The sequence below is a fragment of the Protopterus annectens genome, chromosome 16.part0 (assembly GCF_019279795.1).
Source record: "Protopterus annectens isolate FY-2018-M chromosome 16.part0, PAN1.0, whole genome shotgun sequence".
NCBI classification, from domain to species: Eukaryota; Metazoa; Chordata; order Ceratodontiformes; family Protopteridae; genus Protopterus; species Protopterus annectens.
Window position 1 is genome coordinate 783,604,763 of NC_056750.1, and position 72,089 is coordinate 783,676,851.

A 72,089-nucleotide genomic window follows, 5' to 3' on the forward strand; every position below is an offset into this window, starting at 1 on the left:
TTTTAATTTCCTCTCAACTATACAGATTTTGCAGAATGCCAGAGTTGGCCTGAGATTTTGTCCACTCCATGTTTTCTACTGGCTCAGTTGGACTAACCTGCTCACGAATGTGAAAAAAAAAAAGCACATAGACTGTATGCTAATGGTGGTACAGGTAGGGTGGCAGCAAATCCTGTTACTTTGGCAACGTTCTGGGTTTATGACAGCAATATTTAAAAGGAGTCCCTATTTGTTGCTTTGTCTAGTGATGGCTTGCATGGTTAACTCATCAAATGATGAATCTGCAGTCTTGGTGAGGGTCACTCGCTCTGCATAGCCTTATAGCTTCAGTTCCTGACAGGGAGTAAGGTGTCTGGCCGCAGGGCATGGATGAGTGGCATTCCTTATAATTTTGTGGGTTTCTGATGGCTTGAGTGATGGCGCGGAGGATTATCTTGCTGCCAATGCAGCCAAAATGTTGGGGAAGTATGATATTGAGCTACCCGAGAGTTTAAAGGAACAGTCGCCAAAATCAGGTGAAGTCTCCGTAATGACCTACACTGAGCAGCTTAGAATGTTGACTGAAGAGGAGAAACAGGGGGCACGGTCGATAAATAACACTACTTCCTTGCACTCTGTGGATATGTAAGAAGCAACTTGGAAGGCTGTGGTTAACTCCAATGCAAAGATTTCAGTTTCACATGAGGAGTAGGGAATGAGCTTGACAGACTTCTCTCCACATTCTTTATTATGCAAGTCATGGGCATTTAATTGGGGAGATGTGGAATGATTGTAGTTCATAAATGAGCTCAGTTGTAGTGTGTACATATTAAATAACAATGTGCAGAGTAAAAGTGCATTTGGAGTTTTATATGAATAACTTTTTTTTTTTTTGCTGTGGTGTATACTGCTTTTACCGGGCTCGACCAGTTACACTATAGCTGGGGTGACTAACAGTTCATGAAAGCTCACAGGCAAGTGTAAGTGCTTGATTGCGTGGGTTTTCTTGGTAAGGGCAGTCTATCATGCCCATTCTGTTAGGATTTTTCCTCAGCTGCAGTGGGCTTTCGCGGGCTTCGATTCAGGTTGTTGATGGGTATCTCTGGGCATGCTTGGTGTATTATGGTCAGAAGTGAGGCCATCATATCGCTCACGTATTATATTTCATGAGGGCAATAATAAATTCCCCGGTACAATAGTTATTTCGTGTAATTTTATGCTTGGTTACATGTATTGATGAGACATGAATGGCAGACTTTTAAGTTTATACTTCAACTAGTGCGGGGACACACATTGACCGGGTGCTTTCTTTGATCGAGGATTAAACATTATGTCAGGCAACTGAGCTGCAGACTAAGTGCCTTTCAAACAATTACTGGGAAAGCATAAGTGGGTATTCCAGCCGTGTTAAGGGCGTAAAGGTTTTAGTGTTTCTCTGGTGGGGGGTTTTGCTTTGCTTGTGTATTTTAGCATTTAATTGTATTCTCTGAGGTATGTTTCATTACGGATGGTGTAGCAGTTCATTGTTGTCTCATAGCAAAGATTTGTGGTTTCATTTCCCAAGACAGATTGGTTGATTTAATTTTCACACTCGACAAGGTAAATCTTCATATCTGCAATAGTATGCAAGTCATGTGGGTGTTGATGTGTCAGTTTATGTGAGAAGGGAGGAGAAAAAAAAAAAAAGTCGAAGCTGTGAGGGGGGAGTGTCAGGTAGGTGAGAAGACTGACCTGCTGGGGTACAGACATTTGGGTGTCTGCTTAGATGCCCTGATGCAGGTTGATGCATGTGCTCTAGTGATGACTTTTCCTGAGACACCCCAGCAGAGGCCAAGTGGCATGGAGATGCAGACTTCACACTATTCTGAATATCTATGCTAACACAAACCTGTTAAGCTTGTAAGAGGAATGTTTAAAATAATACTTAATTGTATTTTTTTTAAGCTGCTAGTAAGCTATCATTAGGTTTGCTGTGTTTTGTCCATTTGTTCTACATTATGTTGGTTAGTGTCCCTCATTTGGAGATGGAAGGTTAAGAGCTAGACAGATGGTTTTACAATGTAGGTTAGCTTGGCCTATGCAGTACGCTGCTTGATGGGATATGGAGTCGTTAGGTTACCCTGGTTGTGATATTGATAGGTCCCTTTGTGTGTGGGGTTTAGTGTAACATACTCTATTAGTAGTTAAATTATATTGGGTATTTGATAGGCTCATGGAAGCATGGGTTCAGTTATGGCTGTTTCTTCATAAAAAGGGGGTGGCGGTGGAAAATTCCTTCCCGGGTTGGCAGGATAGGTTGGCTTTGAAGTTGTCTTGGAATGTGCATTGTGTAGTAGTTGATTTACATGTCTTTTTCTTTCTTGCAGATGGGGGTTTTGGAACACTGCCACTATAATTTGGAATAGGTGGGTATAAGGTGAAGCTTTCTCTTTACATCTCAGAGGATTTACTTTTGTCCTTTTCTTTGTAGATGGTGGTGTGATGAGTACCAGTCTATGGCACCATACAGTGAGTTCACAGCTGATCGAAGCAATGGTGAGCAAGGAAGCAACACATGGGGAGCACAAGTGGGCAATGGTTACTGGTGGAAGTGGGGAACAGCAGTGTGGACATTAGTCTGTGACCTGCAGGAAGTGGGTCAGAGGTGGAAGTGCAGGTAACGGATGCTGTCTACATTGATAGAATGGTGCTTAAAGATGTTCAATTGGGGGAGTGCGAGGTAAGTAACAGTTCCTGGCCTGATGGACATTGTTAGATGTAACTAATAATTTTGTTTAGGGGTCTGAGGGTTCTTGCAGGTGGGGTGGATGAGCAGCTATCAGGAAGTTACTAGGTTAATGGTGTTAGGGCTTCTAAGTTGGTTATTTGGCAGTGTTTCAGTATGACTATTGAGTAATTTCTATTTGAAAGATACGGATCTTGCGGGGGGAGGCGGGGTTGAGGTGTGGTAACAGCAAGGTAACAAGTTTACATTATTCTTTACTTGGTTGTATTACAGGGGTTATATTGGAAAAGGTGTTCTGTCAAAGAGCAGACTAGAGTATAATGTTTCAGACCAAATATTAGCAGAAAAATGGAGGGATCACAATTATATGGGCTTGCCAGTAATTATCTCTGCCATATAGGGATTTTGGAACGCTGCGGCTATAATTTGGAATAGGTGGGTATAAGGTGGAGCCTTCTGTTTACATATTACAGGATTTACTTTGTCCTTTTCTTTGCAGATGGTGGTATGCTGAGTACCAGTGGTGGCGATAAGCAGTGACTTCGCAGATGATGGAATCAGTGGGAAGCGAGGAGGTTAAACATGGGGAGCACGAATGAGCAACAGTTACTGATGGAAATTGCGGAGGTGCAGAAGGCATCATGTGGTGGCTTGAAAAGGGGATTTGAAAGACGGAGAAGTGCAGAGTTGCAGCACCTGGCTACCAGAGGGATCTCAACTCGACAGGAGAGAGAGGAGGCTGCAGCAAACAGAGGTTAAGAATGGTTTGGTAATGAGTGAATTCAGGGTGTTTATGGCTGGGCAGGTAGAGTACTTTTTTGCTGAGCATAGGCGAGTTTTCAGGAACTAGGTCAATGGGTGCTAGTTTTCTGCCATCTAAGGTAGGACATTAAAGTTTTGGAGTTAGACTTTTCCCTATGGTAATGGAGTTGTTGCACATCCAGAACTGAGTAGTTGGTGGGCTAAGGTGATATGCTACAGTTGATAGGGTCGTAGATGTGAGACTTGCTACTAGCTGTTTGACTGGGTGCTGATTTGAGTTCAAAGGTTTATAGTTTGTGGCTTTGTTGTGGTTATAGGCTGTCAATCTGTTCAGGTTGAGCCATGATTTCAGATTTGAAGGCAGTGGGCTAAAAGGGTATGTGTTCTCTTAGTGTGGATGTTCCAGTGGTACAGCGGGGTTACAGTAATCCTACTTTATTTAGTTTCATTAGGGTGTGTTTCAGTGATAGTATGACAAGGTGGGTTAATGACGGGATTCTAAGGTGCTTTACAGATGATGGGTACACCGAATGATGTTTGGCTTGATCCTTCCCTTTATGGGAGGAAGTGGGTTGAAGAATTTGAGTAGAAGGGAGGGGGAACAGCCTGGTCAGGCTGGTTGGTGGAGAAGAGGGACAGGCTTGCCCTCTTCTGTTCCCCCTCTGGTGTTTGGAGGTTTATTTCAAGGATTTGTGGAAAGGAAATGAGCAGCTGAAGAAAGTTTCCTAATAGGTAAGCAACGGAGGTAAGGATGCTGCTTATTTGATTGGTAATTCGATGAATGGTTTATGAAGTGAGTCTTTTCATAAGTAAGGTATGGACGCTGCTTACTAGGCAGGATGAGCAGGTACGCTGTCCTGATTAACATTACAGGGAGGTTTATAAATAAGTGAGTGAGAAAAGGTATGGACACTGCTTACTGGGGCAGGATGAGCAGGTATGCTGTCCTAATTAACATTACAAGGATGTTTATGCTGTGTTTAGAAACAGCTATACTATGTCCAGTTGTAAATAAAATTTGGCAATAAAAATTATGTTATGGAAGTTTAATAAAAGTCGTCAAATGTCATTCAGTGTGATGTGTTTATTGAAGGTGACCGGGACAAATGAGGTTTGGTAACAAACCAAGTTATCCTGGAATATGTTCAAAGGGGTTAGGCTGATATATTAATGGGAGTTAGGTGGGTTGGGGAGGTGAAAGGGTTAAATGGAGGGAGGGATGATTGAGAGGAAATGAGATAAGGGTGGGGAGGGGCTTAAGGGGTTTAGACAAGTGTAGCTGGGTAAGTAATCACATTTTGGCATGAACTTGCTACCCTCCTTTCCTCCCCTTTTTGTTCGCGGTTTGGTGGGGATTTTGGTTAGGTTATTAGTTGGGGTAGGCAGAGAAGAGGGACAGGCTTGCCCTCTTCTGTTCCCCCTCCAGTGTTTGGAGGTTTATTTCAAGGATTTGTGGAAAGGAAATGAGCAGCTGGAGGAAGTTGCTGAATAGGTAAGCAATGGAGGTAAGGATGCTGGTTATTTGGTGGGTAATTCCATGAATGGTTTATGAAGTGAGTCTTGGACACTGCTTTATAAGTAAAGTAAGCGAGCAAAGGTATGGACGCTGCTTACTGTGCAGGATGAGCAGGTATGCAGTCCTGATTAACATTACAAGGAGGTTTATAAGTAAAGTAAGAGGGCAAAGGTATGGACACTGCAGGCAGGATGAGCAGGTACGCTGTCCTGATTAACTTTACAAGGAGGTTTATAAGTAAAGTAAGAGGGCAAAGGTATGGACACTGCAGGCAGGATGAGCAGGTACGCTGTCCTGATTAACTTTACAAGGAGGTTTATAAGTGAGTGAGTGAGAAAAGGTATGGACGCTGCTTACTGGGGCAGGATGAGCAGGTACACTGTCCTGATTAACTTTACAAGGAGGTTTATAAGTAAGTGAGTGAGAAAAGGTATGGACGCTGCTTACCGGGGCAGGATGAGCAGGTACACTGTCCTAGTTAACATTATGAGGATGTTTATGCTGTGTTTAGAATCAGCTATGCTATGTCCAGTTGTAAATAAAAGTTGGTAATCAAAGTTATGTTATGGAAGTTTAATAAAGGTCGTCAAATGTTATTCCGTGTGATGTGTTTATTGAAGGGGACCAGGAAAACTCTTCTTCACCACTATGCAGTTGAATTACTGCAGTGTCCATATACCACACAGGAACTAGGGTATTCTACTAAAATTTGTTAATCCCTCCTTCCTGTAGCCTTTAAGTTTGTGGCACACAGACCCAATGTGTTAATGGTATACACAAAAAACATGTATTCAGATTAAAGTATACGTCTCATTCAGAGTTACAAGGGGATAAAGTAAGTCACTAACTTAATTTGTAATATGAAATATTGCTATAGAATGGTTCTTAATGCAACTCCAAATGGCACTATATACAGCTAATATGTATGTTTTTATTAAAACAATAAATGGAGACTAAAAGCCCTTTTCCAGTTACTAAGTGCCCCCCTAGTCTTCTTTCCCCAGCCCTGCCTTCAGCATCTTCCAGCACCTCTGCAAGTCAGCCGAGAATGCAGGTTGCTACACATACACTGCCAGGTGTCCCTGCCGTGTTCTTTCTCATGGAGTTGAATAAGCAAGGCTAACGTGCCCTGCAATTGGGCTGTAATTACAAACACTCGTTTTTATTTTTCTGCTTCCCCCTCCCCCCTTTACCAAAAGGCTTGTGGTGAAAAATGGATTTCCTCTAGTCCTGACAAGGACTATAGTATGAACACAAAATATGAGAAAAAGTATTTCAAACAGCAGTGAGACAGCATTCATTCTCTTAACCTTTAATGTCAAAAATGTGGTATTGTATATATTTTATGTCAATGTTGTTAGAAAGTGTGTAGAAATTATTTTTATGTTATTTTTATTTCTCTAAGTGTGTATGAAGAAGTTAAAAATAAAGATTTATTATTGAAAAAAATGTGGAACATTTCACGAGGTGATGTTCCACATTTTTGACATTAAAAGTTAAGTGAATGCCAACAGCTTATGAACACTAACTAGGAAACTCCTAGGATTGTTAAAAAAACTGTTACTTTTGAAGAATTAATTATTCAGTATGCACAGTAGTGAAAAAATGTTCTTAGCAATGATTGTGCAAAAAATCCTTTCAATGTTGAACACTGAAGAACTTTTCATTTTTAAGACTCAGAATAATGAACAATCCTCGTAATTGGGTACACTTGAGAGATATGGCTACACTTGTCCTCTGTTGTTCCTTCTATATTCCTCTTAAGGAGGGGTTTAATAAGTAAGAAAGACAAACTTTCCCTGTAAGTGGGCTGTGACTACAAACATCCACCCCACTTACTGTTTTCACAGCAAGCCTGTTAGTAAGAGAAAAAAAAAACAAAAACAGTGGTTTCCTCTAGTCCTACACAGCATAGCTCTCTCAAATCTTCCACCTACAAAATGTGAAAAACTACTTATAATGTGGAACGAATGGGTTAAATGTGGAATGCTTACTAACATCTTCAACTTGGAAGCTCACAGGATGGTTAACATTTATGAAGTTATGTTTTTAAAATGTTCTTCTAATGGATTAATATGATTCAGAAGGATATCAGTTAAAACAAATTCTGACTGTGTTACAAACCTTTTCAATGTGGAATTGCAGGGAAATGGGCTTAAGACTCAGAATGAGGAAAGCTCCTCATAATGGGGTACAATGGAGAATTATAGAACACAAAACAATATGAGAAAGTATTTTATACAGCAACAAAGCAGCACATCTCCATAAAGGTCAGCTGAAAACACAGACTCCTAAACACTCCCTCTGTCATGTATCTGTTTATGGACAGACTCGATAAGCGAGGCCTACTTGCCCTGTATTTAAGCTATAACTACAAATACCTACCAAACTTCTTTATCTTAGTGAAAGTGAAAACAAAAACATAACAGTGAAAAAAAAAGCTACCAAAGTACTGAAAAGGGGTAGAAGTTGAACAAGTGAGACAGCTCTAATCTTATTCACATAGGTTTGCTAAACACCCTCTGTTTTCCATGTAGTGTTCCTGCTCAAAGAGGGGGTCAATAAGCAAGGCCAACTTGCCCTGTAATTTGGCTGCAATGAAACACCCACTCCACTTCCTGTTTCACAACAAGCATCTTAGTAAGAGGGAAACCAAAAATAAAACAGTGTTTCCCCTTAGTCCTTAAAAGGACTACAGTGAAAAAAAAATATGAAAAAATATTTCAGCAAACAGCAATGAGGTCAACTGAAACCTTAGGTTGCTACATACACCCCCTGTTGCCCTTGTAATGTTCTTGCTTAAGAAGTAGCCCAGCAAGTAAGACTGACTAGCCCTGCCACTGGGCTGCATCCATAAACACCCACCCCACTTCCTAAGTCACAGCAAGACTCTTAAGAAGAAAAACAAAACAGAAACACAGCAAACAGCCTAATATGAGAGGAAATAAAAACAGTGGTTTCCCCAGTCCTGAAAAGGACTAGAGAGTAAACACAAAATAATATCAGAAAAAGTATTTCAAACAGCATTGAGATGGTACTTTTCCACAGAGATCAGCTAAACACACATACACTGTTGCCCTTATAGTGCTTGTGCTCTAGGAAGTGCTCAATATGCAAGGCCAACGTGCCCTGTAATTGGTCTGTAACTGTTAACACCCACCCCACTTCCTGTTTCACAGCAAGCCTCTTTAGTAACAGGGAAAACAAAACAGAAAAATAAAGAGTTTCCTTCCTGAAAAAGGATTGAGGGTGAACACAAAATAATATGAGAATATCTATTCGAATAGCAATAAGGCAGCAGCAATTCTCCACAGAGATCAGCTGAAAACAGACTGCTATGTATGTTTTCTGTGGTCCCTGTGGTGCTCCTGGTTGGGGAGGAGTTCAGTATGTAAGGGAAATTTGAGCTGTACTTGGGCAAACACCCACACCTTTCCTATTTCACAGTAAACCTGTTAGGAGGGGAGAAACATAAATGAAATAGAAACACAGTACACATCTTGGTAAGAGGTAATACAAAAGCCAAACAGGGACATAAAAATAGCATTTTCCCAAGTCCTGAAAGAGACTGAACACAAAGTAATAAAGAGAAATACAGCAGTGAAGAAGCACCTTACTACACAGGTCAGCTGAAAACACAGGCTGCTGCACAAACCCTCCCTAGTGTCCCCTGCTTGTAGTGCGGCTCAGTAAATAAGGCTAACTTGCCCTTTAATTGTTCTGTAACTACAAACACCCACCCCATTTCCTGTTTTACAACAAGCCCATTACTAAGAATGGAAACAAAAATAAAACAGAAAAATTAAAACTGTAATAGGGAAAACAAAAACAAAACAGAAAAAATAGTCCTGAAAAGTAAACAGTGTATAATTTGAGGAAAAGTATTTCAAACAACAGTAAGACAGCACTTCTCATAGATCAGTTAAAAGTACTGGCTGCTAAACACACACACACACACACACACACACACACACACACACACACACACACACACACACTTTGTTCTCCCTGTAGCCAAAATGACCTTATTTCACTCTTCCGAAAGTTAGGAATTTTATTTTGTATGTTATTTGTAAGGATTTGCAGTGTTTTGCTCTGCTGTTGTTAACTATATCTCAATGTGTCATATGAACTGTCAAATGTATACTATATTGCTTAACTTTGTATCATGTGCCCTTGTGTGCCAAACATGGCTAAAATCATCCAGAGAGCATTTTGTTTACCCAGACCCAGTTAGAAAAGGAAGGAAGAAAGGAAATAACGATTCCTCACACCATTTCTAATCAATGTCCATTTACATGTCATTATGTACTGTGTGGTTTAAATCACCTGTCACATTTCACAAACCCCTTCTTTTCCAGTTCTCCAAAGTACCACCACGGCAAACTGATAGGACCTGCAGGGTTGTGCAACCACACTTTGCAGAATCATAATGGTTTCTTTATGTCTTTTGATTTATTGAGAATTTTTTTGATTATCAGACTGCATTATTTTAAATGGAGTTACCCAATAAATGAATGAATGAAAGTCCAGCCTGTCAGGGCTACATGGGCTAAAAGAAGAGCAGTGGAATGCTATGTGACATATATCTGGCTGGCTGCAAATATCTTATCAACACAACAGGTGACACGTTCATTCTGTTTGCTTCTTACTAATCAGACCATTGCTCTGCACACCCTGCAGTCTGATCTCTTTTTTCTCTATGTACCTTTCAAGAAAAATCTTGTCTTTGTCACCGTCTCTCCTTTTTATGCAGTTAATTCTATGCCCTCATCAAAAACGTAGCGTTTGCATCTTGCCATAGTCAAATGTTGTTAAAGTTTAGCACAGAATCTTGGCTGAGGAGGATTGGTTACCATGGATTCTTCACCCAAATCAATACATTGTGCATTTAAGATACACTGCTCATCTTCCTGGCACAGTTTACCAAATGGTGTTTATGTCTCTGTCAAGGACAAACAAGGAGCCTCTGTGTTTTCTTTCTTTTTTTTGAAAAGCATCCATACTTCCATGTGCCCTGTGCTTGACACAATGCTTTACTGCTCTTACTATCTCAGACCCCATAGTCTGTAGTTCTTAGAAATGTCAGGTTCATAATACTACTCATCTGTTTTGACACAAGGTATTTCCATAACATCTGAGTTTAAGCCTGATATAGCAGCTTGTATTACATTTCAGCATAAGATGAAATTGCTGTCTTGCCTGTCACATAGTCTAAGACCACAGCAGTGATCCTCTTATTTTCCTGTTTCCACATTCTTCACAATCTGAGGCTGCTGTGTCAGTATCATTCTTTATAAAAGGTTATCAGTGATACTGGAAGGTCACATTTACTGAGATGTGATGGACATCTGGCTACCATCCTGACAGCAAAGAGATGCACATCTAAGTGTCAGAGCTCAGCATATCTCTGAAACTCTTACTACAAGAATTCTGGACAAAGGCAAAAAATAATGGGGGGACAAAGACCCAAAATAGGGACAAATGTTAAATATTGCTCCTATACACTTAGAAAGTTCATGGAATCAAAGGTTTCGCATTAGGAAGCATTTTCTGAAGGATATGAAGTCTGAAACAACTCAAATGTCTGTCATTATTTAGTGACTTCCATCCTCAATGATTTGCCAGAAAACCACAAATTATGAGAGGAATAGAGAAAAAATATCAGGCAAAAATCTGAACATTCTGCAAAAATCTGGACAGTTGAGAGGTATGGAACTCAGACCTAAACAGGTTAAGGTGTAAATCTAATTTCTGAAATCATTAATCCAAGTTAATTGGCCCCAGGCATGAGTGTGTGCATGTGTGTGCCTTCAGTGGAAGGTTGGGCACCAGGCTGGCAACTCGACACCATAAAAAAACTCCACTGCCAATCATGAGCGGACAAGGTGATCTGCTGTGCCGATCCCTTACCGGGAAAAGTCAAAAGAAGAAGATTAATCCAAGTTAATGCACTGCTGTAGCATCACTGAGCCATCCAAGGTCTCATGGAGTAAAGAAATAGATATGTATATAATGTACAACAGGGCCCCATTACAAATGATGGAAAACAAACTATAAACCCCCCACACAAGAAAATAAGCAAGCAAGGTAGTATCCCTTATGTTGTGTCCTTCAAACCCAATCTGCAAAGATACTAATTTCAAGCCCGCTGTACCTTGTTGTAAATAAAGTGAATCTTCAGACATAGATTTGGGTTTACTCTGTAGGTACCCAACAGTTTTCTGGAAACACAAAGGTATCCAAACGATGGCAAAAAAGCAGCCATTCACTTTACTGACATTGCAGCAACTGCCTAAACTAGACAGCAGTGTGCGGCACCCCACATGCACTATGGCCTTACCTACAGACACGCTGTATCTTACATTACACTAGGGAGGAAGCAGACACTTACGCAATTGGCAAAACCATGTATACCCCTCTAACACTTCAAACTCCTTCCTTCTCAAATACAGTCCCCTATAAACCAAAAGACACTGTAACAAAAAGATGCAAAAGAGGGGACTGCTATCAACCATCAGTCATTTAACTCCGTACTTACTGAATCTTTTTCACTCATTTAACTCCGTACTTACTGAATCTTTTCACTGATTTAACTCCGTACTTACTGAATCTTTTCACTCATTCACTCATTTAACTCCGTACTTACTGAATCTTTTTCACTCATTTAACTCCATAATTGCTGAATCTTTTTCACTCATTTAACTCCATACTTACTGAATCTTTTCACTCATTTAACATCGCACTTACTGAATCTCTTCCACTCATTTAACTCCGTACTTACTGAATCTTTTCACTCATTTAACTCCATACTTACTGAATCATTTCACTCATCTAACTCCATAATTACTGAATCTTTTTCACTCATTTAACTCCGTACTTACTGAATCTTTTCACTCATTTAACTCCGTACTTACTGAATCTTTTTCACTCATTTAATTCCGAACTTACTGAATCTTTTCACTCATTTAACTCCGTACTTACTGAATCTTTTTCACTCATTTAACTCCGTACTTACTGAATCTTTTCACTCATTTAACTCCGTACTTACTGAATCTTTTTCACTCATTTAACTCCGTACTTACTGAATCTTTTCACTCATTTAACTCCATACTTACTGAATCTTTTTCACTCATTTAACTCCGTACTTACTGAATCTTTTCCCTCTAACTCCATACTTACTGAATCTTTTTCACTCATTTAACTCCGTACTTACTGAATCTTTTTCACTCATTTAACTCCGTACTTACTGAATTTTTTTCACTCATTTAACTTCATACTTACTGACTCTTTTCACTCATTTAACTCCGTACTTACTGAATCTTTTTCACTCATTTAGCTCCGTACTTACTGAATCCTTTCACTCATTTAACTCCGTACTTACTGAATCTTTTTCACTCATTTAACTCCGTACTTACTGAATCTTTTTCACTCTTTTAACGCTGAACCTACTGAATCTTTTCACTCATTTAACTCCGTACTTACTGAATCTTTTCACTCATTTAACTCCGTACTTACTGAATCTTTTTCACTCATTTAACTCTGTACTTACTGAATCTTTTTCACTCATTTAACTCCGTACTTACTGAATCTTTTTCACTCATTTAACTCCGAACTTACTGAATCTTTTCACTCATATAACTCCGAACTTACTGAATCTTTTTCACTCATTTAACTCCGAACTTACTGAATCTTTTCACTCATTTAACTCCGTACTTACTGAATCTTTTTCACTCATTTAACTCCATACTTACTGAATCTTTTTCACTCATTTAACGCCATACTTACTGAATCTTTTTCACTCATTTAACTCCGTACTTACTGAATCTTTTTCACTCATTTAACTCCGTACTTACTGAATCTTTTCACTCATTTAACTCCGTACTTACTGAATCTTTTTCACTCATTTAACTCCGAACTTACTGAATCTTTTCACTCATTTAACTCCGTACTTACTGAATCTTTTCACTCATTTAACTCCGTACTTACAGAATCTTTTTCACTCATTTAACTCCATACTTACTGAATCTTTTTCACTCATTTAACTCTGTACTTACTGAATCTTTTTCACTCATTTAACTCCGTACTTACTGAATCTTTTCACTCATTTAACTCCGTACTTACTGAATCTTTTTCACTCATTTAACTCCGTACTTACTGAATCTTTTTCACTCATTTAACTCTGTACTTACTGAATCTTTTTCACTCATTTAACTCCGTACTTACTGAATCTTTTTCACTCATTTAACTCCGAACTTACTGAATCTTTTCACTCATATAACTCCGAACTTACTGAATCTTTTTCACTCATTTAACTCCGAACTTACTGAATCTTTTCACTCATTTAACTCCGTACTTACTGAATCTTTTTCACTCATTTAACTCCATACTTACTGAATCTTTTTCACTCATTTAACGCCATACTTACTGAATCTTTTTCACTCATTTAACTCCGTACTTACTGAATCTTTTCACTCATTTAACTCCGTACTTACTGAATCTTTTCACTCATTTAACTCCGTACTTACTGAATCTTTTTCACTCATTTAACTCCGAACTTACTGAATCTTTTCACTCATTTAACTCCGTGACTTACTGAATCTTTTCACTCATTTACCTCCGTCCTTACAGAATCTTTTTCCCTCATTTAACTCCATACTTACTGCATCTTTTCCACCCATTTAACTCTGTACTTACTGAATCTTTTCACTCATTTAACTCCGTACTTACTTAATCTTTTTCACTCATTTAACTCCGTACTTACTGAATCTTTTCACTCATTTAACTCTGTACTTACTGAATCGGTTCACTCATTTAACTCCAGACGTACTGAATCTTTTTGACTCATTTAACTCCATTTACTGAATCTTTTCCTCTAACTCCATACTTACTGAATCTTTTTCACTCATTTAACCTCAGACTTACTGAATCTTTTTCACTCATTTAACTCCGTACTTACTGAATTTTTTTCACTCATTTAACTTCATACTTACTGAATCTTTTCACTCATTTAACTCCGTACTTACTGAATCTTTTTCACTCATTTAACTCCGTACTTACTGAATCTTTTTCACTCATTTAACTCCGTACTTACTGAATCTTTTTCACTCATTTAACTCCATTACTTACTGAATCTTTTTCACTCATTTAACGCTGAACCTACTGAATCTTTTCACTCATTTAACTCACTTACTGAATCTTTTCACTCATTTAACTCCACTTACTGAATCTTTTCACTCATTTAACTCTGTACTTACTGAATCTTTTTCACTCATTTAACTCCGTACTTACTGAATCTTTTTCACTCATTTAACTCCGAACTTACTGAATCTTTTCACTCATATAACTCCGAACTTACTGAATCTTTTCACTCATTTAACTCCGAACTTACTGAATCTTTTCACTCATTTAACTCCGTACTTACTGAATCTTTTTCACTCATTTAACTCCATACTTACTGAATCTTTTTCACTCATTTAACGCCATACTTACTGAATCTTTTCACTCATTTAACTCCGTACTTACTGAATCTTTTTCACTCATTTAACTCCGTACTTACTGAATCTTTTCACTCATTTAACTCCGTACTTACTGAATCTTTTTCACTCATTTAACTCCGAACTTACTGAATCTTTTCACTCATTTAACTCCGTACTTACTGAATCTTTTCACTCATTTAACTCCGTACTTACAGAATCTTTTTCACTCATTTAACTCCATACTTACTGAATCTTTTTCACTCATTTAACTCTGTACTTACTGAATCTTTTCACTCATTTAACTCCGTACTTACTGAATCTTTTCACTCATTTAACTCCGTACTTACTGAATCTTTTTCACTCATTTAACTCCACAATTACTGAATCTTTCTCACTCATTTAACTCCGAACTTACTGAATCTTTTTCACTCATTTAACTCCATACTTACTGAATCTTTTTCACTCATTTAACTCTGTACTTACTGAATTTTTTTCACTCATTTAACTCCATACTTACTGAATCTTTTTCACTCATTTAACTCCGTACTTACTGAAGCTTTTCTCTCATTTAACTCCGTACTTACTGAATCTTTTTCACTCATTTAACTCCGTTCTTACTGAATCTTTTCACTCATTTAACTCCGTACTTACTGAATCGTTTTCACTCATTTAACTCCGTAGTTACTGAATCTTTTCACTCATTTAACTCCGTAGTTACTGAATCTTTTTCACTCATTTAACTCCGAACTTACTGAAGCTTTTCACTCATTTAACTCCGTACTTACTGAATCTTTTTCTCTCATTTAACTCCGTACTTACTGAATCTTTTCACTCATTTAACTCCGTACTTACTGAATCTGTTTCACTCATTTAACTCCGTACTTACTGAATCTTTTCACTCATTTAACTCCGTTCTTACTGAATCTGTTTCACTCATTTAACTCTGTACTTACTGAATCTTTTTCACTCATTTAACTCCGTACTTACTGAATCTTTTCACTCATTTAACTCCGTAATTACTGAATCTGTTTCACTCATTTAACTCCGTACTTACTGAATCTTTTTCACTCATTTAACACCGTACTTACTGAATCTTTTCTTTCATTTAACTCCATACTTACTGAATCTTTTTCACTCATTTAACTCCGTACTTACTGAATCATTTTCACTCATTTAACTTCGTACGTACTGAATCTTTTTCACTCATTTAACTCCGTACTTACAATCTTTTCACTCATTTAACTCCGTACTTACTGAATCGTTTTCACTCATTTAACTCCATACTTACTGAATCTTTTTCACTCATTTAACTCCGTACTTAATGAATCTTTTCACTCATTTAACTCCGTACTTACTGAATCTTTTTTTCTCATTTAACTCCGAACTTACTGAATCTTTTCACTCATTTAACTCCGTACTTACTGAATCATTTCACTCATTTAACTCCGTACTTACTGAATCTTTTTCACTCATTTAACTCCGTACTTACTGAGTCTTTTTCACTCATTTAACTCCGTACTTACTGAATCTTTTTCACTCATTTAACTCCGAACTTACTGAATCTTTTCACTCATTTAACTCCGGACTTACTGAATCTTTTTCACTCATTTAACTCCGAACTTACTGAATCTTTTCACTCATTTAACTCCGTACTTACTGAATCTTTTTCACTCATTTAACTCCGTACTTACTGAATCTTTTTCACTCATTTAACTCCGAACTTACTGAATCTTTTCACTCATTTAACTCCGTACTTACTGAATCTTTTTTACTCATTTAACTCTGTACTTACTGAATCTTTTTCACTCATTTAACTCCGTACTTACTGAATCTTTTTCACTCATTTAACTCCGTACTTACTGAATCTTTTTCACTCATTTAACTCCGTACTTACTGAATCTTTTTCACTCATTTAACTCTGTACTTACTGAATCTTTTCACTCATTTATCTCCATACTTACTGAATCTTTTCACTCATTTAACTCCGTACTTACTGAATCTTTTCACTCATTTAACCTGCATCATTGAATCTTTTTCCACTATTTAACTCAGACTCGACTTACATTGAATCTTTTTTTTCACTATTTAACTCTGTACTTACTGAATCTTTTCACTCATTTACCTCCATACTTACTGAATCTTTTCACTCATTTAACTCCGTACTTACTGAATCTTTTTCACTCATTGCTCCTATACACTTAGAAAAGTTCATGGAATCAAAGGTTTCGCATTAGGAAGCATTTTCTGAAGGATATGAAGTCTGAAACAACTCAAATGTCTGTCATTATTTAGTGACTTCCATCCTCAATGATTTGCCAGAAAACCACAAATTATGAGAGGAATAGAGCAAAAATATCAGGCAAAAATCTGAACATTCTGCAAAAATCTGGACAGTTAAGAGGTATGGAACTCAGACCTAAACAGGTTAAGGTGTAAATCTAATTTCTGAAATCATTAATCCAAGTTAATTGGCCCTAGGCATGAGTGTGTGCATGTGTGTGCCTTCAGTGGAAGGTTGGGAGCCAGGCTGGCAACTCGACACCATAAAAAAACTCCACTGCCAATCATGAGCGGACAAGGTGATCTGCTGTGCCGACCCCTTACCGGGAAAAGTCAAAAGAAGAAGAAGATTAATCCAAGTTAATGCACTGCTGTAGCATCACTGAGCCATCCAAGGTCTCATGGAGTAAAGAAATAGATATGTATATAATGTACAACAGGGCCCCATTACAAATGATGGAAAACAAACTATAAACCCCCCACATAAGAAAATAAGCAAGCAAGGTAGTATCCCTTATGTTGTGTTCTTCGCCCTGCACACCCAATCTGCAAAGATACTAATTTCAAGCCCGCTGTACCTTGTTGTAAATAAAGTGAATCTTCAGACATGGATTTGGGTTTACTCTGTAGGTACCCAACAGTATTCTGGAAACACAAAGGTATCCAAACGATGGCAAAAAAGCAGCCATTCACTTTACTGACATTGCAGCAACTGCCTAACCTAGACAGCAGTGTGCGGCACCCCACGTGCACTATGGCCTTACCTAAAGACACGCTTTATCTTACATTACACTAGGGAGGAAACAGACACTTACGCTATTGGCAAAACCATGTATACCCCTCTAACACTTCAGACTCCTTCCTTCTCAAATGCAGTCCCCTATAAACCAAAAGACACTGTAACAAAAAGATGCAAAAGAGGGGACTGCTATCACCCATTACTCATTTAACTCCGTACTTACTGAATCTTTTCAGTATTGTTCCCCACTTTCATATAGTAGCATTCTATTAAGGCAGGTGCTTTAAGTAATGAGATATTGCAAACAATTATATCATGAGATCTTTGGGTAAATTATGAAATGGATTATGAATTGTGCCGCTGATCATAGAATGACCTCTGAATTGTACTTCCTGGCTATCATAGCAGATGTCTTCATTATATAACAGAAGCATGGCTACCACACTTTTTTTGTCTATATTTAATCTGTATTTGAAATATCTCCCATTCATACCTGCCGTGAGTTTAAGTTGATTCCTCCAGTTTCTGGTCCAAATATTGGTCTGTACTGGATTTTCCACAACACATAACCTTCCTTTTGTATTTATTTTCATTACAAGCTCCTGGATATCCATATAAAACATGCTAGGTGAGTCACTGATCATTAACGTTGATGGGGGAGGCATTATGGAGCTTATGAGCCTTGAACAGATGGCAAAATTAATTCTATTGAAGCTGGAGGGACAGTATGGTCATACAGAATTAGTAGGCCTGATACTTTTGATCTGCCTTTGGAGCGAAGAATGCTTAACTTGATAGGGTCCATTTGGCAGTGAACAAATAATTTTTGACATGAGTAGTAAGAATATCTGACTTTGCCATGCACCCAGACTGCTTGCAATTCTGAATCAGTGTAGCACTGACCTCTGACAGCCACTGATCTCTAATGCACTAACGTCATCTGTAGTCCTTTTGGTCAAGAGAGTACTGCAGTCCTCTAGATGTTAGATCTTTTCCTGCCCTACCCATTCCTATGTGGCTCAAGGGTCCCTCTTAAACTTCATGCACATGTGGTGCTAATTGGTACGTCACCTTGCAGATCGGCCATATTTACTGTTAGAAAATTCACTTCTAATTTACATCATGCACATTTTGACAGCTTGTGATAATTATTTTATTTCCGGTGTTGTCTTACATCAAATACTATTAATGGCTTTCAGGAAGTTAAATGCCAGCTGTGCTGGTCCTCAAAATAAGGGAGCCACTATAGAACATTATACCTTTTTATTAGAAACAATTAAAGATACCAGAAAACCAACAAATGTTAAAGGGTACATGGAAAAATAAGGGCTTTTTCTTTTTGTTACTTTCTGCCCTTGAAGTCTCTTTATAAAGAGCCAGGTGGGTTTGGAGACTTGGCCCACATGAAAACTGTTTTTCCTGATTTTTTTCTTGTGATATTTCATGTGCCATCATAATGTTTTTCATTTTTTTCCTCATAAGTAACCATTTTTATTAGACTAGGACTTGATTCATATAAAACAAAATAAGTACAAAACTTGTGGATGTCTCACAGGTCTTATGTTCTGGTGAAACTACTATATAAATGGACAGCTGTTGGTTTTCTGATATCTTTAAATGTTTTCAACAAAAAAGTATCAAATTCCTAAGTGTCTCCCTTATTCCAAGGAACGGTACAGCTAACATTTCATTTTCTGAAATTCAATAAAAGATTGTATATTTTCTTTTTACTAAACATTTGTTGGACCATTAAGGGAATCATACATTATAGTAATTAGTTAATTACTTGATTGATTGTTTAGTTTGTACAGGACACTGAATGAACTTTACAAGTACATTCAACCATATTAGAAATGAATTGTAAGTCACTCTACCAGTTTATGCCCGGAATGTTGCTGTTGAAATGAGTGTTTCAGCACAGATAAAAGAATAAATTAATCTATGAACCAATATTTGTTAGTGAGTGTTCCCCACTACAGCAACAACTTACTAAGCATGCTCACCTTCTAATTACCAGAGGAAGGCAGCATAAAGACTTCACCAAGCCAAATAAATAATGTAGTTTGAATAATGTGCATAGAGCTTCATGAACACCTGTTAAGAAAGATATTGGTTTTGCCATAATGTACCTTTGCACATTTTGGGGAGTTTTAGTCCCACCCCCCACACCCTTGAGTGGAATAAGCCTCTAGAGCTTTCCCCATTTATTGCCTATTGGTTCACTGAACTGGCTTGGGCTCAGAGAAAGAACCTCCTGCAATGGTCTGTTGCAGGAATTAACTTCTTAATTTTTATGACTCACCTAGTTTCCCCTCCCCAATATAGTCCACCTGACATAGATGATGTCATTACTTGAAGCATTTTCATCCTTCCATAAACACATGCCAATCTATGGATGTCATGTTAGAATGCCATGATTCTCATACCACCTGCTGTCATCTGCAGGGTTGACATGGAATGGATAGGTTCATAGGTCCAAATGCAGTTATTTGACATGTGGTCTAAGAGAGAGAGAGAGAGAGAGAGAGACCACTGAGGAGACTCCAGTTCCCCAGTCACCCCACAACGCTCTCTGGTTAAGTAACCTGCTTCAAGTTATATAATAGACAAACCGAGGTTGACAGAATCAAACCCTGTACTATATGACACAGCTTGTCAACAGCTCGTAGCCATAAAATGTTGCACTAAGTGACACATTAAGCTAGAGTGCTCACTGAAAGCCTGTGCAGACACTTCAGTCACTCACTTTTTTCCGAATCTTTGTCTCCCCTGACTGCCAGCCATTACCCTTTTCAATTTTACACAGGCCCATTCTTTTTATCCCAGTGCTGATTATCCACCAATCTGTCAGGGCAGGTGAACTTCATCTGGGCAGACAACAGGGACAATTGTGCTCTAACCAGTTTCCCTGCAATGAGAGCATTTTAGAAGTAAGACCCTAAACCCTACCCTGTTATTGACATTTACACCTGCACCACAGAAGGAACTCCCTGTGCTCCCACCACATCCATGCATGCTTCTTCACAGACAGGATAGGAGCTGCAGTCACCAGCTTGAACAGCTGTAATGCATGTCCCTCTCTACACCAGTCGAGACTTTGTGTCCCAACACTTCCATCTCTTGGTACCAGAGAAGCAGAAATAACTGGCTGTGAGCCACTTTCTTCCCAAGATAGACAATGCCTATCCTCCCTGTGAACATACTGGCAGTCACCCAAATAACTAATCAAATCTGGACCACCTAGACAGTAGTCAGGTCTTTATTCCTCTATGGTACCGTGCTGTATACTCACTTTTTTATCTCACCCACCTTTATAGCATATTATCACCCAATCAGAACTACTTTGCTGGCGGCACAAGCAGATACACTGCCCCCATGCCATTGGGGGCCCTGTGTGTTCTGTCATAACACTGCCCCCATGTCATTGGGGGCCTGTGTGTTCTGTCATCACACTGCCCCCATGTCATCGGTGTTCTGTGTGTTCTGTCATCACACTACCTCCGTATCATTGGGGGCCTGTGTGTTCTGTCATCTCACTGCCCCCGTATCATTGGGGGCCTGTGTGTTCTGTCATCACACTGCCCCATGTCATTGGGGGCCTGTGTGTTCTTTCAGCAGCAGGACAGGTCCAGTAACTTCAGAGCTGAGGCTGACAGAATCAAACCGTGTACACTGGGATATTTAACACTTGCATACAGTTTCTATAAACAAATGTTTCTTTCTGTCTCTATCTCTCTCTTACACCTTCTACATTGTGCATTCAAATACTGTGCCATTATTCTTCTACATCATTTTTTGAAGGTGTGTACCCACGTTTACTCTCTAGATTGCCTCTAAGTACTCACATTTCTCTCCCTTATATCCTTCATCTACCTCCATTCCTCCAGAGTGTACATATTACTTTCTGATAAAGTCCATGCACTATTTTGTTTCCCTCCTCAGCTCTGATCATATGTTTTTAATGCCCAGGTAAAATGAGATCTCCAAAGCAGAGCACAGTACTCCAGATGTCTATACATATACAGCATGTCTTTGAGTTTTACACTTGTGATGACTTTTCCCATGTGTGCCAGTGCAGAGTACAGTGCTCCAGATGTATATGCATATACAGCATGTCTTTGAGTTTTACACTTGTGATGACTTTTCCCATGTGTGCTAGTGCAGAGCACAGTGCTCCAGATGTCTATGCATATACAGCATGTCTTTGAGTTTTACACTTGCGATGACTTTTCCATGTGTGCCAGTGCAGAGCACAGTGCTCCAGATGTCTATGCATATACAGCATGTCTTTGAGTTTTACACTTGCGATGACTTTTCCCATGTGTGCCAGTGCAGAGCACAGTGCTCCAGATGTCTATGCATATACAGCATGTCTTTGAGTTTTACATTTGTGATGACTTTTCCCATGTGTGTCAGCACTTCACCTTCCATCTCTGATGCTTTGTCACACTGCTTAGTTGAATTGAAATCATCTGATAGGCGTAGCCACAGGTCCCTTTCAAAGGATCTGCCTTTTTAGTTGTGCACTCATTTTACAGGTTAGTTCTATATAGCTGCACACCTTTGCCCTTTTGCATTGGGTGGCACAGTGGTGCAGTGGTTAAAGTTGTAACCTCACAGGTTTGATTCTTGGCTGGGGTGCCTTCTGTGTGCAGTCTCCATGTCCTCCCTGTGTTCTACCGGGTTTCCTCCAGGTACTCCAGTTTCCTCCCACATTCCAAAAACATGCATCGGGAGTACTTCTCCCCAGGCCTCTGCTGAAAATAGGTTCTGTCCTAGTCGGACTTTCTTGGTCAACAAATATTAAATAAATTGAATATAAGCTGCCATGTACTAGACAATTCCTTATGCCTAGCTATGCCCATTCAATCTTTCCTACACTTTTTTGTCTGTCAACTCTGTTGCCCATGTCTGTACACTAGTGAACTGACTTTCAGACAGCAGAATGCCATCAAATGAATTACAGTGAATAGCATTTTACGATATATAATAATAATAATAATAATAATAACTGTGTTTCCTCTAAAAGATTAATGCTATTAAAGTGAAATGGTTCATTCAAAAAAGGATTGGTTTATTTTAAAATATGAAATATTTATCCCTTTTGAGGTGGAGGGTCATAGTCTGGAAACTAGGTGTAATTTAGTAATTGTTCCTTAAAGGCGATGCTGGAGTATTGGGCATAATATTACCACATATTTGGTCCATTGATGGTGTGTTGTTAATTATTATTTGTACTATATGAAGTGCACTGCTTATGTAAATATTCTGCTATTTTTGATTCATTCACCCAGTGAAAGACTAAATAGTCAAGGTATCAAAGTATGCTGAAATAAAATAATTTAAGTCAAGTTCATTTGTATTTTCATGGTATTATAATATGCCTTTATTACTGTCATGGTTTTAGTCAAATAACTTTGTTTTGTCAGACATTACCTCTTGCTGATATGGTAAAAGACATTTCTTCAGCAGTGATTCCATAATTTCATCTAAAGCTGATGTCAGACTGACAGTTCATTATTATTCGGCTTCTTTCTTGTTTCCCCTAATATGAAAAGAAATCGTATCTGCAATTTTCCTGTCATCAAAAACATCACTCTGCTCTCTCCTCCTTATTTGCAAAAAAAATTTGCTGAAGCATTACCAGTTCTCCCATCACTTTTATAAGAATTTGTGGACACCCCTTTCAGTCCCCTTGCTTTGTCTACCTTTACCTTTTAGAGCTCATTCATTAACTCTTCCTAGATGAAAGGACAGGGGGCAGTCATGCATCTCGGGTAAATTCTAGTTTTATTTATTTATTTAAGAATTTGTTAACTGGGTAGATGGTCTGGTCCTAGTAACCTTTTCAGACATGATCTGGGTGTAGTAACACAAAGAGTTACAAAATAATTATGTCATAAATATAATACTAAGCAAATATATTCCAGTGAAATGCATTCAAAGTGTGAATTATATTAACTTTTCCTCTTTGAATGGAAAGGGGTCAAGCTATGTTTCCCTGATTGATTTTAGTTTTGATATATTTATTTAAGAATTTGTCAACTATGCAGATATTCTGCTCCTTGGAACCTTTTCAGTACTGTCCTGCATGTAATAACACAGAGTTACAAAGTAATTATATTATATATCATACTGAGCAAACATCTTCCACTGAAACACAGTCAAACTGTGAATTACAAAGCAAGTATATCAAACAAAGTCTGAACAAACATATTAATGTGGGAAACAAGCTTCATTTAAGTGGATGTTGAACATCATCTCAGAGACCTCACATTACAGTAAAGCTAACATTTGGAACTATTACTTCTAGGTGTTTTAATTGTATGCTTCCCAGCCAGGACAGCCAGCAGCCATACCACCTCTCTACCCTGTAATCAGAATACCTTTCCTTTCCTTTATTGCTACCTCCTTTTAGCTGTTCATATCTCCTTCCTTAGTCCTAGACCAGTCTTCTCCCATAAAGAACTACTGCTGTAATACAATTTCTGTCCACTAGGTGGCACCCTTATCCAGTCCCCATTCATACGTCTACCCCACTATCTTATAGTATAATTATATTACATTTCTGATGTCTAATACTTGCTCTTAACATTATCCCACTTTTTCTTCTTACTTTTACTGTAAGCACCCAACTATCCTCCTATGATCACTACCACTGTATTCCTTATCTCTCTATACTTACCTACACTTTAACTTACCTTTAGCAGTCAGCATTTCACTGATTGTTCTTCTTGAGCTGCTTTCTTCACTTGTCTCTACCCGCTCCGTTCGCCCTGTGGGCTCACTCTGCTCCCCTACCCTGCCCCCAATTCTCACCCACCCCCAGTGCTCCTAGACTTATACTACTAAACCACACCCTCATCCCCTTATAACCAATCACAAGGTCCAACTCCTTAAGGTTCCCGAACCTAGTTTTTACCTTTCTCTAACCTTTCTTATTTACTATTCCTTACCTCCTACATAGTACCATAAAACTAAACCATCCTTATGCCTACAATACCTACCCAAGTACATATAGCGCTATTACTCTTGGTCACACTCTTACATCCTCTAACTACACCATACCTGCTAACCTCCTATGAACATCCGATAAGTCCACAATTTCAATACCCCTCTAAGCAAACTGCCACACCAACACTAGCTATCTTCCAAAACCACATAAACATAACATCTAGACCCAGCTACCTACTAGCAAAGTATCACAGACTGGCCCACATTAGGTATAACAATCTAAAAGCTAGGAAATCTCTGAACCAATATTGTAAGTTCCTAAATCCTATATGTAGAATACAAGTCCACTCCTTACTAGATGGAGACATTCATCCAAACCCCGGCCCAAGTAATACTTTTACCACTGAACTCCATAGCCCTAATCCTTCTAGTACACAACCCCCTACCAGACCTCCCAGCTCACTCTTTATAGCACATTTCAATATACGTAGCATAAATAATAAAATTGCCCACCTCCATGCTCTCCTAGATGTACACTCATCTGACATCCTATGTCTAACAGAAACATGGTTAAAACCTGCAACTCAAGACAATGAAGTCATCCCACCTGGTTACAATATCTTGAGACTAGACCGCACAGCCAAGAAGGGAGGGGGGTAGCAATCCTATACAAAGCAGGGTTACAAGTTACTTCTTCAGACTATAAACCACCTCTAGACAATAATGCCGAAATCCTTATTTCTAAAATTCAGCTCAATACTTGTAAATCTATATATATCATCTATATCTACCTTCCTCCTGGTAATAACAACAACACCCTCGAAGATATCCTTAGCTGGCTTTCTATAAACTTCCCACAAGAAACTATAGTCCTCGGTGTCTTTAATATCGACTGGAAGTGCTGTAGCACTGAACACCCTACTTCCCATATTAACCTATATGGCTTTTCTCAGACCACTACCTCTTCAACCAGGATTAACAAACCCAATAATAAAGAAAGTACCTTAGATTGGATTCTCACAAATAATCATCACCAAACATATAAAGTAGGGACCCACCCTGATGATTTAAGTGACCACTTAGTGACCTATATAATCAGACATAAGATCAATATTCCCTACCCAAGTACATACAGGACAATATGGACCAAAAAACATTTTAACCCTGATCTTTTCCAATTTGAACTTAAGGCATGTGATTGGTCACCAGTAAAATACCTCCCACCTGAGGAAGCCGTAAAATACTTTAATTAAAAATTCTTAGCCATCCTAGAGCACCATGCACCAACACGTTCTATCAGAAATAAGACTAAAGCTGCCCCATGGCTCTCAAAAAAAAGACCAGGTAAACAATCCTACTTAGAAACAAATACTGGGCTAAATGGCGAACTACTAAAAACCCAACAGACCAAAAAAAATTTAGACAGCTGAGAAATAATATAAAAAAGCTATTCTCTTAGATAAAAGAAACTTTTACTTCCAAATCCAGCAAACTCACCAAAATAAACCGCAAAAGTTTTGGGCAAGCATTAACAGACTTCTACATCCAGGTCACTCCATTACACCATCCCCACAAGGCACTAACCATGAGAATCCCATGCAAACTGCCAATGCCATCAATGCCTTTTTCACAGAGGCCATCCAATCCCTTGCCAATCAGCTATCCCGATAGGTCGACTCTGACAACCTTCATTACTAGCTCACTCCCTTCATTTCAGTTGCAACCAGTTCCAATATCCCGCATTTGCACCCTTCTCCAAAAACTAAAACCAACCACCCCTCAGCTGACCAACTACCTGCAGAATATCTGCAAAAAGCATCTAAAGCCATAGCCTATCCCATTTCCACACAGATTAACAGAACCATAAATGAAGGAACCATCCCAGCTATCTGGAAAATCTCTCACATTATCCCCCTACATAAAGGTGGTAGCTCTAATGAATTTTCAAACTACCACCCCATAGCCTTACTTTCTCCTTTGGAAAAAATAATGGAAAAATGCATCCATAGGCAACTACTACACCACCTAATCCAAAACAACTTACTTGATAATTGTCGACATGGTTTGAGACCATTCTACAGCACCACCACTGCCCTCTTATCCTTTTCTGATTGCATTAACAAAAACTGTAACATCAGAATTCTTTCCTCTGCACTATTTATCGATCTTTCTAAAGCTTTTGATATGGTAAACCACTGGCTACTTATAAATATACTCAAATCCCTTTCACTAGATGCACTGGCTATACAATGGTTCCAATCTTACTTAGACAATAGACAGCAGGCTGTGCTATGGGATAATAATCTATCTACCCACCTCCCCATTACCCTTGGTGTCCCTCAAGGCTCCATATTAGGCCCGCTACTATTCTCTATTTTCATTAATGACCTACACTCAGCAATCCCTCAGGCTACATGTATACAATATGGAGATGATTCCACAATAATAAGCTCAGCTAATTCACCATCTGAACTACAGTCCCTAACCCAAAAGGGATTTAATACAGTTGAAAAATGGTTTCTACAGTGCTGCCTCCACTTGAACCCCAAAAAAACCAAAACACTTGCTCTTCACTCCTACCCGGAAGTCCACCCCAGTAGATTTCACAGTCATATCTAATAATGGCACTCTCATATCTCCTGATCCAACCATCAGACTCCTAGGAATAATAATACACAACAACCTTAACTTTGACACTGATATTAACAATACAATAAAAACAGTCAATAGAAAACTGGGCTCCCTCTATAGTATCAAACCCTTCCTTACTCCATTAGCTAGAACTACTATTGCCCACACTCATCTAATCTCTACACTCATCTATGCCTCACCTATATATACTAATCTGTCAAAAAACAACCTCAACAAACTGGCAAACTCCTACAATAATAATATTGCCTCACCTATATATACTAATCCGTCAAAAAACAATCTCAACAAACTGGCAAACTCCTACAATAATATTGCCAGATTTGCCACTGGCACTCCATTTAGAACCCACCACTGTCATAATCTAAATTGCCTACAAGACCCTTTACCAACCTACCAATACCCCAATACTTTCTAGCCTCATTACCCCCTATAAAAATCTTAAAAACTTACGTTCATCAAATAAACTACTTATTTGCATAAGTAAATCCAACAACATGGCAGGAGACTCTCTGTTCTCTAACACTGTTGGGAAAAGCTGGAACCTATTTCCCAGTGAACTTGCATCACTGTCCTCAATATCCCTTTTCAAATATAACCTGAAACTATACCTTCGAACACATTGGTTATGCCCTGTACTAACCGTGACTACCTGGTTATGCCCTGTACTAACCGTGACTAACTGGTTATGCCCTGTACTAACCGTGACCAACTGGTTATGCCCTGTACTAACCGTGACTAACTGGTTATGCCCTGTACTAACCATGACTAACTGGTTATGCCCTGTACTAACCGTGACTAACTGGTTATGCCCTGTACTAACCGTGACCAACTGGTTATGCCCTGTACTAACCGTGACTAACTGGTTATGCCCTGTACTAACCGTGACTAACTGGTTATGGTTATGCCCTGTACTAACCATGACTAACTGGTTATGCCCTGTACTAACCGTGACTAACTGGTTATGCCCTGTACTAACCGTGACTAACTGGTTATGCCCTGTACTAACCATGACTAACTGGTTATGCCCTGTACTAACCGTGACTAACTGGTTATGCCCTGTACTAACCGTGACTAACTGGTTATGCCCTGTACTAACCGTGACTACCTCACTGTTTTTATTACTGGGCACTGTTTACCTATTACTCTTTTGTACTAAGTCCAGTTTCCTTATAACCAAAGAGAGCATGATCTTGTAAATTAAGCTAATGTATATAGAAACATCATTCTAATGTATATTTTTTAGTGTTTGTGTTAAGTTTGTTAAATAGTAAGGTACTGAACTATTATCATCTGTCAAAATATTGTACTGCACCAACATTTTTATAATTGTGTTATTGGAGCTTATCTCCTCGGGCCTCTGCTGAAAATTGGCATATATTTTATTTTTTTTTTTTATTTTTACATTTGTTGACCGGGCTAGTATAACTGGACATATGTCCATTTTCAGTAAAGGCCCGGGGAGAAAAGCTCCAGGGAAAAAACATACAATTTAATAGAGAATAACATAAAAATAGTTTTATATAGCAATAATTATACCATAAAAGCAGTTATATACAGCAATAATTTTAGCATAACATGTTAGCTAAAGAAATTGTTAAAAGAATATAAAAAAATAGAAGAATCAAAAGTTTTTTTTTTTTATCTACTCTTACAAGAAACAAGTCTTAGAAGGGTAGTATACTAAGTAGGTTAAAGTATACTAGTAACAATTTATTTCTATGTGAGAGAAAAGGATATATAAGTATTTTAAGAAGGTTTGTAATAGGAGAAGGTAAAAGATCAGAGTCAAGAAAATGTTAGTCAGGGTTAGAACAGGAGCATAACCAGTGGTTATTGAAGCAGAGCTTTAGATTTCTTTTAAAAAGTGGGAGAGAGGTCAGAGATGTAAGGTCAGGTGGTAATTGATTCCATATTTTTCCGACAAAGTTAGAGAACAAGGAATCACCTGCTAAGTTTTTAGATTTAGTAATATTCAAAAGCATTTTGTTTGAGGAGCGTACATTTTTGATATTGCTATATGGTATAATGAAGCTAGAGAGTATGGGAGTATTATGGGGTTGATAAAGGGCCTTGTATGTTATTGTGAGTTGCTGAAATTGTATCTGATTCAGAAATTCTAACCAGCCTAGTTGTTTCAGATTTAGACAGTGATGAGTTCTAAAAGGGGAGCTTGTAGCGAACCTGGCAATGTTATTATAGGATATAGCTAATTTGTGAAGGTTCCTTTTAGAGAGGTTAGTGTAAATGGGAGAGGCATAAAGAAGGGTTGAGAGTAAATGAGTTCTAGCTGTAGCAGACCTAGCTAGTAGTGTAAGATTAGGTTTTATTGTATAGAGGGATCCTAATTTTCTGTTAACTGATTTTACTGTGGCATTTATGTGGGTATCAAAGTTGAGATTATTGTCAATTGTGATTCCTAAAAGTTTAGTGGTTAGATCGGGAGAAATAAGGGTGCCATTATTAGATGTGAGAGTGAAGTGTACAGGGGTAGTCTTTTGGGATGGTGTAAAGAGTAAAAGTTTAGTTTTTTTACTTAGACTAGCCCGGTCAACAAATGTAAAATAAAATAAAATAAATAAACATAAATAAATTAATTTTTATATTAGTACCAAAACTGTAGAGGACAGGGATAGCTATGAATGTGATTATTTGCATGTATATAAAGGGACTTATACTACTTGGGAAAAGATCTGCATGTCTGCAAGAGACATTGCGAGGATTCATCCACAGAGAATGCATGTCCTTAGCATTTATCATTAACGCATGAATACTTGTATGTGGTGTCCAGATGTTTGTGTATTTTTTCCTGAATTGTTTGTTATAATGATACTTCTGAGTTCTAAGAGCAGATGGCTCCAGTTGGAAGGAATAATTTTTGAGAAGCTTTTTATCTCATATGGCAAGATGGAATGATATAGCAATAACCGATTATGTGGGTATGGTATATAGAAGACTTACCCACAGCTGATGTGGTTTAATCATGAGGGCAAAGCCCAAGTGATTAAACAAAGCCAACCATGGCTAAATCTTCACTATACCACACCACAGAGTCTGTTATTGCTATTATACAATGACATTATTTAAGAAAAAATGACTTACTTTTCTTAAATAATGTCTTTATATAACAGCTACTTGATGTTCTTCTGCTTTTGTTACATATCCTGCTGCTTTTTTTGATGTACTGCACATTCATCCCATGTTTCTGCAGTTCATCAAGTGCTTTGGAAAGGAAGCCATGGAGACAGGAAGGTCTCTGTTGCTCCTTTTGTTTTTGTTTTTTTAAAGGTTGAAATTCGGACACTTTAGAGGTATGAGAGAGACAGGATGGAGAAAATCCGAGGAAAATCGGGTACATTTCTTTTGTTTTGAATAACTTACCTGATTTTCCTTGTATTTTCTACATCCTGTCTCTCTTGTACCTCTAGACTGTCCTGATTTCTAATTTTATTATTATTTTTTTACAGTGAAGAAAACTTAAAAAGTTATAGCATATATTAATAGAGGAAAGTCTGGGCAACCGGACCTTTTTCCATTGGCATATGCTCAATTTACAATGGGCATGCTGGTTGGGCTGACCAATCAGCGTACTCATTTTTGAATGTTAATGGCCAGTCATTGTATAATGGGCAATACAGGATGTTTAGCATCATGCTGTAATAAGGAGTATGGACTGGCTTTAAGATGAAATGTACTTTAAAGGGAGGGGAAGAAAAATTAAAAACTGTTTAGCATTTTAAATGTAAGAGGGGAATATAGTAGGATGTAGCATGCCAATATTGGTAGCCATTTAGCTTTCCAGTGGTGTTCGAGTTGAGGTGAGAGATTAATAAACACTATTGTGAGGACAGGCTGCATTTATGCAGGATTATTTCATGTGAATAGAGACTGATGTTTGATGTAGTATTTTATGCAGTGGTAATGTCACTGAGGAACAGAGAGAATAGACTTGGTCCAGGAATGGAGTCCTGTGAACGTCTGATGAAAAGTTGATAGTGATATTGGCTGATTATACTATAAATGTTCTATTTGCCAGGGAATTGTTGAACTGGTGCATTGTGTTAGCACCAAATCCACAAAAAAATCTGAATAATTGAATGGAAGCTCAAACAAATAAAACAAGTACAAATAAACAAAAAAGTGGTTCCAACTTTCACCAAACACAATACAAATAAAATAAAGACGTGGTGACTAGTGGAGTGTGCAGTGCAAGTCTCCATATCCAAGTAGGAATCCAAACTGAGATAAAACAAACAAGTTTTTATTTACAAAATTAGATTAAGTATTTTCGTCATTACAATTCAAGGACTTCATCAGAATAAATTAAAACAAGCCTAAAAGACAGTTACATACTATTTTCAAGCCATACATCACTTGCTTATTGGCTAAAACCAAATAGTTAATTAGTTTGGTTGAATTAAACCTCACTTACTAACTCCTCCTCTTAAAAAACTACTACTGTTAAACTGTTTGCAAACATGACAGTGGTTTAAACTGTTCAAGGTCTTAAACTTTTCGTGGACATCCCACTTAGCTGAAAAAAGATTCAAAAGAAAAATAATATCTACAGACAAAAACGCATCAAACTACAAGGTGGTAAGCATTCTGTTAGCTAAGAAAAACATTTTGTATCCATTTTATAACCTAGCTGTGCATAATTTCAATACAGGCTTAATATTAATATGGCCATTCAAATGGGGTGGGGGGTGTAAAGGCATTGAGTCAAAATTGTCATAAGAGTTTTTTTTATTCCAGCTGGATTTCATAGTCCCTCTCCTGACATCAATGTCAACTAGTTCTAAAATTCCAAATCTAATTTCAGTATATGTAATATCCAGTAAGGTATGTTTAAAAAAGGAATTGTTTACATTTTTGCTCTTGAATCTTGTAATAATGCTTGTAAATTAATTTTCTTAATGTTCTTTCAGTTTTTCCTACATAGAATTTATTACATTTTGCACATACAGCCAAGTAAATGTGCCCCTTACTCCCACAAAGGATGAAGATATCATCCAAAACGTTTTTGAAATACACCTTAGCTTTTAAGGCATTGCCATGGGTTAGGTACTCAACCTTTAGGATATAAGTACACTGATTACATGCCCCACATTTTCTGGTTCCATGTCCAACCCTAGGGTTGGGGTATATATGCCTTTCATAGAGGCTTTTCAAGTTCTGACCCATTTTAAAAATACATTTTGGGGTGGGTCCTACAATCCTCCCAAACTCAGAGGAATGTTTGGGCATATTCCAATTTTTACTAATAATCTCCTTAATTCAGTCAGATGCATAATTAAATTCAACCACCATGGCTCTTTCAAAGTCCTTGTTACTGCTTTTTTCTTTGTTGAATAGCATCCCACCATCAGTTGCCATACCTGGGCAGCCATGGTGGTGCAGCGGTTAGCGTTGCTGCCTCACAGCAAGAGGTTGTCCAGTTCGATCCTCGGCTGGGATGCCTTCTGTGCGGAGTCTGCATATCCTCCATGTGGTCGCGTGGGTTTCCTCTGGGGGCTCCAGTTTCCTCCTACATCCCAAAGACATGCTGTAGGTGGATTGGACACTCTAAATTGGCCCTAGGTGTGAGTGTGTGCATGCGTGTGTGTGCCTTCTGTGGAAGGTTGGGTGCTGGGCTGGCAACTTGACATCGTAAAACTCCACTGCCAATCATGAGCGGACAGGTGATCTGCTGTGGTGATCCCTAACCGGGAAAAGCCAAAAGAAGAAGGAGATCAAGCCCCATACCTAGCAAGGGTAGGTAGTTCCTACCCCATTCCCTGAGGACTTTCCCTAGGGTGTCCTGTAATACCCATTGTGGGTATCCTCTGTCAAGGAAAATCCATGTGACCTTTTTTTAGCTCAGGTGCCGGATCATCTTTTTTTAAAGGCCACCCTGTCCATCCTTATACACTAGCCCTTGCCTAACTCCATTTTAGTGAGAGAGGCTGGGCACTATGAAATGGAAAGTATGAGTTGCTAAAGGTGGGTTTACAGTAGATTTTTGACTTAAAACCATTTTCTATCAACTTGATGGTAGTGTCTAAGTAATGGATAGCTTTTCTATCAAAAAGATAAGTGAATTTCAGAAAAGAAGTGCTCTTGTTTAAATGTTCTATAAATCTTGAGATGTTGTCTTCCAGGCCATCCCAAAGGATGAAGATGTCATCCAAAATTCTTAAGTAAAGGGTAAGGTAAGGTACTCAGCCTAGTGGACTTTTTTGAAAAGGTCAACAAAGCAAGGGATGAAGGCAAAATGGTACAGACCACATACTTTTACCTGGTCAAAGCTTTTGACACAACCACCCCATTCAGGCATAGTAAACCAGCTAAATAAACTGAAAATAACCCTGTGTTACCCAATGGATTGCCAAATGGGTCACTGATAGGATGCAGGAAATCAAAACAGGGAAAGTTACCTTCAGAAAGAGACAATTCACCAGGTATAGTCCACCATGGTTCTGTGTTGGGACTTCTCCTGTTTGGTATTTACTTCTCTGAAGTAAAAGCAAATACCAAATAGCTGTGACTAACTAAGTTTGCACATGACTTAAGCTAGGAACAGTCATTGAATCCCCAAATGATGTAGCCATCCTACAAGAAGGTTTGTCCCAAATAAATAACTGGTGCTAAAATCACGGACTGAAACTATAGCCATATTGTTGACAATATGGCCTAACAGTTAACCCAGATATTCAGGATTTTGAAACTTATGTGGACAGTGACCAAACATTTGACCATCATGTGTCCGTTGTTGTAAGAAAGTCCTTCTGTACTGGATAGTTTGTAAACAAAGGGGTTGTATTGGTATTTAGAGATGTCATTGCTCCCCTTTATGCAGTCCTCATTAGGCCAATCATACATACATATTTACCTATACAGTGCTTAGGCCCTAGAACCATCTAAGACACAGGTTCATGACATGGAAATCATACACCCTATCACCCAACCAAGCATCCAAACTCTTTTTAAAACACTTTAATCCCGTTGCAGATCTTATATGTGCAGGTAACTTATTCCAGAGATGGGTCTTCTTGACAGTAATAAATGAGTGTCTAACACTGTGCTTACCCATTTTAGAGAGAAATTTCAAATGACTGTGTTTAAGAGTTCTTAAACTATTATTAACTTCAATATCAAGTATAATTTGTCAACTAATATTGTGAAAAGTTTTAAAAGCAAGTATAAATTTGTCATGTGGATATCTTTAACAAACAGAGAACAGTTTCAAAAGTTTGCACCTAGGACAATAATATAAGACACTATCCTTTTTGTAAATCTCCTTTGAACCCTCTTTAAACAATTTAAATTTGCTTCTGTATATGTTCAAAATGTGATATTGTATTCAGTAATGGGAAGTGCATATGTTTTAAATCATTCACATAAGCAATATTCATTTCTTTTGGTATGAGTTTTAACAGCAACCCCATATACATAATATCCTTAACATAAACTTCATCAGAGTGTTCTTTAAAGGACAAATTAGAAAAAAACAAAAATCCCAAGATCTCAATAGCAGTTCAGTACCCAAAGTCCTGTAGATGATAAATAAATATGGTCCTTTAGAATTTTCTTTAGAAAAATGTATTATCTTACATTTATCTACACTAAATTTCAGTCCTACATCAATTGCCCAATTCTTCAAGAAAGAAATAGTTAAGAAAATCAAAATTTCATCTATTTGAGTTATAAATCGTAGCTTACAATCATCTGCATTTTTAAATATCCAAAATTTATCATTCATAGGATAGTAGAAAATACTGTCTTAAATAAAGATACAGAACCCTGAGGAACACCAGATTTAACAAATGAATAATCAGAGTAAAAGACTTTCAGCTTTTCCCGGTTAGGGGTTACCACAGCAGAACTCCAGTCTGCTCATGATTGGCAGTGGATTTTTACGATGCCGAGTTGCCAGCCCGACACCCAACCTTCAACAAAGGCACGCCCATTCATGCTCGCACCTACCTGCATGTCTTTAACGTCATTCGACCGTGGGAAGGACATGCAGACTCCACACAGAAGGCACTCCCGCCGAGAATCAAATGGGAGAACCTCTTGCTGTGAGGCGACAATGCTAACCACTGCACCATCACAGCTTAGCATAATCAGAGTAAGCATTATTTATCCTAACTCTTTGTTTCCTGTTGTTTAGTCAAGATACTAGCCATCTGACTATGTAGCAGTCAATTTCAGATTTTAAAAGAAAATCTCGGATAACCTGATGAGGAAGGCTGTCAAATGTCTTAGCCAAATCCAAACAAAAATTAAACCCATATCCAAGGCCTGAGTAACCTAATCATAGACACCTATTAAGTTACTCTCAGTAGATCTGCCATTAATAAACCCATGCAGATCCAAATCCCAGGCATCCATATTGGGACTTCTCTTGTTTATTAATGCAACAAGACATATTTCAAATGTTTTCTGTAAAAGAGAAGATATTCTAATTGGCCTATAGGTTTTATAATTTCTTTATCTCCATTTTTATAAAAGTGATAATACACAAACGTTTCTAGGAATTTGGTACATATTCATTAACCATCAATTTATTAAATATTTCATACAAAGCAGGTGTTAATGCTTCTTTCATTCTAACTAATAAGTAACCTGGAATTAAATCAGGACCCATGGATGCAGATCTCTTAATTTTATTGAAAGCCTACATAACTGAAGAATCCAAAATTGTTAGGCATATTTCTGGTACAAATTTAAGTAAATAATCTTCTGAATCAGCATGGGAGTTAAATTCTGAAAAACATGGACTAAATTCACTAACAATAATGTTCACATCATAGTTATTCCACTCTATAGTTTAATGGTATTTATAAATGAGATTCTTTTAATTTATCAGATTTATATATTTATAAAAAGCCTTTTTATAAGACAGTAATTAATTTGCAATCATAATTTTCCTTAGAGCTCTTAATATCTTGTTTCAAAAGTTTACATATTAAATCTGCTTTTATTAACAGCATTAGGAAAATTCATAGCCACCCCCCAGGCTCATTTTTACATCTGCACAATCTATTAATTGATGTTGACCACAAGGGAGTCTTCTTAAAAGAAAGTGTAACAGTGATCGTTACTTGTTGATAGCAAGGGCCTAATACATTTTCCAGTCTACAATACCCAACTCTAAACTAAGAATTAATGAAAGGGTAGCCCAATTTGTCTAAGATATTAGTTTACACAAAACATTAAGATCTGTATATTTAAATAAATGATTTACCTTATTTGGTTGACCTATAATAATAATAGATAATCCAGTAAAGTTGATAGCATTATGTTCAGATCCACCAAGAGAAGGAACAACTTCTGCTTGGTGAATTATGTCTGGAACATTGTTTGGAACAATATCTAGTGTGTTTAAACCTCGAGTAGTGGGTAACTAGTTTGGTCAACCCATAAAAAGTAAGAATATCTAAAAACTCTTTTTCATACATTATGTTAGAAGATGCTGACAACCAGTCAGTACTTGGATCATTTAAGTTGACCAAGAGAATAATATAATTTTTTTCATCACAGCAGGTATCCAAATTATTTAAAAGGTTTCAATGAGTTACATTACCCATATTTGGAGTTCTTTAACTCAAAGTGACTACAATTGGTTTACTGTAAGGTTTAACAAACAGTTGAACTGTGATTGTTTCCAACTCAGCTTTCGAGATTAATAAACTTGATGGAATGGAGTTATGAACCCATAATGTTACACCTCCCACATTAAAAGTAGGTCTGAGTATTCATATTTAGTGAAATCATTAAGCTAGAAATTAAGGGAACTCCAAGATTCCATGATATCAACAATCTGGTATTTATTTAAGAGTATGAGACCAACTAATTCATCAAATGTATTGCCTAAACATCTGGCATTACAATAAACATACTTTATTCCATTGTTAGGAAACTTTTCTGATGAAAATGTCTGTTGGTCTCAGACCCCTTTCTAAAAATATATATAAGCCCTTCATAGATTCTGTTAGCTATATATGAGGCCCAATAATCATTCAGATGCAGTAAATCTCTAGATAATAATTTGTAATCCAGGACACAGTCTTCCCAGTGAGTTACCATCTTGACATTATAAACTAAGATTAACTGACACAGCCAAGTGTTTTAAATGTGAGCATTTGTGAGCAAGTAATCAGACCAGGAGGAAGATGGAATAATTTCACTAAGTGTACAAATAACATTATCAGCCAGTAAACAGTGCAAAATTGTAGGTAATGCATTTTTAATGTGATTAAGGAGAGTGATCTTCAGATCGTTAGTAAGTGCATGAACAGCCATAGGCCTATATTTTGGATGAAAAGAACACAGTTTAGGGAAAATATGATGAATATCAATTAATTTCATCCCCGTCAAGTTGGAGGTTTAAAATAAACACCACAACATTCACTTAAAAACTTTGATTTAATAAGGTCTTCCAGTACATATAAATTTAGACAGCCCATATTAGTTGATAAACAAACAATAGAACTTGTAGCAAATTTATAAAATTAACTCAAAAACTAACTATAAATGGACAGAAAAGGAAATACAGTTAATAATAAATGTGTAGTACTTAGAATATGCCAAGAATGGGTTCCTTAAACTGCTGTATTATTAAACAAAAGCACCCAACCGTAACAAGAACAAATTATACTCACACACCATCACTAAATCAAGCAAAGATGTGCAAAGACCCCTTTGGCTTGTATCTGTCCAGACACATTCAACAACTGGAATGTCATGAAGATACCATACTAAAAGGATACAAGACCTAAATGATATCCTCCACATGGTCGTACTCAAAGCCCTGTCACTATAATCTACAGACTGCTTAGAAGTTCTCTGTGTCTGGCATACAATAAATCCTATGACCCAGTACTGATCGATTTACTGCACATACGCAAGTCAAATGGCATGAGAAGTACTCATTTATGGATCTAAACCTCTTCCCCAACATCAACAGAATGGCTTGGATGGACATATATATCTAGCAGAGGATACCACTGTTTTGTAACAGACTCCTTATCCACATAAAACAAAATTCATCCCTGTCCATATTCAAGCGCAGTGTTGATCTATGCATGGGAAACAGAAATTTTACCCCAGGTCTTCCCTTGTACTACTAATGGACAGAGGCAGCACCTAAATGGTTTATCATATGCATATGCCTCCTCAAATTATCTATTGTATGAGCCCAGTTATTAATACTAGGAGTATTATATAATTATTGACCATGGGATGGGTAAGACCAATCTAACACCATGTGGGATAGGTTAATTCAAGAACCAAAAGGGAAATTGCCTATTCTTAAAATGTCTTTCAAGGCCAACTAGCTTGGTACTTACCTGTAAACATATAAATATAACTGGTATTCCATCAGTATGAGATTAGACACAAGAATAATTTGATGAGAGACTGATACGGTTGCTGTGCAGACTGATGCAGCACATTTCAAGCTAAATAAGAGGAAGGGAAAAATTAAAGTGACAAATCTCAAATACATGAATCATACCCTATAATCAGAAGTACTAAAGGCTGATGCAGAATAAGTCAGAGCAGTTGTGTGAATATTAAAGCCAGTATAAAATCAGGCATTAGAAAGGTTTCCAGGAATGATGCAGTATCTTGCATTGTCTGTAACTAATGATAACTATTCCACTAAGAATGCTGTTAGAACAATAAACTTCCTGGAAATAATGTAATGAACACGAAAAAGTTGTGAATTGTTTTACAAAGCATTAAACTACAATGATGTGAATGAGACAGTTGTGCTGCAAGTAATTATCAAGTCAGAGCAATATAACACTGTTGATCTTCCAAGATAATAGACCAGTTGCTAATGGGTCAAGAGCATTTACAAATATACACTACAGATATCCTCAGGTAGAAAAGAAACTGTTATTAAGAGTGTATGGAGTTGGGAAATTCCATCAATATGTCTGTGGTAAAGACGTTCAGATGGAAACAGATCATAAACCCTTTAAAAGCATATTTAAAAAGCCTTTATACAAGGAACTTTTAAGATTGCATAATCTACAAAAGTATCATTTCAAAATTAAATGCATACCACTCAAGGAACTGCATGGAGGAGATATGTTGATTAGAGCATATACATCAGAGACTCATAATTGTTAAAAGAACTAAATATTTTTCTGCAGTTATTTTGCTGAAAATTACTGTACAATATATAAAAATCAAAAACAATCAGATATAAACACAACATAAATAAACATTTAAAATAATGAAGAAAATGAAAAGAAACAAAAAAAAGAAAAGGGGAAGTAAAAAAGGATAAAGATGAAGTAGATAGGAAAATAAAAAAAAAAGAAAAAGAATTTATTCTGGTCACAGTAAATATATTCTACATATAGTGACCACCTTTTTGGGTAGAAAATTCAGCCATAGGTGAGGCTTTCCAGTTTTCATTAAAAACTAATTTAGCACCCATTGCAGCTAAACGTATTTTAATACAAGTATATACTGAACTTGATAGAATGCATATTGAGCAAAAAAAAGAAGATAAAAAGCAATCTGTGTTGATATTAATTGCTGAGTAATTTCATATGTGATTTGCCTTACTTTTATATATGAGGACATGACCACCAACAATTAAATAAATAAATCAGTTCACAATCACAATGCCAACAATTTGATTTATCTGAGAAATACATCAAATACAATCTGTTGGGAGTAATATAAATTCTGTATATAATTTTCTATTGTATAGAACAATTACTGACTGATTTATGAGTATTGCTAATGTTGTACTAAATGTTGAGTCAAAACTTGATTTTAATCTAAAATCTGTAATGTTTTTCCATTTTAGTTATCATGGGAAAATTATAAGAGATGTTAAACTCAATTAAAATAAAAAAAAAATGAAATCTGCTTCTTCGTTTTCCTGTAGGTTATTTTTTTATCTTTTCAAGCTCTTCACAAATTAGACTTCTAAATGTATAATATGTTTTAGCAATGTACTCATTCTTAATCAAATAATTATTCAGATAGGATATCCAATGGTATGCTGCTAACTAGAGAAATTTAAGCATTAAAATAGGATAACAATGAAAAATCATATGGTTTTCCCCAAAGGAACCTAATTTTAAACAACTTAAATATTTATCCAGATATGGTAAATCATAAGATATTAATCTAAAATCTGACCATTTTGAAGGCAAAAGACTAGGAATTAATCATATATATTGTACCATAAATCCACTTATTTGCTTATAAACACATTTAATACCATACTGGAAATTAAACTGAAAAAAAGAGCTTGTTTTAGCATGATTTGTATATGAGGTAAAGCTAAACTCCCTTGAGATACTGCTAAAAGCAAAATCTGCCAAGGAATATGGGGGAAAGCCCTTTGCCATAAAAATTACTTACCACCTACTTAATTTGGGAAATTCACTTACTTGTATGTGGTAAAATATTTTAAGGGGCAAAGAATCAAAGGTAATGGAAAATTTGATAGTATTAACTCTTCCTCTCAAATAAACAAATCTATGCTGAATTCTATCCAAATAAGGATTACCGCCCAACCCTGTTTGCACAAGATAGTCCTTATTTGGGAACTTTTGTCATATGACAAAAGTAAAACAAAAAAACATATCAACTCTCCTTAGACTTTAGTCAAAACTATTTCTAAAGTATTCTTTAATAGTTGCATTAAACAATTATTTTATATCTAGAACACATAAATATTATATGAAACTGCACAAGAAACTCAAATATTTCATGTATAAGCTTTTATTTTGTCATAAAAGGGAAATTACTCCTTTGCATTGGACATGGGGATGGTTTGTCCTTAAACAGCTCACATTTCTACAAAAAAGATCAACTTTGGGCATTTGAAAAGGTGGCAACCCTAATGTAATTATTTTATTTGTCTAAATCCTCAATGTTTCAACCTTTATCCTAGTATATTGGGAGGAAATTCTAATACCTAAAACTGATAGGAATAAACCACAAGAATGATACAGTGACCTTCATTGTTCAATAGTAAATTATTCCTTGTCTGAATACTTTCTGACATGTCATAATAACATAATTTATAATCTAATGTACTTCTGACATGATATGTCTTAATTTATGTATGCCTTAGTAATAATCTTGTGAAATAAGCATTATATCATCAACATAAGCTATTAATAATACTTCAGATCTATTCAAGGATATATCAGTCAATGACAGATGTAATTTAAGCAATGGATTAATAGCTAAGATAAAAAGTGAAGCTGAAAGAGAACAGCCTTGTCTAACAATTGAAGTTACCGGAAAAAGAGTGAACATTCTGATTATTTATTTTAATAAACATTTGTGTCTCAGCATACCGAAAATATTTTTATGTGTGATATGGGCAAAGTATAATACTTTTCAAACTTGCCAGATTAGTGTCTGTTGATACAACCAAATGCCTTAGATGCATCTAATTTAATAAGATCAACAGCACTATTAGAATGTTTATTGAAAAAGAACTTTAGAAATTAATGCCTGAAGGCACTTATTAACTTCTATCATTATCTTGTTGGAGCAACAAACAAACTGTTTAGAAACAATAATTGAAACTAACTAAGCATTTCTATTTATGCCTGCTGCTAAAATTTTGTAATCAGTATTAAGAAAAGGTAGACCACCTTCTAATTCTTTGGTGGACCAAATGGCAAGGCAATTGATACAGAGAGGAGATCTTTTAAATTTAATTTCTAGGATCACCCAACAATATTCGGTACTCAGCAACACATTAGAATTGCTTTCTTCAAACTCCGTCCTACAAATTCAAATACAACAGGACATTACAAAATTCAAGATAAAGCTGTAGATATACCATCTTCAGCACCAGAAGTGGCTCACTCAGCATTTTCAAGTGCTGAACAAACAGGCACATTTTTGAAAGTTGATTCAGTTACAAATTCTATGAATTCACATGGAATTTAAATAACTGGCAAAAAAAGAGGTTTCATTTGGTAACTACTGTTTGCAAACATGTACTATGCCAGAAAGTAATGCTTCATCATTATTGAATGAATTTGAGAAAAAATTATTTAAGGTACAAAACTTGCAACTTGACAATGCTTTTCTTATAGAGAGTTTGAATCAAAAGAGAGTTCTGAAAGGGCTGACATGTTTTAAGTTGCCAAATGTGTAAGTGTAAAGAGCGTATCAGCATGTTCGACAGATATGGCTTTGAACCTATGAATTTTATTATTAAAAGAAGCACTATTCAGATTAGTAGTTTACATGATGATATTTTAGTTTTAAACAATAACATTCTTGGTGATTTGTTGTTTGATCTTAATAAATATAAATATGACAGAAGTTTTATATAGGTAGAAGACAATTATAAACTAAATGTTAATCATAAAAAAAATAAATTTATTTAGAGATTGTGTGACTACATCAACAGCAGAGCTTATTCTATGCCTAGAAACATTTTGTCACAGAACATCTCTTAACCCAGGGCAATTTAGATTTTGAAAACCACTCTCAGTCCAACTATTTACACTATAATAAAAATGAAAAGGGTACAGATCCACAACTGGGACAACACACTAGTGATTTAGATGAATCCCTCCCTTTACAATGGAGATCAGAACAACTAGGGGCAAAACCTAAAGATAAGAACTCATATAATAATGATTTTTTTCATGAGCACCCCCCTCCAAGAACAAGTTTATCAAGGGAAGGGGAAGCAGAAACAGATTAAAGGAAAACAGAAAATGTGTATGAACAGCAATTGTTTGGTTACAGGCAGTAACAATGTAATACAAATTTATCAAAATATTTACTCATATAAAGGTTTTAAAATTTTCAACCTTAGTAATTTAGACATCACAACTGACCATTTTTCCCTTTTTAGTAAAGGATTTATGTTTGTACTCTGCAATAGACTGGGTATCTCTGACTTAATTCTAAAATTAAAGTTATTCACTCAAAAGTTGAACTCTTTTTGTACTTTAATATCAAGTAATGAGAATTGAGAGGACTTGTTAGATAAAACAAGTTTTAAAAAGAAAAGTATTTTAACTCCCCCCTTTGAACAGCACTATATTGGCCTTTGAGCAGTGTTGCACTAGAAATGTCTATAAATTAAAGGAATTTGACTTAGTCTTAGACATAATCTTAATACACAAAAAATGTAAATATGTTTACCAACAACAACTCTATCAAGGTAATGAAACCTGATAAGGGTGGTGGAGTTGTATTGATGGACAAAATTGATTATTTTAGGAGAATCTTTGTATCTTACAAGATACTTCCAAATATGCTACAGTACCCCATAACATTTTTTGTCTCTAACAGGAAAATTGATTTGCTTTTAGAAGACTGTTTAATACAAGGTATTGTAACATACAAATAATTTTCATTTCTTTCACAAAGAAGCCTCTTATATCCCTGCAGCATCTGGTATCCCAAAAGTCCATAAGAACTGTAATGACTCTCCCTCAATTTATGTTTATAATTTCAGCTAAAAGATCTAAAACCTACCCTTTAGCAATTTTTATGGACAGATCTCTAAAAAATATTCAAAGTTCCATCACTCATATCTTAAAGGATCTGTGTTTTTGTGTAAGATCAAGCAGCAATTCATACACAAAAAAAATCTTTTTACCAGTGAAAATTATTGATCTATTCACAAACATCCCTCACCAAGTAAGTTTAAATTTATTTCATACTGCTTTATTGGTAATGACAAATTACAACTACAAATTTATTAAGTTCCTAACAGACTGTATGGAACTGATATTGTATAACAATTTTATTTTATTTTTTTGAAGGTGAATATTATAAGCATATACAAGGAGTGGCAATGGGTGCAATGTGCGTGCTGATTTATGCCAACCTAGTTATGTATGCATGGGAGAGAAAATTTATTTTTAATTCTAGTTATAGTAATAATGGACTTTAGATGTAAGATACTTAGAAAACTAATTTTTGCTTTGGAAAGAAAGTGAGGATGCAAATTTTAAATGTTTTGACTATTTGAATAAGACAACTGATTTTTTTAAGGTTTACTTATCAAATTCAACATAATTATGCCAGCTACCTACATGATACTGTTTTTAAGAGCACTAACTTCAGGAAATTTGACACAGACATTTTTTAGAAAGGAGACATTTTCAAATAGTTATTAATACTTCACTAGCTGCCACCCACAAGCATGTAAAAGAAGTGTTGATATGGGCCAGTTAGTTAGAAAAGTTAGAATGTGCTCAAATTTTGAACTCTTTATTAATGAAGTTGATAAAATAATGGATGTTTCTAGAAGGTGGTTACCCCAAAACTTTCTTAACACAATTAAGACTGAAATTATTCAGGGTTGGGGTGTAAAACATCATCCACTTTTAGGTTCAGAAACTGAACAGAATCCACCATTTTAATTGATGAACAAAATAAGGATCTCAACATCTCTTTTATCATTAAGTATAACTCATTTGTTAAACAGATTAGAAAAATGACATTGAACAACTGGAATTCATTTAAAATAGATTTGGACCTCTACAAGGCAGTGGGTGAAAAAACTATTTTTATATACAAGATGGGTAAAAAATGCATTTTTGAACATCAGGAAAATATATACACATATAAGTTTAAAATGGGTACCCACCCATGGAGGTGCTGTAAACAATGTCCGTATGTGATGTCCAATGATTTCATTGTACTTTTAGATCAAAAAATGGAATTGGTGAAAGGAAATTGTTCTACTAAGGGTGTTGTTTACATGGCTACATTCTCAGGGTGTAAAAAAATCTACATTGGTAAAACGGAGAGGGCTTTAAGTAAACATATTTATGAACATAATTGTGATACTTTAAAGAAAAACATTAAAAGTTCATTTTTGAAACTACTCTGATTTGTCCATTATATAGGTTCATAGGTGTGTACTAGGCTAATGGTTTTGGAGCCTTTACAAGCCTAGCCCATAGGATTATCCTGGCATCATGCCACCGGACCTTAGTTCCTAGTGACTCTGTCGAGTTGAGCAACTGGAGTGATCCCTGGGGTGAATTTTCTATTTCCCATCCACTCATCAAGATTTCTCTTGAAGAGGGCCAGTGAGGTGCTCTGCTTGACATGCATGGGAAGTCTATTCCATAGCATGGGCAGTCTCTGGGTTATGAACCTGTCCCTCCAGCATGTTCTCTTGATTGTGGTAATGAGGTTGAGGTCTCTGGAGTATGTGGTGCAGAGGGATTGGGATTTCTTTAGATGTAGCATTTCTAACAGAGCTGGGTAGGCAATATGAGACAGAGAATAGTTGGAGTTTTTTTTTGAGTCTGTCAATATAGGACAAATGTTTAAGGCCTAGGATCCTCTTTGTCAGGTACTTTTGTGGCCTCTCCAGTTGTTGCAGGTGTCTAGTGAGGTACATGCCAAATGGGGCATTGTACTCAATGATTGGCCTAATGAGGGAAGAGTAGAGGGAGACAATGACCTCTTTCTTCCTGGATGCAAAACCCTTAGTAATGAGATGTGCCACATAGATGGACCTTCTGACCACAGTGGCAACATGGTGATCAAAATAGAGGTTGCTGTCAACCTGTGTTCCCAGATATCTTATAACGCCTTCTGTGTTTAGTGGACTACCATCAGTATTGTAATTCAAGGGAACTGGGTTTTTCCCAAGGGGGATGATAACACATTTTTGGCATTGACCTTAAGGCCATGGTTCTGGCACCAGTTGTTGGTGTCATTGAGGCCTTTCTGTAGGATGTCAACATCACTTGGGGAGTTAATAATAGCTCCCAACTTGCAATCATCTGTGAACTTTGTCAGCCAGAGTCCCTTCATGTTGGCCTGGACTTCTGAGAAGTACATACCAAACAGGAGAGGACTCAGGGCCAAACCCTGTGGGACTCCACTCATGACTGGTCGGCAGTCTGACTTGGAGTCAGCTACTTTCATACTGTGGGTTCTATCTATGAGCCAGTTTGCAACCCACCTAGTGATATAGGGGTTGATGCCTAGCTTAGTGATTTTTTTTATGATTCCTGAGTGGGGAATGGTATCAAAGGCCTTGGCCAGATCAAGGTAGGCTGTATGAACCACCTTACCTTCATCCACAGCTCATTTTGGGATTCTAAAAGTGTTCACTCCAAATCAAAGGGTAGGTGATTTGGAGAACTGGTTAGAAATTAGGGAATTGTTCTGTCAACTGAAGTTGTATGCTTCCAACACCCCTGGTCCTGATGGTTGAAGCACAGAGCACTAACACTATAGCCTACACTATTTACATTGTTCAACTTTGGGTTAAAACTTTTCAGGTTATCACACTTAATAAATGTTTAGAGATTTATTTAATGATATTTCAATTACCATCATTATCATAATTTTGCTTTTTTTATGTCAGGTAACAGATTTTAACTTGTATTATAATCTGGATTATACAAGATTTATTTGTTGGTAAATGCAACATATGTATCGATGTCAAATATCATCATTGCTCCTTTAATTTAATTAGTCACATGACCTTTTTAATTTTGTATTTAAATGAAAGAATTGATTATTGTAGTAAAAACAATAAAAACGGGTCACCAGCAGAGAAAAATCTTTATTTACAAGTAAAATGTAGTGCTTTTGTCTACAAATGTCAGAGACTTCTTCATAATAATAAAGTTCAAGTACACATACACTCCTTTTATTCCTATGATAAAAAGACACACCCCCTAATTAGTTAAAAGCATGTGACAAATAAAACCACACATACTGGATTTCAAAACTAATCCACCTGTCTAATAAAACATTGTTACAACACATTCCCCATTCAATATTACACATTTTCAAAATCCCTTACAGCCTTCTCATTAACTTAATATTTTTAACAAAATATATGAACCCATACATAAATCATTTCAGTTAATGCACAGTATGTTAAACATTTCTCCCTAGGGCTATATCATAAACATGGCTTTAAGTCTTAGGGCACTACTAATGGAGATGACATCATTAAGTCCAGGAAATTCAGATGCCTGACACTTTAATTGCCATTTCATTGCTTTGAATTCTAAAAAAATATCAGATGGTTCCCCCCTGGGTCCCAGATCCACATGGTCAATGGTACAAAATTTGAAAGTGTGTGATTCGTTCTCCCTAATGTGTCTCCATAAAGCATTTGTTCATCCTTTTTCTTGATACTGTATATATGTTGATAGATTCTCTCCCTTAGCCTTCTAATAGCCTTACCTATATAGACACCTGGACATGACTGGCACTCTGCAATATAAACTACTCCTTTTGTGCCATATTGATACTTATGCTTCAACTTGATGTTGACCTCTGAAGCAGCCATCATATTTGTACCCTCCACTATGTATGTACACTGCCCACAATGACCACATTATACAGTGCCCCCACTTGCAAACTTATCTATTAGTCTTTCTAGAAACATTTTTAAACACGTCTTTTGTATACACTACTCTTTTCTGTACTAGTTTCCTCCTTCTATTGTATAGCTTGTTTAAGGCAGGGGTCCACCAGACTGGTTTCCTTTTCTTGGAGGAGTGAGTCTTGGTTTTGTTTGGGATAGCACGATCCATGCATTCTTGTAGGTGCCTGTAGAGTGCATTAGTAAAGGATTTTGCAGCTTGGACAGTGTTAACCTTTAGCATGGGGGCTTTGAAACTTCCCACCTCGGTCTTAAGTAACGTGAAGTTTGCTTTTGAAAAGTTTTTCACACTGGTTTCTTTGACTGGGAGTGGTGGCAGAATGTGGATATGCAGAGTGATTAGTTTATGGTCAGATCTACCCAGTGAGGGGTTGACCTCCGGTGTGGAACACCGGTCGCTCATGTTGGTGATGACCAAATCCAATATGTTGTCACCTCTGGTGGTGGTGTTGACCAGTTGATCCAGGGCATTTGAGTTTATAAATTCTAGGAAATGTTGGGCAAGGGAGTTTGTACTTGAGTAGTTCTCCCAGTTAATGTTTGGGTAATTGAAATCACCCAATATCAGGGTGTTTGGTAGGACCTTTATGTTTCCCTGTGTTTCCAGGAATGTGGAGTGGGGTTCCTGGGACATGGTGGGTGATCTGTAGCAAATTATAATTTGAATAGCAGTTTTGCCCATTGTTAGTTGCACGTGGATGATCTCTGAAGCATCATGCTGTGCCACTAACCTGGAGGTGTGGGTATCCTTGATAGATATGGATACTCCCCCGCGTTTTGTATTTCGGTCCGGGTTTTGTGGCCGAAATGTATAGTATGAGTTGTAGCCTGGTAGTGCTGGGGTGCACTCTGGAGCCTTAAATCAGGTGTCTGTTATGCACATATATTGATTTTCTCCATACTGAGGAGTGCCTTGAGTGTGTGCATTTTGAGGTTTAGACTTCTGGCATTGAGTAGCATTACCCTCAGTTTTTTGTTACTTGTGCTATTTACGGCGGTGGGTTTGTCTTTTGAGCCTTGCCTAAACAAGGCACTATGGGGGTGGCAAGAGCCTTGGCCAGTATTCAAAAGCCTAAGGGTGACAGGTGCAAACTGTCTCTAGTGAAGCAGCGTGGCTTGTCGAGCATGTCATCCCAGGCTGACAGACACTGGATCCTCTTTGAATGACACTGGAAGCTTAGCCAATTGTTGACATTGATAATTTTTTCTCTATACCGGGGTATCATTCTTGGTGAGGACAGGATGCTACTCAGGGTCAGGGTCATACTGGCCTGGGCTACATGATCAGAGAGCTCCTCCATGTCTCTTTTTATGTATTCCAGGGAGGTACAGCTCAGGTCAATCATACAAACATGGACAATGACAGAGTCATATTTGTACTTGTTCTGGAGTGACCTGAGTGCTTGTGTTATGTGGCGGATCCTGGCACCCGACAGGTAGCTAACATTAACCTTCTCCTCATTCAGCCTAGTGAGTGGGACGTCAGTGTGCCTGACTATAGAGTCACCTATTACTAGTGTGTTGGGTATGTTATTTTGCCTTAAGGGCAGTGATTGCGTGGTACACTGGTTTTGTGAAGTATGTGTTTCATGGTTTGTGTTGGGGGGAGTAGAGGTTGCCTGGAGGTCTGCTTTGGAGGTCTCTGTTGCTTTCGCAGATTTTTATTTAGAGCCTCTGAGTATGTTTTTGTGTATTTATGTGTGTTTTTGCCTGTGCTGATTTCATAGGTCTATGTGAGACTGGTGGTGTGATGCAAGTAATTCTCTTCTCCCCTTGACTGCCTGTCCAGTCTTGGGTTGAGAGAGCTTAGCCTCCAGTTTGGCTGTATAATTGCATCTCTCGCATGTATTAGTGTTTGGTGGAAGGAGGAGAGGGTTGTCTGTGTACAAAAGGCAATTGTAACATTGCCTCAAAATGCCCGGATTCACCAGTTGGACCGGAGAGTACACCTGAAACTGCCCTTTGGACATGCCTGGATAGGAAGAGTGAGCTGTTTTACTGATTGGCTATCACATTTGAGTGTGTGGCCTACAACAGTTACACAGGTAATTTAAACACAAAAATGACTTTGTTAAAGTGCAGGCAGTAAAATAATTACAATATGTAGTTGAAACAAGCTTTTTAAATCACAAAAACTCTAGAAAATTAGCGTTTTAGGTGGAATTAGTTAAAAGCGGCAAGAAAATGCAGAAAAATGATACTTAATCACTCCAAAGTCTCTTTTGTTTCTCTGCTGCTGTAGAACTCTGCAGGGCACCAGGCAGGAGCTTGCTGAGCTGTATACTAGTGCAAAAGCCTTGCAAATGCGGGTTTTATTGCAGGGAAATGAAAGAGATAGACATTAGCCCAAAATGGCCAATAAACTACTAATTTCTGGGATGAAACCACTCCTCCAGGGACAGATAGGCTACTCAAAGTTCTCTCTCTCACAGTGAACAGTGAAACTTTCTTCTATCCAAGTATGGTATGGGTAAACACAGAAACTTGTAACACAGCCCTAAATTCAGCACTAACCTGAAAACTGGACTATACCATCTTAGAAAGGCGGGAAAACAAGTATTTTTTTTTGTTGTTGTTTTTTTCAGAAAATAAAGCAGATACAACCAAAAAACACTTTAAATGCACAGAAATGGCTATCACACTTGAGTGTGTAGCCTACAAGGGTCTATATTATATTTGCAAATGCTTAGGTTGTCGAATACGGCATGATCGACAACTAATGAGTGAACTGTGAGTACATCGAACGCTGGAAACTGTGAAATTTGAAATCCTGATTCGGCATAGTCGGCCCTTCTGCAGTGTATCTCCGTAAGGCATGTGTGCGATAGTTACGGACCTTAGGGTTAAGCTGTGGGTTAAGGTAAGTGCATAGATAGTAATGTATGTAAGGGTTAGAAATAGGGTTTGGTTAAGTTTATGTGTGTGGATTATTTGTTTTGTTTGAGTATAGCTTATTAAGGTAAGTGTGCAATAGTTACGGACCTTAGGGTTAGGGTGCGGATTAAGGTAAGTGCATAGAAAGTAATGTATGTAAGGGTTAGTTTAGGTTTTGAAGTAGGGTTTAGGTTAGTGTATGTATGTGGTTTATTTATTTTGTTTGGGTGGGTAGTATGTAGCAAGCGGTGTAGTGGGAAGTGTGTTTTGTTTTCGTTAGTGGGTGGAACGGTGTTGGCCAAGTAAAAGTATTCGGTGATGTGTTTTTCTGCATTGGGAGCTTCCGCTGACATGTGCGTTCGCTGAATAGGTGTCGATCATGTTGTATTTGACAACCTAAGCATTCACAAATATAATATAGACCTACCTACAACAGTTAAACAGGTAATTTAAACACAAAAACAACTTTGTTAAAGTGCAGGCAGTAAAATAAGTACAATATGTAGCTGAAACAAACTTTTTAAATCACAGAAACTCTAGAAAATTGGCGTTTTAGGCAGAATTAGCTAAGGGCAGCAAGAAAATGCAGAAAAATGATAATCACTCCAAAGTCTCTCTGCTGCTGTAGAACTCTGCAGGACACCAGGTAGAAGCTTGCTGAGCTGTATACTAGCGCAAAAACCTTGCAAATGCGAGTTTTATAGCAGGGAAATGAAAGAGATAAAAATTAGCACAAAATGGCCAATAAACTACTAATTTCTGGGCTGAAACCACTCCTCCAGGGACAGATAGGCTGCTCAAAGCTCCCTCTCTCACAGTGAACAGAGAAGCTTCCTTCTATCCAAGTAAGGTATGGGCAAACACAGAAACTTGTAACACAGCCCTGAATTCAGCACTAACCTGAAAACTGGACTATATTAGCTTAGAAAGGTGGGAAAACAAGTATATGTTTTTGTTTTTTTTTCAGAAAAATAAAGCAGATACAATCAAAAAAAACTTTAAATGCACAGGAATAGCTATCACACTTGAGTGTGCAGCCTACAACAGTTAAACAGGTAATTTAAACACAAAAATTACTTTGTTAAAGTGCAGGCAGTAAAATAAGTACAATATGTAGCTTAAACAAACTTTTTAAGTCACAGAAACTCTAGAATATGGCATTTTAGGCGGAATTAGCTAAAGGCAGCAAGAAAATGCAGAAAAATGATAATCACTCCAAAGTCTCTCTTTTATCTCTCTGCTGCTGTAGAACTCTGCAGGGCACCAAGCAGGAGCTTGCTGAGCTGTATACTCATGTAATTATTTTCAAGTATACATTAGACTAAACATGTTAAAGTCAAAGACTGAGTTGGACTGATATCAGAATATAGACTCAAAAGTCAAAAACAATTAAGCCCTGTCTAATGTGGAATCGCTGAAAATAGATCTTTGATGTAGATGGTCACAAAAATCAAATTGTCGTCAAAAAGATTGTCAGTGATTCTAGACAGAAACTCTCATGAGTCTTGCAAAATAAAAAGTTGCTTCCTCACTGTCTCTTTGATATGTGTGTCAGTGTATTTGGCTAAAGGAAACGTTTTGATGCTTTCACCTCAACAATTGGACGAAGTAAAATGTAGCTTTTGTCTACAAATGTCAGAGACTTCTTCATAATAATAAGTTCAAGTACACATACACTCCTTTTATCCCTGATAAAAACACATAATTAGTTAAAAGCATGTGACAAATAAAACCACACATACTGGTTTCAAAATAATCCACCTGTCTAATAAAACATTGTTACAACACATTCCCCATTCAATATTACACATTTTCAAAATCCCTTACAGCCTTCTCATTAACTTAATATTTTTAACAAAATATATGAACCCATACATAAATCATTTCAGTTAATGCACAGTATGTTAAACATTTCTCCCTAGGGCTATATCATAAACATGGCTTTAAGTCTTAGGGCACTACTAATGGAGATGACATCATTAAGTCCAGGAAATTCAGATGCCTGACACTTTAATTGCCATTTCATTGCTTTGAATTCTAAAAAAATATCAGATTTCCCCCCTGGGTCCCAGAGCCACATGGTCAATGGTACAAAATTTGAAAGTGTGTGATTCGTTCTCCCCAATGTGTCTCCATAAAGCATTTGTTCATCCTTTTTCTTGATACGGTATATATGTTGATAGATTCTCTCCCTAAGCCTTCTAATAGTCTTACCTATATAGACACCTGGACATGACTGGCACTCTGCAATATAAACTACTCCTTTTGTGCCATATTGGTACTTATGCTTCAACTTGATGGTGACCTCTGAAGCAGCCATCATATTTGTACCCTCCACTATGTATGTACACTGCCCACAATTACCACATTATACAGTGCCCCCACTTGCAAACTTATCTATTAGTCTTTCTAGAAACATTTTTAAACACATGTCTTTTGTATACACTACTCTTTTCTGTACTAGTTTCCTCCTTGTTTAAGGCAGGGGTCCACCAGACTGGTTTCCTTTTCTTGGAGGAGTGAGTCTTGGTTTTGTTTGGTATAGCACGATCCATGCATTCTTGTAGGTGCCTGTAGAGTGCATTAGTAAAGGATTTTGCAGCTTGGATAGTGTTATCCTTTAGCATGGGGGCTTTGAAACTTCCCACCTCGGTCTTAAGTAATGTGAAGTTTGCTTTTGAAAAGTTTTTCACACTGGTTTCTTTGACCGGGAGTGGGGGCAGAATGTGGATATCGAGTGATTAGTTTATGGTCAGATCTAACCAGTGAGGGGTTGACCTCTGGTGTGGAACACCAGTCGCTCATGTTGGTGATGACCAGGTCCAATATGTTGTCACCTCTGGTGCGAGTGTTGACCAGTTGAACCAGGGTTTATAAGTACTAGGAAATGTTGGGCAAGGGAGTTCGTACTTGAGTAGTTCTCCCAGTTAATGTTGGGTAATTGAAATCACCCAATATCAGGGTGTTTGGTAGGACCTTTATGTTTCCCAGTGTTTCCAGGAATGTGGACTGAGGGTCCTGGGACATGGTGGTTGATCTGTAGCAAATTATAATTTGAACATCAGTTTTGTCCATTGTTAGTTGCACGTGGATGATCTCTGAAGCATCATGCTTTGCCAGTAACCTGGAGGTGTTGGTATCCTTGATAAATATGGATACTCCCCCGCTTTTTGTATTTCGGTCCGGGTTTTGTGGCCGAAATGTATGGTATGAGTTGTAGCCTGGTAGTGCTGGGGGTGCTCTCTGAGCCTTAAACCAGGTTTCTGTTACTGCACATATATCGATTTTCTCCATACTGAGGAGTGCCTTGAGTTCGTGCATTTAGAGTGTAGACTTCAGGTATTGAGTAGCATTACCCTCAGTTTTTGTTACTTGTGCTATTTACGCCAGTGGGTTTGTCTTTTTAGCCTTGCCTAAAAAGGCACTATGGGGTGGCAAGAGCCTTGGCCAGTATTCAAAAGCCTAAGGGTAACAGGTGCAAGCCATCGCTAGCGAAGCAGTGTGGCTTGTCGAGCATGTCATCCCAGGCGGACAGACACTGGATCCCCTTTGAATGACACTGAAGCTTAGCCAATTGTTGAATTGATAATTTTTCTCTATACTGGGTATCATTCTTGGTGAGGGCAGGATGCTACAGGGTCAGGGTCAGGAATGATAATCACTCCAAAGTCTCTCTGCTGCTGTAAAACTCTACAGGGCACAATGCAGGAGCTTGCTGAGCTGTATACTAGCTCAAAAATGTCGCAAATGCAGGTTTTATAGCAGGGAAATGAAAGAGATAAAATAGAACAAAAATGGCTAATAAACTACTAATTTCTGGGCTGAAACCACTCCTCCAGGGACAGATAGGTTGCTCAAAGCTCCCTCTCTCACAGTGAACAGAGAAGCTTCCCTCTATCCAAGAAAGGTATGGGCAAACACAGATACTTGTAACACAGCCTGAATTCAGCACTAATCTGAAAACTGGACTATATTAGCTTAGAAAGGTGGGAAAACAAGTATATGTTTTGTTTTTTCAGAAAAATAAAGCAGATACAATCAAAAAAAACTTTAAATGCACAGGAATAGCTATCACACTTGAGTGTGCAGCCTACAACAGTTAAACAGGTAATTTAAACACAAAAATGACTTTGTTAAAGTGCAGGCAGTAAAATAAGTACAATATGTAGCTGAAACAAGCTTTTTAAGTCACAGAAACTCTAGAAAATTGGCATTTTAGGCGGAATTAGCTAAAGGCAGCAAGAAAATGCAGAAAAATGATAATCACTCCAAAGTCTCTCTTTTATCTCTCTGCTGCTGTAGAACTCTGCAGGGCACCAAGCAGGAGCTTGCTGAGCTGTATACTCATGTAATTATTTTCAAGTATACATTAGACTAAACATGTTAAAGTCAAAGACTGAGTTGGACTGATATCAGAATATAGACTCAAAAAGTCAAAAAAACAATTAAGCCCTGTCTAATGTGGAATCGCTGAAAATAGATCTTTGATGTAGATGGTCACAAAAATCAAATTGTCGTCAAAAAGATTGTCAGTGATTCTAGACAGAAACTCTCATGAGTCTTGCAAAATAAAAAGTTGCTTCCTCACTGTCTCTTTGATATGTGTGTCAGTGTATTTGGCTAAAGGAAACGTTTTTGATGCTTTCACCTCAACAATTGGACGTAATGGGGGATCTTGAATACATTAATGAATCTTTGGTATGCCAAATATGGTAGGGATCCTAGGGTGTGAAACAGATAGAAAGTCATGTTCCCATTCATCTATTTGCCTATTAAACAACAGGTAATCTAAAAATATGTTTATCCTTCTATAGGCTATGTTCATCTCATTTGTGGACACTTCTTCTTATGTGCCCAAATAAAGCAAGGTTAACATTTTATTAACATAATCATCTGTGTTCATCACCACCAAGCCCCCACCTTTATCCAGCTTCATGAGCCTGACCTTGGCATGCCTCCTTATTATCAATAGCAATATTTCTTCATCTTTTGTAAGATTGCAACATTTAATATAACTGTTCTTAAAATGTTTCCTAATATCTATCTCACATAACTTTTCAAATAATTGTTGCACTGGTTGTAAAGCTCCAGAGAGCACCCCTGCATTACCAGGCTTCAATTCATACCACACCTTCGGCCACCTAACCCAGAAAGAAGCACTAAAGGTGGAGGCGTGTCCATATTCATTAAGGATATCCACACCTCCAGGCTAGTTGTACAGCATAATGCATCCGAGATTATTCAAGTGCAACTAACTCTGGGCAAGACCGCAATCCAAATTGTAGCTTGCTACAGACCCCCCACCATGCCCCAGGATTCACACTCCTCATTTCTTGATACACTGGAAAGTATTAAGGTACAACCCAACACCCTAATAATGGGCGATTTCAACTACCCCACCATTAACTGGGAAAACTACTCATGTACCAACTCTTTTGCTCAACGTTTTCCAGAATTCATAAATTCCAACGCCTTGGATCAACTTATTCACACCCCCACTAGGGGCAGCAATATCCTAGACCTGGTCATTACCAACATGGGAAACCGGTGTTCCACACCAGAGGTCAATTCCTCGTTGGTCAGATCCGACCACAAGCTAATCAGCCTAGACATCCACATCCCACCCCCAGCCCCAATTAGGGAAACCATCGTAAAAAACTTCTCAAAAGCCAACTTCACACTTTTTAAGACAGAAGTGGCAAACTTCATGACACCCATGCAGACGGACAATAGAGGTATGACTGCTGAATCTTACACAAATGCACTTTATAAGCACTTACAAGAGTGCATGAATCATGCTATCCCTAACAGAACCAAGATGTTATCCTCCAAAAAAAGGAAGCCAATCTGGTGGTCCTCTGCCATAAACAAACTCTACAACAGAAGAAAGAAACTGTTGCAAAAAAGAGTAAACTCCCGTGACTGGAGGAACTCCCTGGTCAACCTCAGTAAGAAGCTGAGATCCCTCATAAAATCCTCCAAAGCTAGTTATGAAAACAAAATTGCCACTGACTCTAAAGACAACTACAAAGCATTCTATAGCTATGTCAAGAATCTAAATGGGAACACTCAGATCTGCTCTGAGTTACAGCATAATGGCACTAAATATACAGAACCAACTGATATTGCCAACATCCTAGCAGATAGGTTCAGTGCTAACTTTACCCCCCTCTCACCCCTAAGAGGGCCCATCTCTATATAGGAAAAATGCAAAGTTCCTATAATCACGGCTGCACAGGTAAAAAACACACTCTCCAAAGCCAAGAACACAGCATCCATGGGACCTGACAATATCCCAGGCTGCATTCTACACGGACTACAGAATGAACTGGCACCCTACCTAAGTACCATGTTCAATCATAGCCTCACCTCAGGCTTTGTACCCACTGAATGGCGCACCGCGATAGTTATCCCACTCCACAAAGGGGGAGCCATGACGGACCCCGGGAACTACTGCCCCATTAGCCTGATGAGCCTGGCCTGCAAGGCCATGGAACGTATCATTGTGGAACTCATAAACAAAGACATTGGCAATCTCCAAACTCTGGACCCTACTCAATTTGGATTTGTAAAAGGCAGATCATGTCTCCTAAACCTGATTGATTTCTTTGAAGCAGTCACCAAAGCCATAGATGAGGGGGTTGGGAGGGTGGCCTAATGGTTAAGGTGTTTGCCTTACAAACACAAGGTGCAGGGTTTAAGTCTCACAAGGGATAATTGGCTAGGCTTAATATGGCTCACAAGGGCAGTTAGCTTAGTACTAATCTATGAACCTATGAACCTATGTAAAATGGTTCACACAGCTTATCTAGATCTCGCCAAGGCTTTCGACACCATCCCCCCACTCTGGACTTATAGATAAGCTCACTAAACTAGGTATAAATCCCTATGTCACAAGATGGGTTGCCAACTGGCTCATGGACAGAACCCACACTGTGAAAGTAGCGGATTCCAAATCCGACATCAGACCAGTGACAAGTGGAGTACCACAGGGTTTAGTCCTGGGTCCTCTCCTGTTTGGTATCTACTTCTCTGAAGTGCAGGCCAACACAGAAGGTCTTTGGCTAACAAAGTTTGCAGATGACTGCAAACTAGGAGCCATAATCAAAACTCCTAACGATGTGGACAAACTACAAAAGGGCCTCACTGAGACAGATACCTGGTGTCAAAGCCATGGCCTGAAGCTCAATGCCAAAAAGTGTAATGTCATCCCCTTTGGTAAAAACTCTATACCCATGAACTACCACAGAGCTGGTAGTCTACTTAATGCCGAAAATGTGATAAGAGACCTTGGGACACAGGTGGACAGTAGTCTCTCCTTTGATAATCACATTGCCACAGTGGTCAGGAAATCCATCTACGTGGCTCATCTCATCACAAAAGGATTCTCATCCAGAAAAAAAGAGGTCATTGTTCCCCTCTACTCATCACTCATTAGACCCATTATAGAGTACAATGCCCCTTTTGGTATGTGCCTCACAAGACATCTACAACAACTGGAAAGACCACAGAAATACCTCACAAAGAGGATTACTGGCCTCAAACAGATGCCCTATGCAGACCATCTCAAAAAACTACAGCTTTACTCCATCGCATATCGCCTACTCAGGGGCGATCTCTGCCTAACATACAAAGCTATGTCAAACCCAGAGCTGTTGGACATGCTCCACTTAAAGAAATCCCAATCCCTCCGAGCTACATGCTCTAGGGACCTTAACCTTGTCACCACAATAAACAGAACATGCTGGAGAGATAGATTCCTGTCCCAGAAACTTCCCATACTCTGGAACAGACTACCTATCTATGTCAAACAGAGCTCCTCATTAGCACTCTTCAAGAAAAATCTTGATGATTGGATGGGAAATGGGAAATTCACCCCGGGGATCACTTCTGTGGCTCTGCTCGACAGGGGCACAAGAAAATAATTTTCTTGGGTGGCGAAACCCAGGGTACTTTTTTTGGCTAGGCTTGTATATCGGCTAGGGCCGATAGTCTAGTTCCTACCTATGAACCTAGTGGGGGATTGAATGTACTGAGTTTTCTATATATGTTGCTGTTAACATTAACTGTCCTTTGTTCATTAGCCTGAAAAAATACTTAATGTTAATCTTCCTAGTGAATAACTTTAATTTCAGTAACACTTCTTCCAGTTTGCCATTTTTTGCTGGCACAAAATTCAACCCCTTGCCGAACAGATTTGCCCATGTTACAACAACATTCAAATCACTATAATTATATAGTCTGAAATCATGGTTTACATTTGTTATAATGTTACACATATCATTGCCATCATTGTCTGAACCTGACATCAAACCTGCATTTTCAAACAACTGGTCAGTTGCATTGTCATATAAAACATTGTCAGTATTAATGTCATACACATGGTTTACCAATTCCCTCCCTCTCCCTCTGATCAAGGCACCATTCCAATTTAAATTGTTGCCTCTCCCTCATTTCCGATTCTGTAACCTCTCTGACCTCCTCGAGGCCAGTGTTGGTAAAAAAAACCCTTGGTTATTGTTATTCATCATAGAGCCATTGTTATCCTCAAAATTGTTGTCATGTTCAGTTAAATCCTTCTCATCACCAATGTCACCATTGTCCATCCTTTTAAATTGTCCAGGTGGAGCTGGATACACCGTCCCCTTTCATATTCCTTTTTGTCCCTGGACAGTTATTTTTACTTTTTTGTTTTTTAATGTCTGAAGCTGCTTGTCAACATCTAAAAAAACAGCCCTGTAGTCCCCCTCCTGAACACAAAATACCAAGTCCCTCTTAATTTCTTTGTCTAGCAGATTAATAGCTTCAGTCAAGAATGACATTTTCCTGTCATTGTCCTTGATTAAAACTTCTAACAGTTCACATCCTTGCCTGTCAAACAAAGAAATTAACTCACGGTATAAATTAGAGTCCTGAACAAGTCCAGTCAGATACTTCCAGCTCCTCAGTCCCTTTGGTACAATTCCGTTCCGTATACACTCTTTAAGATATCCATTTTCTAGTTGCAATTTACACAATTTTAAAACCTGGTTGTGAAAATGTTGTAGTTGTTGGTCAAACAATAGTCCATGTATTACTTTGTTCGCTTCTTGTAACTGCCATATTTCCCCATGAGAGAGCCAGTCACTAACAGAAAACAGAACTCTTGCGATGTTGTCACATCCAGCTTCATTCCTGTTGGTTCTTAGATATCCTGCAACATCTCTGTTGCTAAGATTGTTGGAACCCAATTGGTTCCTCTCTTCTTGTTGCTCCAATCGATGCCCATTTTCCAATGGTTGTCCTGATCCACTATCCCCATTGGAAAAAGCCAGTCCCAGTGGAGTAATAACCATTCTTTGCTCTAGTGGGATGAAAAAACTGGCTTGCAATAAGCCCAAATTGTGACTACTGTCACCACTGTTTCTTTCTTTCTTTCTTTCATAAGGCCAGCAAGCTGCTTGTTCAGCTCTTGCACCTGAACCGACAGATTAAATATAGTGGCCAATAAGAGTGATTATAAATCTGGTATAATGTCCTCGACACCGGTACCCATTTCCATTCCAGAAAAAAACTAGTAAAATACGAACACCACAAACTATTGTAGGAAAAACAATAAAAAATGTGTCACCAGCAGCAAAAACCTTTATTTACAAGTAAAATTTAGTGCTTTTGTCTACAAATGTCAGAGACTTCTTCGAAATACACATACGCTCCTTTTATCCCTATGATAAAAACACAAACACCCTAATTAGTTGAAAGCATGTGACAAATAAAACCACACATATTGGACTTCAAAACTAATCCACCTGTCTAATAAAACATTGTTACAACACATTCTCCATTCAATATTACACATTTTCAAAATCACTTACAACCTTCTCATTAACTTAATATTTTTAACAAAATATATGAACCATGCATAAATCGTTTCAGTTAATGCACAATATGTTAAACATTTCTCCCTAGCGCTATATCATAAACATGACTTTAAGTCTGAATTTCCTGGACTTAATGATGTCATCTCCATTAGTAGTGCCCTAAGACTTAAAGCCATGTTTATGATAGACGAAAGTGTTAAATTTTACTTGTAAATAAAAGAATGAATTAGTTAACGATCCCAATGAAATCCCTAGTTTAAATGGAAGAAAGTGCTTAACCATTTACTGCAATAAATATTTTTATGTTTTATACTATATTGGTGTCTGGAGGTTTTTGTGTTCAGATCCATTATGGCCAGCACACTATGTGGGCTTTAATTGTGTTTTACTGATGGATAATATTAACTGATTAACAGATTCATTCAATCTATAATCGTTCATTAAATATTCTGGCAACTTAGCTTTTCCTTTTCCAAAGCAATCAGACCATAATACTAATCTGTTATTTTTTAGTAAATTCATTTTAACATTGTTTTGAGTTTCCTTAAATATCAGGTGCATGCAATGGGAAAGCACAAAAATGTCCTATTTGATCCTAATGGTGTTTTAAAAGCATATTTCTGAATTGTTTTAAGAATTGATTTCATATGCAGAGTCTAAAGATTGAAATGAATTTCCTTCTAAGGCAAATTTTATTAGCTAGATGAAAGGATTATTAAATATTTATTTGTCATATTTGAAAAACTTATAAGACTTTAGTACAATCTGTGGAAGGTTTTAACAAATACTTGGAGTACTTAGAGCTGAAATGACAAGTTTTTCTGAGGGAGGATAACGCCCCAGGGTTTAATGACTGCATTTCAGTTAAAAGTTTACTAAATGATAACAGTATATAATATAAATGTATTATTTGTTGTTTTTGGTTATGGGGTTATTGGGTTAACTAGGTATGTCTATGATCATTTTTAATGTGTCATTTTGATACTGTGTGATAATGTGTAATTTTGATAGTATATGTTTTAATTAGGACTGAGTTGTGATTTGTTCATTTAATTATGATGTCATGATTTTACCCAATTAAAAAGCCTTCTGCAAGTTGTATTTGTTATTCTGAAGAAGTTCTTGGATGAGAAGAAACGAAAGCGCTTAATAAATATTTTTGCTTTTACAATTAACGGTGATATTCTCATTTGTACTGCATTTGTCTTATTTTAAATTTAGTATAATCTGCTCATGAATGGTTTTCCATTGACTAGTGTAAGTTGAGTCTATCCAGAGAACAACAGAGTTAAAACTTGCAGCAACAGAATATGATTCTGCATATGGGAAGCTAATACCACTATACTCCCATAATCCTATATGATTGATATAAGTACTTCTCTGCACACACACACACACACACACACACACATACATACATATATATATATATATATATATATATATATATATATATACACACACACACACCATATTTTAATAAGAAATAATACTTCAATTATTTTTTCAAAATTATTAATAATCTTACATCTTAATATATTTTATTTTTAAATATTTTAGTTCTTTTTCCCAATTATATGTATATTTACATATAAAATTACTATCTAGTAATTCATTTAACACTAAAGTTTCAGTTTAATTATTATTAAATGTCAGAAGTGATACTTCTTGAAACCTTTCCATTTGCACATCTATTTCTTTGACTGAATAATTTAAATCTCCTGTAGTTAGTAAAATATCCTCTTAGAAAAGCTGTATTTTAGATTGACAATCCTTGTTAATTGAGAATCCATCAATTTATTTCATTACTTCTCATACTGCTAACTAAGGGTTTGATACCTAAAGTAAATAATAGAAGAGACACCCTTGCTTTGTGCCTTTCTTTAAAGTGAAGCCTTGAGAAATGTAAGATCCATTTTTAACATATGCTTTGGAGTTTCTACCCAAGTTTTATATATATATATATATATATATATATATATATATATATATGCGGTTTCACTTCAGAATCTCAAAGTACTGAAATATCGCACTTCTGTAGCTCGAGACTGAAGTGTCGAAACTGCACTTGCGTGAAAGTGCAGAATCCCGAATGCAGAAATGCCGAATGTGGAAATGTCAAAACTGTGGCTGTGGAGTTGTGTATGTGATATGGCATTCCCTGTGTTCTTGATGTGCGGTGTGGTATATGGATGTAGCAGGAGATACAGGCAAGTGATGTTTTACTAGGGGTTTTGGGTAGGGATTTTAGTGCGTGAGTATGTTTTGAGGTGTGGGTTAGGGTAGGTAGGTAGGTACGATTGTGAGCGTGTAAGTGTTGAGAGTGGTGGTATTTGTATGTATGTGATGTGTGTTTGTGCAAGGGGAGTGTAGAATGTGTAGTGGTGTTTTTTGTGTGTTTGTGATTTTAGTGCGACCTTGGAGTTAGTATATATAAGTAGCGGAGGTATGGGGGTGCAGGGGGTCTTGCCACCTGCTTATATGTAGGGTCCACGTGTGTATTTGTTTTGTTGTGTTTGTGTGTGTTTTGTTGGTTTGTAGTGTAGGGAGGAAGGCGAATGTGTGATTGTTTGCATGTGGAGTATGTATGTGGGCAGTCGTGATTTTCAATTTTGCTCTTTTGAGGTTTCGGGTTTTTTTCAGTTTTTGGCTTTACAGTCCTGAGATACTGAATTTCGATATTTCAGTATTTCGGGATTGTAAAGTGAAACGATATATATATATATATATATATATATATATATATATATATATATATATATATATATATATATATATATATCTATATTCAAATCAATTGTTATGGAAATGCAAATGCTTCTAAAGTTTTAAACAAGTAGTTCCAATCTACAGATACAAAAGCTCTCTTGATATCTAAGCTAATTAAGGCCAATCTCTCCTTCATTTTTGTTAAATCTAAGATTGCTACTACTCTGTTTATATTATCATACATTAATCTATTGACTATAAATCCTGTTTGATCTTTATTACGTAATTAATCTACTATATCTCTTCATTTTGCAGTGAAGATATAAGTAAATATTTTACCATCTACATTTAATAATGAAATAGCTCTACATGAGGACACTAACTTATTATCCTTTACTTACTTAAGTATAGGTGCGATTACAGACAATTTCCATGAGGGAGGAATTATTTTGTCACTGAATTATCCTGAAAATGTTATTCAGTAATTCTGAAATGTTTAATAGAAGCAGACTTTATGATTCCATACTTAAACACCATCTAACCCTGCATTTTGATTTTGGAGGTCACTGGTTTGTGGTTTTTTACTTTATTTTATTTGTTTTTATTTTTTTTATTTTATTGTGGTATCTTGGATTGTGGTTCTTATGGCCAGTGACCCCAACTTGGATTTACCGAGACTATTTTGTGATGGTCTGCTTGATTCGCAGCAGAGAATGGAGAATCATTTTCCTTTACATCCAACCTCTGGAGAGGCTGGTTCTTCACGTTTGGAGGCTGTTATTGGATCAGGCAGTAATCTAACTGAACCTTCCACTATTTGGCAGAGATGGGAGATGAAATGGAATGACCATTTATTTGACCCTTTTTCTACAGTCTGGAGAAGATATGTTACTTCTATGAGTTCGGAAATCAAGGTACTTTGTGATTCCCTGGAAAACTTACTGTTTAAAGAAACATCTGTTTTTTTTTGAATATTCAGAGTCTTTTAAAATATCAGGAACTTGATATTACACCACGGGGATTGAGAGCGTTTAAGGACCCTTCCACTCCTTTCAATCTCCAGGATGAATTAGACATTAACTTTCACAAAAGGTGGGTGCTTGCAGCTCACAAATGTACTTTAGAAAGGATCTCCATATTAGTGGAATGTGATAGGGTAAAACAGGGTGAGTTACATAAAGAAATCAATTCTGCTTGCAATAAACTAATCACTCAAACTGATCCAGAATTTTCGGACAAAGTATTGGGTGATATCAATATCAAATTAAGAAGTCACGAAGAAGAAATCATGGCTAGAAAAAAGAAAAAGCTGGTGCGGGGCACCCATGATTATGACAATGGTAAGCCCTTCTTATCTAGAACCAACCACAAGAGAGCATCTCTTCATGTGTCTTTTGAACGAGGAAGTGGACAGTCGGAACAATGTCCTTTTTCATCAGCGGTGTCAACGAATGACTCCACACTATCTGGGGAAGAAGAAAATGTACCAATCAACAACAAAACAGACTTTCCTTCATTACCTAAACCTCAGAACTCTGAGGGTATGCAACAGACTTTTCAGAATTCAACTAATTATGGCCCAAGGGGGTTCAATTCGAAAAATCGCCAACGTGAAGGACAGTCTACTACCAGTTGGCAACAATCTAATTACAACAACCAATGACCACAGCAATAACAATATTCTAAGAAAGGAAAATAGTAACTGTTCTATTTACATTGTTAATTTGTCTGGATTTTTCATTGAGTAATGTTGAAACCGTAGTTTTAGAGTGTGGACTGAAGTTTATACCTACTGTCATCCCATGTTTACATGACATTAAATGTGATATTTATAAATTTATAAGAAGGCTGCAACTAAAATGTTTTTTTCCATAACAAAAATGAATTGTTGGTGGATGAAGAAGTGAATGAGGAAATTGATTCTGTGTCAGGGAATGAAAGTTTTTATTCATGTGTTTCAGATGAATTAGTGAATGCATATTATATGTTTGACACTAGTAAGATAAACTCAAACAATAAATTTACACCAGTTATAAATAATGAAATTATTATGCCATTTCATCAAATGTTGAATTTTTCTGTTGTATTGGAAATTGAAAAACTTTTTAAAGATTTGAATAATATTCTTACTAAGGCAGAATGGGCTGCATTAACAAATCTAAGGGGTAACCATAATTTGATCTTTAAACCTGCTGCAAAGGCAATAAGTTGGTTATTATGGATGTACCGAGTTATTTAGAGATGTGTTATACACATTTAAATGATGTTGATGTATATAAAAAAGTGCATATTTCTATGTATTCCAATGCTCAACAACAGTATTTAGAATTAGTTGACAAGGGTGTCATGTTAGGGTATATTTCCAGGGAGGATGCTAAAAAGAAATGTAATGTAGATCAGGCATGTATGGCCTGTTTCTACTGTCTACCTAAAATACATAAAAATTTAGAACATCCCCTTGGACGCCTGATAGTTTCAGGGAAACAGTATTTTTTATATAATATGGGTTGTATGTAGCATAATTTATTGTTGCCGAAAGTTTTGTCATTAATTGCTTATGTAAAGGATGTGTTTGATTTTTTGGATAGGGTTAAGAATGTGTCATTGAATGAAAACATATATTGGATTACATTGGATGTTAGCAGCCTCTATACCAGTATTTCACACTCATTTGGTATGGAGGCAGTTAGATTTTTTTTCTAGGAAATGCCCTGCCACTGAATTCATTTTAGAATTGTTATATTTTTGTTTCTCCAATAATTTTTTTGAATTTAATGGTGAGATATTTCAACAACAATGAGGTACAGTTATGGGGGCAGCTTTTGCCCCCTCTTATGCAAATCTGAGCATGGGTCTGTTTGAGTATGAATGCATATGTAAAGCTTTGTTTTATAATAAATTTGTCAAATATTATGCTCGATTTATTGATGACCTCATTTTTTTTTATGTGAGGGGGGGAGAGGATGAAGTAGATAATTTCAATGACAGCCTGCAGATAAACAGATTTGAGTTGAAATTTGATGGTATACAGAAGGGCAAAATGATTTCTTTTTTAGACGTGAATTTAGATATTTCTAGTCCTATAGGATTACACACTCGAGTACATAGAAAATTTGAGGGTAATATATATTATCTAAAAGCTACGAGTTGTCATCCACCACATACAATAAAAGCTTTACCTTTTGGTGAGATAATATAGATACATAGATTTTGTAATATTGAATCTGAACTTAAGGATGAAATTATGAAAACTAGCAGTATGTTTCAGTGCAGAATATATAGCAAACAAGCCATTTCTAAGGCAGTGTTTAAAGCTAATAATAAGTGGAGTGGGAATTTAGTTAGGTTATATAAATATGAACATAACTTAGCAAATGGATATATATTTTACAACTGTATAGAGTTGTTTTAATTATATTTTGATTAATTTTGTAAAATATTATTGCAATTTTCTGCAGTCTAAAAAAGAAATACATTCATGGCTCCCCAGGCAACTTAAAGTGTTGTACAAGGTGGGGAGAAGTTTGAAAACTATGTTAGTTAAAGTTAAATTTATTATGCCCCCAGTTAATTTAGATGTTATCATCCCCTATGTGGGTACTCAGGTGTGTGGAAAGTGTAAAGCTTGTAAATATGTTACAAATAGTTTTGAATATATTAATGTAAGGAAATTTAATGTTAAAGGCAGTTTTAAATGTAATACAGAATGCATTATTTATACCTTGAAGTGCCCTTGTGGCAAGTTTTATAGTGGACAACAAAAAGAGCTTTTAAAGTAAGATTGGTAGAACATATCAGAGGTATAATTAATGTTAATCTAGTTCAGTGGCGGTGCATTTTCAGAATGCACATCAAAGTTCTGTAACAGGTTTACAGGGTACAGTTTTGGAAAGAATTGATAAGGTTCCCTTAGATTTTTGTATGAAAAACAAGTTGCTTCACAAAGAAGCTCTTTACATTCTTAAGTTTGACAGTCTAAGCCCTAAAGGCATGAATTCAGAGCTAAATTGGAAAATTTTGCTCTGAAAAGCAACTCTTTTGCTTTAAGGGTCTCAGTATGCTTTAATTGTTTCATTAATTGTTTTATTGATTGATGAGTTATAATATATATACATGGGAAGTTTCTCATGTTTTATCTTCCTTGAAGGCTACACAGCCGAGACGTCAGGAGCAATAAAAGATTTTGGTGGTCACTGGTTTGTGTTTTTTTACTTTATTTTATTTGTTTTTATTTTTTTATTTTATTGTGGTATCTTAAACACCATCTAAGCCTGAAGCTTTACCATATTTCCATTTTTAAAGCTTCTTTAACTTCTATTAGGTTAACAGACTTATTCAACAGAGATATTTGTTGATCATTAAGTTTATTAGTAGCATTTTTCTTTAAATACTTGTCAATGTTGTAATCATCAGGATTATTATTTTTATCTTTATTAAGATCCTCAAGGATTTTTTTAAATATTAAGCATTTCCTCTATTTCTGACATTAGCTTATTAGTGTGAGGATTTTGGATATTATTGATTTGTGCCTTTTTGCTTACTTCTATTAACTAATGTAGATAGATTTTTCTGACGTCATCGCATAACTGTGCAATTTTATTTTTTCTAAAGCTATCTCCACTTTATGTGTTAAAACTGTTTAATATTTTGTCATTAATTTTAATTACTTCAGTTTTATCTAATTTCTTTGTTTTTCAAATTTCACTTAGTGTTTAATTTTGTATTTCTAACAACTCTTTATCCCACTCTTTCATTTTATTACTAGCTCATCTTCCCATTTTATCTTTAATATGCATTTTTAAGTAGTCTCACAATATTACTTTACTAACCTGACCATTATCATTCTAAAAATATAAAAAAATCTTGATTTGTTCCTTAAGGTAACTCTTAAATTCTTTTAATTTAATCATATATAATTGGATTGTATAAACAATCTAAAATGTCCTTTTATCCATTAATATATTAATACTTAGTGCAGTATGATCAGATAAAGAATAGGGAATAATTTTAAAATAATTCACTTTATTAAGTAAACCTGTAGAGGCATAAATCCTATCAATTCTTGTTTGTGTCCCATGCACATAAGAATATTGACTGAAGAACAATGACTTATCTTCTGCTTTTACTATTAAATCAACTAAATTATTATTACTAATCCATCTGTTTAGTGCTTTAGCTGATGCCAGAATTTTAGCTTTCTTCTGTTTACCTGTATCTTCTATACTATATATGCAGTTAAAATCCCTTGCTAAAATAAAACTATCCTTCCACTGACTTTGTAGTAAGTTAAAGTGATTGCTTGCCACTCTTGCACCTTTTCCAGGGATCCAGTAAATATTAGCTAGTGTATACTGTTTACCATTATAATTATTACAAAAGTATACATTCCTTTGGGATTATTAATGGATTTTATGACGTTAGGCATTACAGTACATTTTCTCGAAAGCATAGCAGTTATGTTACTCCTTTTCTTATTTAAATATTGTATATCTTTATCTATCACGTGAGTCTCTTTCAAGAATATAATGTCTCCTCTATTTAATTTTAGATATCTTGTTAATGATTTATTTTAGCTGCCATTATTTAATCCATTTACATTATTAATAGATAATAGATTAAAGTGAATTATACTGTTTTTTTAAATATTTATTTTAAAAGATATGACACATTTAGCCAACATATTATTTTAAATGTGTATAAGACTCTAAAGCATTCCACCAACACTATCTTAACATTCCACATTTTTTTAATTATTCCTTTCTACAAACTAAACAATTAAAACTCATTAATAACAAAAACAAAAACAAATTTGCAACTGTATCTGTATATATTACTAATAAAACACAACCTACCATGGATACCAAAGTTACTAGTTTGCCTATCAAATGGACAAACTACTATACTGTCTCTCTACCTACCAATAACTGAAAATTCATAAAAAAATAGATAAAATTTACTGTGACTTTAAAATAATTAATATAATATTATATATAAGTTAAAAAACAGTAAGAGACTATTAATTTAGTTATATTTGCCATTTAAAATAATTCCCCATCACTACATAAAAGTTTAATAATCTTCTTCCATTAATCACAAATATTAAATAATCCAAGAAATACTGTACTATTTACCTATTTATGCAACAGTACTATAAATTATCCATTAGATATTCCTAAATTATTCACTCATTCAACATTATCATAACTAAATCTTTAAATAAATAAGTAGAAGGGAGTAGGGTCCGAAGATATAAAGATATCTGTAAACTTACAGGTGACAGATAATCTTACTATTATACAGAAGGAAAATCAATCATGCTAAAAGATCTATTACATATTTTATATGTCTAACTAAAGCTATGAATTAATTTTAAAAGTGTGTCTATATCTTAAAATTTTGTAACACTCAATATGGTAAATATCTTAATATTTAAAAATCATTTAGCTTATTAATCTAATTCATAAAATTGTGTACATTACTGAAGTCAAAGGAAATGTCTTGCTATTTGTATGGAATCAAAAGAATCATTTGCAGTCTATATTGTATTCAGAAGTTACAATGTGCTTAATTCAAATTCCATTCTCCCTTCCCAGATTCAAACATATTGCAAAATATACTTTACTTCTTTCCAAAATGGATGTACTGATTCAGCAATATAAGAATCAAATTTCAGTTCTGACTTATGAAATTAGTTATTTCAGGTAGACTTCATAAACCTAATAACATATAATATGCAAAAAGCTTCAAAGTTCATATGACCAAGCTTCAAATTTCAGCTTTCAGGATATATTCAAATATTTTGATACGATTTTCTATGTAAATTATATGACATCTTGTGCAATCACATTTCTACCATATGCAGGCATATTAATATATATCTTTCTTATAAGCAGTTTGTTATTTAAATATATTTTTTCTGTCTTATTTGCCCACTAATATTCTATCTTATTCTATATAACTTGTATTTCTAAAATCTCCCTTCAAAGATGTATTTAATCATAAGCTGTCTATTAGAGATTACAGTATCTGTATATATTTCTTAACTTACTGATACTTCTCTTTTATTAAGCGTACATAGCAAATATTTCATTTGTTATGCATTTGCATGTTATTCCTAAGATATTTACTCTTATTATTATTTCTAGTATTACAAGCAATCTTGACTATGCATAAAACAATTCCTACTTGTGTAATTTGAAAGTGTGTTTTAGATATTGTTAACTGATGTTCTGATCAAAGCTTCACATCCTGACAATAGAATTTGATTACAGCATGCAGACATTACAACTCACAGCACACACCCCTGTAACTTTCTCAGTTCTTTTAAACTGTTCTAATCAATAACAAACATCTAACTTTACTTCTTTTGATTAATATGTACAGTTGGAGTTAATAACAGTACAACATAAGCTATTAACATTCATAAGAATGTAAGCAAATTATATCTCAGCAACAGCTCAATATAAACCATTATTATAGCTTTTGTTTACAAATTCTTCACTTCTAAATAAATATTTTTTTAAAAAAGATCTTATTTTGAGTAGATTTCTCACATATATACTTGAAAAAAAGAAAGTTCCTTCCTGTTTTCACAGACATTGCTGCATTTTCACCTACATTTTATTCAAAACAGCTCAAGGTGCAGGTGGGAAGGAAGGCACACAATAATCAAGTATTTTCACACAACTGGAACACTGTTTTGTTCTCAAGGTTTTTTAATTGTTAATTGCTTCATAAATGACGTGTGAAAGGAATGTATTACACAGGCACAAAGAAAACAAAATCATCAGCACTTTAACTCTTCTAATTACTTAGATCTGGCATTGAGTTAACACAGCAATGCACATACTAAGCAAAGTTAAACAAGTAAAAATAAAATACAGTTCTTAAATTATATAGTCTTAAAGTTACAGATTCTATTGCTTATAATTTAATGACATTTTATTATAGAAAGTATTTAACATTTAGAAATACATTTATAAGTTTATTTAAATGAAATATATTAAGTATTTTCTTCAATACGATGCCCACATGGAGTAAACGCTCCCACCAAAAAAGCCACGCATATAAATATAAAACAAAACAAGTATGGTAGGAGCGATACACAGTAGATCCACCAATAGTTCATCTAACGTCCCTCGAAATTTCAATAGTCCAATTGTACAGTGTAAAAATAGAAATACTGTAACAAAACAGAAGCGACTCGTTCAGTACAAGGACGATTTTTATTAAAACAATAAACAGATGCAGGTTAGCACTTTCACCATACGGCTTCTTCAGACCTATTAAAATTCCAAAACTCATCCAGTTTAAATCAGAGAACTGGCAGGAAAAACTTCCTTTCTTAAAGTACCAACTCAGAAAAAAACATATAAACAACATCTCTAACACATTAGGTCATAAATACAAACTCTTATACATATTAAAAAATATATATGCTTAAAACCTATCACTATAGCCTATTTATATACATATTTAATCAAAACCTATAGTAATATGGTAATATAAAAAATATCTATCATGTATAAAAACATGATATATCATGTCTAAAATAATGAAAAAGGGGTATATATGACTAAACACACTTAAAAGTAACTATAATTAGTAACTTATTAAAAAATATCCATTCAGAGTGAAAGCATACAATATAGGTACTGAAATAAAACAATGGTCTTCATTGTATTAATTCAGTCCTAAAATGTTCTCAGCCTCCTTGATTTGAGAAAAGGTTTAATCGGAACTCTACCATTAAGACCTGGATCTAAGTCGGACCTCAATCTCATGATCCATATACTTTCTCTGGTTTCAGTATATGTCCTGATGTCACCCCCTCTTGGTCCTGTATAAACTTTCTCAACTATCCTAAATCTAAAAGTATGATTTTCTCCATTCTCTGCCACATGATTAGCTAGGGCATTAACTTTAGAGGCAATCCTGATGTTATACATATGTTCGCGCATCCTATCTCTTAGACACCTATTAGTTTTCCCTATATAAAACATATTACAAGTGTCACAGCAAGCTAAATAAACAATATCTGTGGACATACAATTTCCTCTAACTCTGAACGTATAAGACCTCATGTTAGTAGGATGTATAAAAGTATGGTCAGAATCAATCAAACAACAAAAATTACAATGGCCACATGGCAGTGTGCCATAAGGTGACACTATCTCACGTTCTAAT